The sequence below is a fragment of the Antechinus flavipes genome, chromosome 5 (assembly GCF_016432865.1).
Source record: "Antechinus flavipes isolate AdamAnt ecotype Samford, QLD, Australia chromosome 5, AdamAnt_v2, whole genome shotgun sequence".
NCBI lineage: Eukaryota > Metazoa > Chordata > Mammalia > Dasyuromorphia > Dasyuridae > Antechinus > Antechinus flavipes.
In genome coordinates, this window is record NC_067402.1 from 220,201,333 (window position 1) to 220,273,421 (window position 72,089).

General features: G+C 36.9%; 3 protein-coding genes, 1 non-coding gene and 1 pseudogene across 5 annotated transcripts; 1 reads left to right on the forward strand and 4 right to left on the reverse strand.

Annotated features, from left to right (window-relative positions):
• Positions 1-8,014: 8,014 nt before the first annotated feature.
• LOC127564087 (olfactory receptor 6C2-like) lies at positions 8,015-58,711 on the reverse strand. Of its 2 annotated transcripts, none has more exons than XM_052000398.1 (2): positions 58,616-58,711; positions 8,015-9,122 (listed from the first exon to the last, which is right to left on the reverse strand). In XM_052000398.1, the coding sequence occupies exon 2, from the start codon at positions 9,096-9,098 to the stop codon at positions 8,160-8,162; it is 939 nt and encodes a 312-aa protein (XP_051856358.1). In that variant the 5' UTR covers positions 9,099-9,122; positions 58,616-58,711; the 3' UTR covers positions 8,015-8,159. The 2 variants fall into 2 exon arrangements, with proteins under 2 accessions (XP_051856358.1, XP_051856357.1); XM_052000397.1 differs by lacking the exon at positions 58,616-58,711 and adding an exon at positions 29,632-29,819.
• Positions 24,774-24,938, reverse strand: LOC127539530 (U1 spliceosomal RNA). Its single transcript, XR_007947962.1, has one exon. It is a non-coding gene; the product is annotated as a U1 spliceosomal RNA (small nuclear RNA).
• On the reverse strand, positions 26,134-27,399 carry LOC127538698 (olfactory receptor 6C2-like). Its single transcript, XM_051962453.1, has one exon. It carries the CDS (start codon positions 27,076-27,078, stop codon positions 26,134-26,136), a length of 945 nt encoding a protein of 314 aa, XP_051818413.1. The 5' UTR covers positions 27,079-27,399.
• Positions 52,282-58,981, reverse strand: LOC127564086 (olfactory receptor 6C2-like). Its single transcript, XM_052000396.1, has 2 exons — positions 58,616-58,981; positions 52,282-53,242 (listed from the first exon to the last, which is right to left on the reverse strand). The coding sequence occupies exons 1-2, from the start codon at positions 58,714-58,716 to the stop codon at positions 52,282-52,284; spliced, it is 1,062 nt and encodes a 353-aa protein (XP_051856356.1). The 5' UTR covers positions 58,717-58,981.
• Positions 58,982-67,908: 8,927 nt separating this feature from the next.
• LOC127564085 (sugar phosphate exchanger 3-like) lies at positions 67,909-71,930 on the forward strand (annotated as a pseudogene).
• Positions 71,931-72,089: the final 159 nt, after the last annotated feature.

Sequence of the window (72,089 nt, forward strand, 5' to 3'; positions counted from 1 at the left end):
AGAGAGAGAGAGAAAGACACTGGATCTGAAAAAAGCTATCAAAGTAAATCAGCAATGCAATTTGGATATAAATGCTCAGAAGTCATTCTTGAGTTCTTTATTCTGTCCCTGGCTTAAAAAAGTCATCTCAACATTGTATTATCCTCAGTGACTTAGTAGTTTATCAGCTATTGAGTACATAGAATTTTGGCAAAGACTTTTGTACCCATCTGTCTCCTCCCTCGGGTTTTGCCCTCACCCCATTCCTTCCACATTGACTTGATTTTGTATTACCCCAAAATGTTGTGATTTCTTTTCTTTTTCCAGCACATTCATTTCCAGATTTATCTCCTTGATGTGACCTAGATAAAAAAGTTAAGCAAGACCTACAAAGTGACCTTCTGTGACAGTGTATGCCAAATAGATTTTTTGTTCATATAGCACAAAGTTTTCAGTCATTCCCCTGTTGTCAGACACTCACTTCATATCTATTTCGTTGCTATCACAGAAAACCACAATCTCTTGGAATTCATGTGGTGCTTCTTTCTGTTTCCTATCTCCCTTGAATATAGATTCAGTGGCAAGATCACTGGCTCAGAGCTATGAATAGTTTCTTCACCTTTCACAGAAAACTTCAAATTTTATTATAGATCATTTTTGACCAATATTCCTAGTAATTGTACTTTAGTCTGTTGGATTTTCCATATACCTTTCAAATAATATAGTTTCTTCTATTTTTGACCTTTATTGATTTATGAAGTGAGATAAAACCTCAGAGTTTTAATAAATTATGTAATTTTACTTTTAAATTAATTTTTATGGCATTTTAATGGTTATTCCTAATTTTCTATTATTTTCTTGTGAAATTTTTGTTAAAGGGGAATGGTTCTTCTTCTTATCTGTTTATATAATATACAATCTTTAAACTTAACTAATTGGGTCTATGAAAAATTCTGTGCATTTATGCACCTCCTCTAAAAGCTCAATGTCTTCTCTTCATTTTCTTACCACATCTGGGCTCTATCATAGAACCAGTTTTGTATTTAATCACATGACATATCCTTTTCACTGCTCTAGGTATTTGTAACTTCTCTTTGAACAGGCTCAATCTTCTCTTAAGATGACAGAGTTCAGAAGAGAGCATTGTAGATATCTCATTTTTCCAGGGTTTATCTATTATAACAAAGGCAATGCTGAGGTTTCTAAGGGCAGGGGACGTGAGGGAAGGTGAAATTGAAACAATCATTTAGAATAACAGAAAGGTAACTCATGAAGCCTTAGTGGAAAGTCTTATTGCCTACTAGCCCATGAACCATCTGTCCACATCATAATATTCTTTAAGGACCTGTAGCTAAAGGAACTGAAGTCCATTAGGCATCATTAACTGAAACTACTCACACACTACTGTAACTACTATTCACTATCTTGAATCTATATCCTTTGCTGCTAGTAATCTATTTCCTAGAAGCACTAATCTCCTAGTGCCATTCTATTCTTTCTGACTACATGTTTTCTTAAAAAATATTTGACCAAGACACTGCCTTACAATAACAGAATAACAATGACACTCAGAGGAAATCAGTCCTCTAGGTCCATAAGGGAAGCAGAATCATTATGCTATCTGGTGAAAATTCCTCATAGGAAGAGTGGCATGGAGTCTGGGACAGATCTAATGTGAAGGAAGGGAGATATCTTTCTATAGAAACATAGATCTGTTTTGAGAATTGCTTTGAGAATTAGGTTAGTGGTATTTGGGGGAAGGAAGACACTTCAGAGAGGTGGACAGGAAGGAAGGGAACAGATGTGCAGCATATTGCAAGAGCATCATCTTTATGAAGTGATGCTTGGGGACAGTAATTATGATGGGAGAAAGGACAATTTCCTAAAGAGGAGGGATCCATAGTTAGGGAGAGAACACATCAGTTCCTTATCACTTCTCCCAGATAAAGGCATCTAAAAGTCCATTTGCCCATAGCTCATTCATTCAAAGTAACTTCTACTGAGAAGATATCTCTCCATTACCAATAAGCTTTGTCCAGAATCACTCAGATGGTTTGCTTGCTATCTTTCTTTCAACTTGTATTGGAAATGAAGAAAATTATTCTCCCTTGCACAACTGTGAGGCTATTTAATCTCTACCCCAAACTACAAACTTTCACCTCTAACATTCTCTCTCTTTCTCTCTTTTTTTATTTTCTCATTTCTTTTAGACATATTATTTGGACTATGAACCAATTTTTTTGCATGCTTCTCTCTTCTCTTAGAATTGTTAGTTCCTCAGTGGATAGAGAGCAGACCTTGAGTCAGGATAATGCAATCTCAGAATCTTTCTAGTGTATGACCCTGGACAAGTCTTAAACTATTTGCTTGACAAAAAGATCCCCTAGGGAAGGAAATAGCAAAGCATTCCAGTTTCTTTTACAAGAAAAAACACATTGACAATATGGTTTATTGAATCCTGAAGAGTCAAATAAAGCTGAATAGCACATATATTACCTGAGTTCATCAGCCCACTCTTCTATACTTCCTGGGAGTCCTCTGGTCAATTGATCTGTGAGACCTTCCAAAGAACAGATGGGAATATTTAGCTTAAGAAAAATTTCAGTCACAAAAAGATTGCTGTGTGAGTTTTAAGGGGCTTCTCTCTAATTTCTAAACTGGTCCCTAATGCTTTCCTCTAGCTTATAATGCTTTTTCCCATTTCTCCCTATCCTAGGACCAACATTACAGATCCATTTCAAATTTTCTGTTTTTGGCCGTTGCTGATATAAAGTGAGGTAAAATATCAGAGTTTTAATAAATTGTTTAATTTTACTTTTAAAATTTTATAGTGTTTTAATGGTTATTGCTAATTTTCTATTCTTGTCGTGAATTTGTTGTTAAATGAGGGACATAGTTCTTATTCTTATCTGTTTACATAGTGTACATTCTTTAAACTTAAGTAACTGAATCCATGGAAAATTCTGTGCCTTTATGCTCCTTCTCTAAAAGCCCATTTTCTTCTCTTCATTTTGTCAACATCTCTGGGCTCTTTTCTCTATCATAAAAACAGTTTTGTTTATAATCTGATTACATAGCCTTTCCATTGCTCTAGGCCTTTGTGACTTGTCTTTGAATAGGCTCAATCTTCTCTTAAGAGGACAAGATTGCAGAACAGAGCATCATAGAGATCTTCTTTGCCTAGGGTTTATCTATTATAACCAAGGCAATGCTGAGTTTTCTTGGTCAGGAGAAGTAATGGAAGGAGAAATCAAGACTTATAAATGGTGTTTGAGGTGATGCACTTTGCTTTTTTCAAGAATGAGGTGATTCAAGGCAATTTCAGTAGTTTTGCAATGGAGAGAGCCATTAGCATCCAGAGAGAGAACTACGGAGACTGAATGTGGACCAAAGCACATAATTTTTCAACCTTTTGTTGTGTTTGTTTGCTTGTTTTTTTCTTTCTCATGTTTTTTTTTTTTCTTTCACACTTTGCTCTGATTTTTATTGTGCATCATGACAAATAAGGAAAAATGTTTAGCGGAATTGCATATGTTTAGATTGCTTGTTACCTAGGGGAAGGGGAGAGGGAGAAAAAGATGGTGTATAAGGTTTTACAAAGTTAAATGTTGAAAACTATCTTGGAATGTATTTGAAAAAATAAAAAACTATTATTCTCATAAAAATAAGAAAAAGAAAAACTGTTCCTTTACATGTCAACTCTCTTAGGGTTGCTTTCATTTTCAGGAAGGAAACTTTCATTCAAAACAAATAATTTTAATAGAGGAAGTTCAAGAAATGTGCAGGAATGGTAAAAGAGAAAACTTGCTTTATCCCTGAGACCACATAGGTATCTCACTTATTTATGAAGCTCTAAATCGGATCCCATTTCCATCAAAGGACATAAGTCAATGTCCATATTATTCTGAAGACTATGTCAGATATAAATGCTGGATTTTATTTTTGACAAACCACAGTTCTTATGGCATTTTTAGTCTGTGCTAAGGACAGGATACTCTTTTTTTTTCCCTCCATGAATTAGGGGGATGACCTGTGTGATGGTACAATGTAGGAGATTTCAGAATGGTGCCCTGCTTCCTGAGGTTTGGGTCACTTTATCTGATAATTTTGTTATTATCCTGTTCTCAGGAAGAATGGACTCATCTATCTTATTAGTCCTGGCATTACACTTACCACAGAGATTCTTAGCCATCATCCTTTATTGATGATTTTGTGTATTTGATGATGTTACCTTTTTCGTCCTTTCTGTATATGTGATGCTAAAAATAAAAGACAGAAAATTTTCTTCTCTTTAGGGTAGGACCTGGTCAGCATTCTTTTTTTCTTCCTTTATTAATTTTTTTTGGTAGCAAATAGAATAAAGCAACTAACCCAAGGTCACACACAAAGGACTGAAGTTGGATTTCAGTTAAGTTTCTTTTGATTCCAGGGCCTCTGCTCTATTCCTTGTGCCCTACAATTGTTTTTCAATAATTACTAATTAATGATAATCAGTAGCTAAACAAATGTTTCCCTCTGCACTTCAGCTAATTCCTCACCACCCCATTCTGCACTGAAATATGCTTCTTAAAGAGATCTCATTTAGTTATTGAGATAGGATTTGCATAACTGGTTGTAATATATATTTTCTCTCTGAAACATATTGCAATTATTATTTCTTCTTTTCCTTCCTTCCTTTCTTTCTTACTTCCCTATTTCCTTCTTTCTTTCTTCCTCCTCCTTGCTTTCCTCTCTTTCTTTCTTTCTGTCCCTTCCTTACTTCTTCCCTCCCTCCCTCCCTCCTTCCCTCTCTTCTCTCTTTCTTTCTTTTCTTTATTTCTTTCTTTTCTTTGTTTCTTTTCTTTGTTTCTTTGTTTCTTTCTTTCTTTCTATTTCTATGTAGGGAATCAGTCACATCTATTTATAAAAAAGAGAAGAAAATAATAATATTAAAAACCATTATTTTACTTACTTTTCTGCACATACTTCAGGGCTCAGTGAGTAGATTTTAATCCTGAAATCCCTGGAATGACTTAAAAATGAAAAACATGTATCTATTTCTGTCTACATTATCTTACAAAACAATAACCTCGGTCAGGCAATATGGAGTTCTCTTAGGTTACCATCTTCTGGAATATACCATTTCTCTGTTTGTCATTAACAACTCTAAAATGATGCTGCATTAGAGATTCTATCCTATTTTTAATGCAGGGAATATTTTAATGTGGTATATTTTGCTAAAAGAAAGATGAACTACTATTGGAAAGAGAATGGCTTCTTTGCTCTTGCCTTTCTTTGGATGCCCTAATTTGATCTGTCTAGTCAGGGAGAACCATTTCCCTCCAAATTGTACACAAATAATTGAGGATATTTGTTTCATCTGTCCATTTTGCTACAGGTATTTGGGGACCAAATGACTTCACAAGTGAAAGGACCTCTGGGGAACTCATGTTCAAAAGTCATTAATGAATCTCTATTATAATCAGTTTTGGCAAAAGACATAAAGTATGCTGCTGTGGGGCTAGTATCCATATGGAATGGAAAAAAAAGCAATAGCAGGCTTGATACATGTCAGTGAATTAGGTGATGAAAGAAGAGTGACATCTTAGTTTTCCTCATGTTATTTAAGATTCTTGTCTCTCAAAATTATTTGATTCTGCACCTCCATCAGTTAATAAAATTGAGTATTCACTCTCTCTCACACCTATATATAATGCAATGTACTATTTTATTAATATATTAGGTAGTCAAATAGTCAACTAGCATTTATTAAATGATTACTATGTATCAGACACTAGACTGAGTGCTTAGGTAAAAAAGGACAAAAGCAATGACCCTGTCCCGTAGACATTGTAATGGAGGAAAGAACTTATAAATAATTAGACATATAAGACATATTTAGAGTAGATGGAAGGTGATTTCAGAGGGAAGGATTTATATTAGGGAAGTTGAGGTGGGATCAGAAAATTTTTTTGCTGAAGTTGGAATTTGAATTGAATCTAGGGAAGCTAAGAAATGATGGTGAGACTGGACAGCTTACTTATTGCTATAGACAGGTGTAGCAATAACCCCAGAATCTGTCCAATATCTTGTGAAGACAATTCAGTACAACTCCTTATTACCTATAGGTGAGTTAGTTACACTTCTTTATGAACAGATAGTGAATGATGTATTTTAGTAGATTCTAAGGAAGAGAGACTACCACTTGATAGAAAGTTGATTTGAACATATATTTCAAAAATAGACATTTCAGGTGAAGTTGAAGAGAAAGTAATATACTAACATGAACAGTTATTCAAATAGAATTACATCTATACTAATATCTTCTTTGCTTAGAACTTTGGCTGTAGAGATTCCTGGAGTAGAGACATATTATAAAGGTCATAGCAAAGCTTCTAAGCTAGCTTGGAACTATCACAAAATTGGGTTTAGCAATACAAGACTATCATTCTGATAAAGACTATGTTTGCCCTTTAGATTATTCAATGGATTTCAGAGAATTCTTTAACTGGGGATCAGACTGACTTAAAATGTTACAGGGGAATATGTAAGTAGATGATAGCACTAATGTTTGTTCATATAATAAGTGCCTTACATATAATGTCACATGATCACTAAAGTATATGTTAATTACTACATTTTTGAGTATGCTGAAAAATTATTTCAAGGTTTATGTTTATTTCTGATATATTATTATTAACATATTATAGATTTACTTGTTTGTCCTATGCATATTAATGCATAGTTTTGATACTAGTTATTTTAGAAGAGCTGTTTAAATTTTTGTCTTTATAACTCCACTATCTAGCATAGTGCCTGATAATAGGAGCATAATAAGTGATTATTCATTGTTTTGGCTATACATTGATATTTCTGTATACTGTATATAACTCCTAAAGGCATTTTTTTCTTTGATTTAACTTTTATTCTGTGCTAGCATCAATTCATTCCAGTTCAATAATTCGAGTATGGAGTTTGAATGCATGGAGTAACAAAATACTGAAAATACAACCTTCTTATTAAATGATTAAAAATGATATAATTCTTAATTTAATTCAAATAAAATATTTCTCTACTTTACATTTGTATTCATCATTGCAATGGACAGCAATTAGGAATGTGTCATTCAAATCGATTTATTTGTTTCCCTTCTGATTTTTACTTCTTTGGGTTTGCTTTTGCAAAACTTTAAAAATGTTATATAATAAACATTTGTTCATTTAGTCTTGTAGGATTTCCTCTATGACTTATTTAAAAATGACCTCTTAGTTAGCCATTGATATAAAAAATAATTTTTTCTTTTCTTCCCTAATTTATTTATGCTATGATTTTTCAAATCAAGGTAATGCATCCATTTGTAACTTCCCTTGGTATATGGTATATATTGGTATATAATATAAAGTACTAGCTTAACTCCGATTTCTGCCAGATTGCTTTCCCAACAGTTTTTGTCAAATAGTGAATACTTCTACTAGTAATTTGGGTCTTTGTATTTATTGAATATTATGGTACATGTGTTCTCTTGATTCTATAACTTGTATAAATAATCCATTTCACTGATTGATCTCTTTAAAAAAGTGCAAAATCATTCATCTTCCCTGGGATCTCAATTACTCTATTTGTAGTTAAAACTATTTGTATGGAATGTATCCTATCAGTGAAGACACAATACTCTATGCTCTTTGCTGACATGAGTGTCAGAGTTGTTGAGAGCTTAGGAGAAGAAAAATCTCAATTGTCTGGTTTCTGGCTTGAAAAATAAGGTATGTTTCCAGATTTACTTCAAGGGCCTAATGGAAAAGAAAGACTCTAAGAAGAAGTCAACTTGAAGAAAAGCTGGAGTGTATATAAAGCACATTTAACAAATGCATATTGACTATTAAATAGGGGAATGGAAATTTCATTGATAATAAATTTCTTATACCTAGTTGGTTATAAAAAAATATTCATTAGACTTTTATAGAAATGAATGGATGAGTGAGGTGGTTGAAAATAAAATCCTTAATAAGAGGAATGGAATGTGGAGGAGAAAGACTCAATTAATGGAAATGTATAGATAGGAGATTAAAAGATGTGAAAAAAAGCTGCGGCTAAGGGAGCATTACGTAGAGAATCAAATTAGGTCATAAAATCCAGAATAAAGAGTTCAAAGTTATTCAAGTTTTAATTTACTAACATTGCTTCTGAAGGTCAATTTCTTCTTATAACTTTGAAATCAAAACAATCTTTTTCAATGTGTCTCTAAAAGCTTTAATTACTTGTTTATTCCTCAGAGTATAAATAAAGGGGTTCATTACAGGTGCTACTGAGGTTGCAAGTACTGACACTACCTTATTCAAAGCCACCCCTTCTTTGGTAGGAAGTTTGATATAGATGAAGATACAGGTTCCATAAGTCATGGAGACAACAATCATGTGGGAGGAACAAGTAGAAAAGGCTTTTTTTCTTTGCTCAGCTGAAGGGAATCTCAAAATAGTTCTAATGATATATGCATAAGATAGAACCACCAACACTAAGGTGATGATGAGTGTGAACACAGCAAGGGCTAAAACCATTCTTTCCATGAACTGTGTATCAGAGCATGAGATCTCCAGCAAGGGTGATATATCACAGACAAAATGGTCAATGATATTGGAGTCACAGAATTCTAGCTGAAGACCAAAACTAATTATTGGAATGATAATCATCGACCCAGACACCCAACAACTCAGGAGGAGCTGATTACAGACTTTGTTGTTTATGATGGCTGCATAGTGCAGGGGTTTGCAGATAGCTACATAGCGGTCATAAGACATGGCAGCCAAGAGAAAAAACTCTGAGGCTCCAAAGAGAATTCCAAAAAATAATTGAGTGAAACATCCATTATAGGACACAGTATAGTCTCCAGTTGACATGTTGTACAGGAATCTGGGAATACAGACAGTTGTGAATGACAATTCTAAGAAAGAAAAGTTTCCGAGGAAAAAATACATTGGGGTTTTAAGGTGCTGATCCACTAAAGTGAGGGTGATGATGGTCAAGTTCCCAGTTACACTCAGGATGTAGGTCAGAAACAGAAAGATCAAAAGCAGAACCTGCAGCTGTGGGTCATCTGTTAATCCCCGAAGAATGAACAATGTTATCCCTGTATGATTTCTCATTTCTGATTTTGTCTTTAAATGGATCTGTGGGTAAAACAAAAAGAAAGTGAGAGTAAGAAAGAGAGAAAGAGAAAGAGGGGAAGAGGGAGAAAGAAAAAGACAGAGACAGAGAAATGTGTGTGTGTGTGTGTGTGTGTGTGTGTGTGTGTGTGTGATGTGTATGGAGGGAGGGGGGGGAGAGAGAGAGAGAGAGAGAGAGAGAGAGAGAGAGAGAGAGAGAGAGAGAGAGAGAGAGAGAGAGAAAGAGAGGGACAGAGACAGAGACAAGAGATGCAAAAAGAGACAGACAGACAGACACAAAGACCAAGACAGAGACATTGGAGGTGAGAAGAGGCATCAAAAAATTAATCACCATTTCAAGTTGGATATAAAGTTGGGCCTTTTTTTCTTTTATGAGCAAAAATAAATGATGCCGACATTTTGTTATGCACAATGACTTTGAGCAGTCTATCAGCTAATAAACTTAACATTTGTGTAAACACTTTTTTTCCTGCAATCTTTCTCTCTTTCCTTTACCCCAGTTCCTTGCCTCTACCCCATTTCGTCCAAATCTACTTTACTTTGTATTATCTAGAAAACTATTTTCTAGATAATACAAAGAAAACTATGATTCCTTTTCTTCTCTTACTATACTCTTTAGATACACTTCTTTTACTAAATCCTTTTGTGACCTATATAAAACTTCAAGCAAGAACTTTGCTTGACACAGTGATTATTTATGACAGTTTGCCAATTACATTTTATATTCACATGGCACAAAGTTTCTCACAATTCCCTGTCAGAGTCACTTCCTATCCATTTTGTTGCTGTCACAGAATGTACCCTGATCTCTTGGAATACGTGTGGTATCTCTGTCTTTAATCTCCTTTGAATGAATATTCAGTGTTGAGATCACTGGCTCAGGTTTCTTCTTTTTTTTCAGAAAATTCCAAATTATTTTATGCATCATTTTGAGTAATCTTTATGGCTAGCAATTGTGTTTTAGTTGTTGCTTTTTCCAGATCTCTTAGTAATTGTATAGTTTCATCAATTTTTGACTTTCACAGATAAAAGTGGTTTTTGAGGTACAATTTCAGAGTTTTAATAAATGGTTTTAATTTGAATTTCTTTTGTCTAATATTTTATAGCACTTTTAATGTTATTACCAATTTTCAATTTTTATAAACTGTTTTTACTCAGAAAAAGCTTCTTAGTATTACATATTTATTTGCATAGTGAATATTCCTTAAACTTAATTGGTTCTGTGCCTTAATGTATCTCTTCTAAAGACTCCATTTCTTCTCCTTACCTTCCCACCCCTTCTGTTCTCTTTCCTCTATCATAACGCTAAGCTTCTATACAACCAGATACATTCTTTTCATTACTCTAGAACCTTTTGGCTTCTCCTTAAACAGGCCTCTTAAGATGTCAGATTTCAGAAAAGAGCAGCACAGATATCTAATTTGTTCAAAGTTTATCTATTATAACCAAAGCAATGCTGAGATTGCTAGGGAGATGACAGGTGATGGAAGGAAAAATCAGAACTAGAACTAGGAATATCAACTAATACTGAGTTTGAAGTTTTATCTGTAGATCTATCTGTTGATGGAAAGCATCAGTGACCACCAGCCCAGAAACCATTCTCTCCGCATCCCAATATCCTTTAAGGACATGTAGCTAAATGAGCTGATGTCCATTAGGAATCTCTACCTGAAACTATTTCTTCCCCTCTCAACCATCCCCCCACCCCCTATTGTGCATCCATGGTCATTGCTTCCACATCTAATATCTAAGGACATTGATCTCCTATACCCATTTTACTCTTTCTGATCATATATTTTCTTAAAAAAAATACTTCATCAAGACACAGTTACAGAATAACAAGGACACTCAGAGGAAATCAGTCCCCTGGGTCCATAAGGGGAAGCAGAACCATTATTGTATCTGGTGAAAATTTCTTATACAAAGGGTGGTGGTAGAGCCTAGGACCATCTTAACCCAGATGCTAATGTTTAAGGGAGAAGGAATCTTCCTATAGAAGTTTATAAAATCAACTGCTTTGGGAATTAGACTGGTGGGGGTTAGGAAGGGAGAACTCTTAGGAGAGGGAAAATATTAATAGAACTCAAGAAGAAGGGGAGGAATTGTGTAGCATGTTTCAGGAGAAACACAAAGTGATGTGTAAGGCCAATAATTGTACAGGGAGGAAGTTCAATTTCCTGAAGAAGATCCAGAGCTAGGAAGGAAGCATACTTGCTTCCCCCACACGCACCTCTTCCAGATAAGCATATCTAAGGAGTCCATTAGAACACAATCTATTCATTCTAAGTAAGCTTCTGCTCAGAAGGCTTGTCTCTAGTCCCTATTAGGTTCATAAGGCTTCCACAGACATTCACATGGTTTGCTTGTCACCTGTGCTCCAACTTGTATAGGGAGTGAAAAACATTACTGTTCATTGGATAACCCTGAGGCTACTTCATTTCCACTTAACATCTGCAAACTCTCATTCCTAACACTGTTTTTTTTTTTTTTTTTTTTTTGGGTAGGAGGTTCATTTCTTGTTATATCAATTATAAACCAAATTTTCTGTATGCTTCTCTCTTATCTTAGAGCACTTGGTGCCTCAGTGGCTAGGGAGCAAGCCTTGAGTCAGAAGGATATGAGTTCTAATACAAACTCATAATCTTTCTAATTGTATAACCCCCCACCCCAACCTTAACTTTATCTACTAGTGAAGCAAATGCCAAATCATTCCAGTTTCCTTTACAAGAAAGCTTCATTGATAATATAGTTCATTGAATCCTGAAGAAATGGACAAAACTAAACAGCAACTCCCTTCCCTGAGTTTATCAGTTCTTTTCTGTACTTCCTTTATGTCCTCTGGTCATTTTATCTGTGAGACCTTTGGAAGATTTACCCTATAAAAAATGCCAATTACAAATTAGAGTTTTAAGGGGCTTAAAGTTCTCTACACTTCAGACCTGTCTCTAATTCTTGTCCCTGGTTCTAATGCTTTTCCCCTTTTCTCCTTATCTAGGACCTCCACTATATCCTGGCACATTCTTTTTAATTACTTTATCTTTGATCGGCTAAGATGTAGTTAGAAATGATTTCTTCCCTTAGGCTATTCTGCCCCAGTTTACTCTAAATCATCAGGATACTGAGCCCACAAATATTATTGGCTGTCACATGACAGCCTGTTGTTTAGTGATAATGGGGTTTCTGAAACTAATGAGCAATAATAATAAGCTGCTTAAAATTCATGCTGGTGCAAAACAAAATTGGGTGCCCACCACTTAACCTAGTGATGTTTCAGGGTTAAAAACACACCTCTTGTTGCTTTCTCCATGAACTCTGCCCAGAGAACTATGGGCACTGCTAACTGTGCACAAAGTCAGAATCATAACATTCCTAACTCCACCTCTAAGCCATAAAATTAGCATATCAGTAACATGAAGTACCTGATCTTTCTAAATTTTCCTTATAAATTTACTTTCTTACTCCTGGTTTTTTGCTAACTTCTTTTGGAATTTAGCCTGCTTTCATTGGCATTAAAATTATATTAAACTTTGTCCCTTGACTTGGAGATGAGTGTAAGCCTGAAAATTCTTTTGAGATACCTCATGATTCCAGTGTGGAACACTAACATTGTTGTGGTCTCTTGAACTTTAATGCTATCATAGTCATGAAGTAATGATCTTGGATTCTTGGATATATGAGTTTTGGAGAGGCAATTTCTTTTTTGCTTAGATTTTATAGAAATAAATTCCACATAGTCAATTATGTATAGAAGAATTGCATATGTTTGCTCTATATTGGATTATTTTCTGAATAGGGGAGAGAATGGGGGGGAATGCACAGAGAAAAATTTAGAACACAAAGTTTTGCAAGGATGAATATTGCAAACAATCTTTACATTTTCGAAAATAAAAAGGTATTATTTTTTTTTAAAAAGAAAGAAAAAATTCCACATAGAATGATTTGTTGAGCCAGAATTGTAGGCTAGTAGAATCTTGTTTCTGCATTTTTCTTCATAATAAAATCTCTTCCTAGTGCCACTTTAAACAATTATTTCTTTTTGAGGAAGAAATAACCTTCCTACTTCCTCCAACAGAGTGCCCTTTCTCTTAATAATTTATGCTCTCAGGCTTAAAATATTGCTATTTCCTGTGTCAACTTTCTTAAGAGCGTTTTCATTTCCAGTAAAGAAACTTTGATTTGAAGAAAATAACTATGATACAAAAAGTTCAAGAAATATGCAAGCAAAAGGCAAAAAAGAAAACTTCCTAAACCACTGAAATCACATAGGTAATTCACCTATATGTGAAGCTCTAACTTTTACCCCACTTACATTAAGGGAAGAAGTCAATGGCCAGGCAATTTAGAAGAATATCTTGGATACAGAAGCTGGATTTCATTTTTGATAATTCAGTGGACTTGTTGGATTATTAAAATAGACTTTTTGTTAGTGCTAAGCAGAGAGTTCTTTTTTTTTTTTTTCTTCCGTGAAGTTGGGGGAATAGCCGGTGTGAGGAAACAATAAAGGGGATTCTGGAAGAGTTCCCTGATTCTTATGATTTGGATCACTCTATCTGATAATTTTGTTTTCTATCCTGTCCTCAAGTAGAAGGGGCTCATCTGTGTCCTTACTTCTGGCATTGCAATTGGCCACTGTTAGCTAGTCCTCCCTCTTCTCTGACGATTTTGTCTATTTGATGATGTTACCTATATTCAGTCTATGTGAACATATGAGTTTAAGACCATAGAATAGAAAACTTCCCTCTCTTCGGGTTAAGACCTGGTCACAATTCTTTTCTTTTCTTATTTTCTTCCTCCCTCCCTCTCTCCCTTCCTCTCTCACTCCCTCCTTCCTTTCCTCTTCTTCTACCTCTTTCCTCCTTCCTTCCTTTCTTCCTCCCTCCATCCCTCTTTCCCTTCCTCCCTCACTTCTTTCTTTCTTTCTTTCTTTCTTTCTTTCTTTCTTTCTTTCTTTCTTTCTTTCTTTCTTTCTTCTTTCTTTCTTTCTTTCTTTCTTTCTTTCTTTCTTTCTTTCTTCCTTCCTTCCTTTCTTTCTTCCTTCCTTCCTTCCTCCCTCACTTCTTTCTTCCTTCCTTCCTCCCTCACTTCTTTCTTTCTTTCTTTCTTTCTTTCTTTCTTTCTTTCTTTCTTTCTTTCTTTCTTTCTTTCTTTCTTTCTTTCTTTCTTTCTTTCTTTCTTTCTTTCTTTCTTTCTTTCCTTTTCTTTCTTTCTTCCTTCCTTTCTTTCTTCTTCCTTCCTTCCTCCCTCACTTCTTTCTTCCTTCCTTCCTCCCTCACTTCTTTCTTTCTTTCTTTCTTTCTTTCTTTCTTTCTTTCTTTTTTTCTTTCTTCTTTCTTTCTTTCTTTTTCTTTCTTCTTCTTTCTTTCTTTTTTCTTCTTTCTTTCTTTCTTTCTTTCTTTCCTTTTCTTTCTTTCTTTCCTTCCTTTCTTCCTCCTCCCTCCTCCTTTTCCCTTCCTTCCTTGTTTCCTTTTATCTTATTTCTGTGTTCCTGTACAGGAAATCAGCTACAGCTATTCTATCTCCACAGCTCAAAAAAAAAGGGAAAAGTAGTGATATGAAAAGCTATTACATTACTTACTTTTCTGCCATTACTTCAGGTCTCAGTAATCAATTTTTTGCCCTTCAAATCTCTTCAATGTCTTAAAGCTGAGCAGTAAGTAATTAATGAAAAAGCACACATGCACTTCTGATATCTCACAAAACCATAACCTTTTCAAATAGGGAGAACTGAGTTCTCTTAGGTTATCATCTTCTGGAATATACCATTTCTCTGTTTCTCATCACCAACTCTAAAATGATGCTGCATCAAAGATTCTATCCTCCTTTAAGTGCAGGAAATATTTTGATGTATTATATTTTATTGAAAGGAAAACAGAACCATTCAAAAGAGAATAGTTTCTCAGATCTTTCCTTCCTTTAGATCCCTCTATCTCACCTCTATGGGTAAAGATACCATTTCTCTCCAAACTGTACATTAATAGTAGAGGATATTTTTTACATTTGTCCATTGTGCTACAGGTGTCTAGGGATCAACTGTGTTCATGAATGAAAGGACCTTGGGGAACCCAAGTTCAAAAGGAACTAATGAATCTCTATTGTAATCAACTTTGGCAAAAGACATAAAGTATGCAGCTCTGGGGCCAGTATCCATATGAAATGGAAAAAGTAGAATAGCATCAGACACAGGTTTGATACATAGCAATAAGTCAGGTGATAGAGGAAGAATGACAACTTATTCCTCTTCCTCAAATTGTCTGAATGGTCTCCATTAACTTCCATCTGTCAAAACATTAAGTATGAATTCCACATTTGTACATGTATTATTACATATTATGCAATGAACTATTTTATTAATTTATGAGGTAATCAAATAGTCAAGTAGTATTTATTAAATGCTTAGTGTATGTCAGACACTAGGCTGAATGCTGGGGTTAAAAAGGACAAAAATGTCATCCCTGTCCTAGTGAACATTTTAAGGTAGGAGAAAGCATCTAAATAACTGCTCATATAAGATACATCTACAATAGATGGAAAGTGATTTCAGAGGGAAGATAGGAGGTTAGCAAAGTTGAGATGGGACCAAATAAGACTTTTTGCTGAAGGTGGGATTTGAGCAACATTTAGGAAGCTAAGAGATGGAGGTCAGAAGGTCAATTTGTTCCAGGCTTGGGGGAATCTAAGCAAAGTAACAGAATTAGGAGATGTGGCATCTTAGGTAAGGAATACCACTGGCTTTGTTTTAAGAAGAAACATGACTTTCTAATGTCTGACTGAAAATCACATCTGTTTTATGACTTGGAGTTTAATATCTCTGAATATGGGGTGACAATAGACACTGGGAGTAAAGCTGAAACATTCTAATTTCCCCATTATAACTGTGTTAAAGTAACAAATAACAATACGAATCCTGAGTTCATTGTCAAGACCTTCAAGTCAAATAATCAAGTATTTCTTAAGCAGCTATCACAAGTCAAGCTTTGTATTAACTTCTGGGTTTACAAATAAATGTAGACTCCCCTCCCCCCTTCCCAAAAAAGTTCATACTCAAGGAATCAATAGTCTCACATACAAAAAATTCTTCAGCAATGAGATATATAGGATAAACTGATAATAATATCAGAGGGAAGACAGTGTTAAGTAGGGGAGGTGGGATTTTATTTGGGATTTTTCAGAGGACTGAAAAATAGAGGTGAAAAGGCACTGTGATAGCCAGTGAAAATGTTTATAATTGAGAGATGGAGTGTCTTGTGTAAGAAAATCAGAAGGCCAGAGTCACTGAATCACAGAGTATTCTTCTGCATATCTATGCTTATATATTGATACAAATAGATGTTTATATATATATCATATATATGTAGTATAGATGCATATATATGTGTGTGTGTATATATATATATATATGTAGTATAGATGCATATAAGAAAACTATCTCTTAAAATATTATATTTGATTCCAGAGGTAAAGAGTCATCAGATTTAATTCTTTAGATAAGAAGGTGGAGTTTTGCTGGGAAATCTTGGTACTTATGATTCCCCACAAATAAGCAGATAATTGTGAAGAGATGGAGCAGCTTACTTATTGTTACAGTAATCCCAGAATCAGTCAAGTGGTTTGTGAAGACAATGTGGTGAATTCCTTATTACCCATAGATGAGTCAGTTACACTTCTTTATGAACAGGTAGTGAATGGTCATGTTGTTCAATGAACCCTAAAGAAGAGAATACCACTTGGTAGTCGGAAAGTTTGTTTGAATATATGCCTAAAAATTAGACTTTTTCAGGTGAAGGTAAAGATAAAGTAATGTACTAACACAAATAGCCATTTAAATAGAGTGAGAGAATTAAATTTATAAGTTATATCTTCTCTGCCTAGAATTTTGGCTGCAGAGTTTCTTAAAGGAGAGACATAGTGCAAAGATCATAGCAAAGCTAGTAGCTAGTCTGGTTCTATCTCACATTTTGGTTTAGCAATCCAAGAGTATAGTATTGGTAAAAATTCTGTCTGCTCATCAGATTAATCTATGGGTTTCCAGAGAATTCTCTGGTGACCAGACTGAATTAAAATGTTACAGGAGAATGTGTAAATAGTTGATAGCATTAATGTTTACTCATATAATATGTGCCTTACATGTAATGCTACATGAGCACTGAAGTATATGTTAGTTACTACATTTATCAGTCTGCTGAAAAAGTACTTTATGGTTTATATTTCTTTATTTCTGACATTATTATTAAGCTATTAAAAGTTTACTTGTTTGTCCTATAAATTGCTATGCATAGTTTTGATGCTAGTTATTTTACAGGAGCTGTTTAATTTTTGTATTTATAACTCTACTACCTAGCACAGTGCCTGGCACACAACAGGAGCCTAAGAAGTGCTTATTCATTGTTTTGCCTGTACTTTTCTGTTTCTTCATACTGTATAGAACCCCTAAGGTTATTTTTTCTTTGCTTTTGCTTTTATTTTATGCTAGCATCAATTCAGTCCAGTTCCATAATTTGAGTCTGGAGTTTGACTGCATGGAGTGATAAATATTGAAAACACAACTTCACTTATTAAATGATTAAAAACAATACAATTTTTAATTTAAATCAAAGCAAATATTGCTCCACTTCACCTCTGTATTCATCATTACAATGGACACCAATTAGGAATGTGTCACTCAAGTCAATTTATTTGTTTCCTTTCTAATTTTTGCTTCTTTGGGTTTGCTTTTGCAAAATTTTAAAAAACTTATATAACAAACATTTGTTCATTTAATTTTTTAGGACTTCCTCTGATTTATTTAATCATGACTTCTTAATTAGCCATAGATCTGAAAGATAATTTCTTTTCTTCCCTAATTTATTCATGCTATGCCTTTTCATATCAAAATCATGCATCCATTTGTAACGTTCCTTGGTATATTATATAAGGTTTTGGTCCAAATCAGATTTCTTTCAGATTGCTTTCCCAACACTTTTTGTCAAACAGTGAATAATTCTACCAGTAATTTGAGTCTTTGTGTTTATTGGATATTATGGTATGTGTGTTCTCTTGATTCTATATATCATGTATATAACATTTCATTGATCTCTTTAAAAAAGCACAAAATATTCATATTCCTGGAACCTCAAATTAATCTATTTGTCATCAAAACTATTTGTATGGGTTGTATCCTATTGGTGAAGACTCAATATTCTATGCTTTTTGCTGGCACGAATTGGCAGAGTTGTTGAGAGCTTGGGAGAAGAGAAATCTCAATCTTCTGCTTTCTGGTTTGAAAAATAAATTATATTTCCAGATTTACTTCAAGTGCTTAATGGAAAAGAAAGACTTTAGAAAGAAGTCAAGTTGGAGAGGAGTTAGTTGGAAGGTCAATCATGTCTTTATCTGAAGTTTACCACACCAGAGACTTAAGAGAATTTCTCCTTTGGTAAGATTTGGAAGCCTCTTTGCTGAACTGAAATCCTTCACACTCCATTTCTGTATTTTCTGGTTCATTCTCATCTACCTACCTTCTCTAATTTCTATTTGATATTAGCTTGCATAAATCATATATTTGCCATTTGTATTGTGTTTGGTTATTATTAATCCTGTATTTGATGGAAAGGGACCCAATCTTTGGATAGATAACTTAAAAGTATTTATTTATTTTAAAAAAATGTAATCAGGAACTTAGCTTGAACTAAACTAATGGTATTTAAAGGAGTTGATAGATATCATCTGGAGTAGAGCAGGGCACTCAGCATCTGATGCCAATATCTTCACTTCCCCTATTGGAAAGAATCACATTTTGCCTTGTAGAAGGGTGGTTGGTGATTATTTTAAAGTTATATATTATATATTTTTCTTTTTTTGATGAGGAAATTTGGGAGATGCTTATAGGCAACTGACTTGCCTAGGGTCACCCAGCTAGGAAGTGTTATGTGTTTGAGACCAGATTTGAACTCAGGTCCTCCTGACTTCAGGGCTGGTGCTCTATCCACTGCACCACTTAGCTGCCCAAGGTATGTATTTTTTTTAATAGACTTGGGATGGAAAATGCCATCTGCATCCAGACAGAGAACAATGGAGACTGAATGTGGATAGAAGCATATTTTCATGGTGTTTGCTTTGTATTTGTTTGTTTGCTCTATTTTATTATTTATAAATATGCTTATCCTACATCCCTTTACTTTGTTAAAAATGCTTCTTTAATGACTTTTTAGTTGAATTTTTAGCATTCCTAAGTAGACTATTAAATTTGTAAAATAAGCCAATTTTGTTTCTACTTTGTCAGTGATTATTCCATGTTTGGCAATGTAAGGTTACTTTAAAAACATAACATTATTTATTTTATTACTGTCTAGAATGTCTAGAATGTATTAATTCTAGACATTAGACATAGAATGTAGTGATAATAGAAACCCATGTTTTTTTCTCTGATTTTATTAGAATGTCTAACATTTCTTCATTACATTTAATATTGTCTCTGGACTTTGCCCTATCAATAAATATTCCACTTATTCCCATTTTAAAAATACAGAATAGGCAAAATATTTTGACAAAAACATTTTCCTGCATCTTTTGAAGCAATTTTGTGAGTTTTATTATTTTGATCATTCATTAATATGGTGTATCATATTTATAGTTTTTTTAAAAATACTGAACCAACTCTTAATGCCCTTTCTAAATAAAGCCTGGTCATAATGTACAATCTTTTAAAATACTTTGCATGGAATGGTCAAGTTCTGTTTGTTCTTGATCTTGCTCTGTTCTTTCTTGTTTCTACTTCCTTGTACTTTTATATTCACAAAGGACTGTCAAGCTTCAACATTCTCATTTTGTGCTCTGCAATTTGCTGTCCCTGACTCAGGGCACTGGGTAGTCTTTTGTCCCGATTGACACTTTTTAAATAAGTACATTTTAGGGACACTTATTTTGATGACTGAACAGCTAGATGGTGCAGTGATAGTGTCAGGCCAGGAGTCAGGAAAATCTGGATTTTAAATCCTGACTGACACACTTACTAGTTATGTGATTCTGGCAAAGTTGGGCAAACCAGTCTGTCATATTTACCAAGAGAATCCCAAAAGGGGTCATGAAGAGTCAGGAGCAACTGAAAAATAACTCAACTAAATTGTGAGGGTTGATTTATCAGGAGTGGTCTCTGTTTCAACTGAGTCTTCTTTGAGAAGTGTGCTACATAGTTTTTATCCTCCCCAAGGTTGTGTTCATTCTGATGCTGATTGGAATTTTGCTTTATTTTTGGGATTTCCCTAGTTGATACATTTCCTGTTCGATCTCCCTTGAAATTTGTCTTGTTTTAGCTATAGGCGGAATGGATCATCCTTGGTCAGAGTTGTGTGGTCTTTCATCGTCTTGGACTTATCTCTTAAAGGGACTTTTTTTTAAAAATCACTTTATTCCTATTGTTAGGGCCCTGGGGCTTGCCATGTGATGCTGCTTCAAACATATAGTTTGTTTATTTGTTCTTTTACTCCTTCTTTAATAGCACTTTACTTCCATCCTGTATAGCTCTAGTCTTTCCTCCCCTCTCCCCAGTCTCCGATGAATCATCTTACTGAGGATTTTCTTTGAAATTCTTAATCATTATTTAATCTGGTCTTCATTCTTTTTTACTGCATAGGAACAAGTATCTACCAGTTGGTCATCTAAATGGAAGCTCTCTCAATGATCTTTTCTTTTCTTTTTTGTATCTAATATTAGTCAATTTTTTCCAAGTACAGGTAAAGATAGTTTTTAGTATTCATTTCTATAAGATTTTGGATTCCAAGCATTTTCTCCCTTTTTCCGTTTCTTTCTGACTTGCTAAGACAGAAAACACTCCAATATTGGTTATATATGGACAAATATGTTAAACTTATTTACATATTAGTGTTTTTTTTTTTTTTTTGTGAAAGAGAAATAACAAAAGGGAAACACCTCAAGAAAGAAAATAAATAAATATTTTAAAAAGTGGAAATAGTATGCTTTAATCTGTATTCAGACTCTATACCTCTTTCTCTGAGTGTAGATGATATTTTTCAATCACAAATCGTTCGGAATTGTCATGAGTCACTGTATAACTCAGAAGAGTTAAGTCTATTGTAGTTAATAATTGTAAAATTATGTACAATGTTCTAGTTATTCTACTTACTTCCTTTACCATCAGTTCCTATTAGCTTTATGGGTTTTTCTGAAATCCAGTTGTTTATCATTTGTTATAGCACAGCAGTATTCCATTACATTCATATATCACAACTTGTTCAGCTCTTCTTCAGTTGATGGGCATCCACTCAACTTCCAATTGGCCACCACAAAGAGAGCTTGTATACATATTTTTGTACACGTTGGTCCTTTTCCTTTTTTGTGATGTCTTTGGGATTCAGAACTAGTAGTACTGCTGCTATCAAAGTATATGCACATTTTTATTACTCTTTGGTCATAGTTTCCAATTGTTCTCCAGAATGGCTGGATCAATTTGCAACTTCACTAACTATATATTCATGTCTCAGTTTTTCTTTGTGCCATCCAACACTTATTATTTTTTTCTCTCATATTAGCCAATCTGAGAGGTGTGAGATGGTACTTCAGAACTGTTTTCATTTAATTTCCCAATTCTGTAGTGCTTATAATGTAATAAATAATAAAATATTACATATATATAATAAAATAGAAAATAATAAAAATTCTCTAGGCATATATATATACTATGAATAGTTTTAATTTCTTTATCTGAACACTGCCTTTTCATATCTTTTGACCATTTATAAGCTAGAGAATTATTTGTTCTTATAAATCTGATGCAGTTCTCAAGACAGTTTAGAAATAGGGAATAAAATAAGTGGGTGGTATAGACACATGTCTAGATTAGGAGAAATGGGATAAGGTATGGAGATTAATGGGAGTGTGGTAAACAGGGAAATAAATATCTATATACTTTAGGAAATGTATAAAAAGCTTCCTAGTTCAAGGGAAAAGTTGTTGGGTAGGTAAAGTAATAGGAGGGCAAAAGTAGCAGGTAAAAGTAAAACAGAGGAGTCAGAAGGATAAGAAATGAGAGCTAAACCCAAATATAAAATAAAGATGAGGAGTAGAATTTATTATGTAGCAGCAATTGTGATGTTAGGCAAAATTAAAGCTAAGATAGATTTAATCAAAAGAGAATATTAGGAAAACCATACTATATATCAGCCATGTTAATCAATATTGTTTTAGACCATTTCAAATAACTGGACAGTATAAGATTAGAATATTGCTGTGTTGGCATTGATGGGTTGGTGGAGTTAGAAAAAATATGGAAAGATTTGGAATTATAAAAGATGATGTTATCCACCTTCAGAGAAACAGAGTATAAAGAATACAAAACAGCCTTACAAAGAGGCATATGAATGTATATGTGTATATACATACATTTTCATACACACACACAAATATATGCCTCTCTCTCTCTCTCACATATAGACATACACATATGTATATATCTATATATATGTATCCAGGCTTTCTTGAAATGGAAATTTATTGCTTTATATTTTATATCCTTTTTGCACAAGGTAATTTTTTTTCTTCTCCTATTTTGTATTTAAATTTAAAATATTATTAAGTCACAGAATTTAACCCCACATTTTGGGCTCATTTGTATTTGTTTGTTTGCTCTATTTTATTATTTTTAAATATGTTTATTCTACGTCCCCTTACTTTGTTAAAAATGCTGCTTGGTCATATTTCCCTTAGTACAGAACTCAAGGGGCCCCTTAGTGAAGAAGTAAAGGATGTGTTCTTAAAAAGAATGAAATTAAAGGGTGAGAGAGGATATAATGGGAGAAGAGGAAAAGAGGAATTGAAATGGTGTAAATTGTCTGCCATAAAAAGAGGCAAGAAAAAGCTTTTTCAGTGAAGGGGAAAGAAAGGGAGAATTAGGGGAACAAGAAAACCTTATTCTCACCAGAATTGCTTCAAAGCGAAAATGACATATACACTCAAAATGGACATAGAAATACATCTTGACTTGCAAGAAAATAGGAAGGTATTAAAATAGGGAAAGGAGAGTGGGTGATAAAAGGGAGGGCATATTGAAGGAGAGAGTGGTCAATAGTAAAACACTTTTAAAGAGAGTGAAAAGAGAGAAGAGGATAAATGGGGGGAAATACAATTAACAATAGTAACTGCAAAAAAGTTTTGAAGCAAGTTTCTTTTATAAGGCCTCATTTCTCAAGCATGCAGATAACTGTCAAGTTTATAAAAAAATAAGGATCATGCCCCAGTTGATAAATGATCAAAATATATGCTCCATGCCCAAAAATAAATTCAGGTATTTCATTTGACCTAATAATAGCAGTACTAGGCATGAATCAAAAAAGAGATGAAAAGAAAATGAAAAATGACCCATGTATGCAAAATATTCATAGCAATTGTCTTCTGGAGGCAAAAAAAAAATGGAAATAGAGGGGGAATGTCCATCAATTGGGAAATGATTGAATAAATTGTATGTGATTATGATGTAATATTATTGTTCCATGTGAAATGGTGAACAAGGTGCTCTCAAATAAAACCTGGAAAGTCCTTCATGAACTCAAATAACATGAAGTAATATACTTTGTGTACCAAATAATACTAATGTTGTGGGATAATCAGCTATAAATTATTTTGCTATTCTCAGTAGAACAATGAACCATGCCTTCTCTGAAGTATTTAAGATGAAAAATTTTATCTCTATCCAGAGAAGGAACTGATTTTGTCTGAATACTAATTAAGCATTCTCTCTCTCTCTTCTCTCTCTCTCTCTCTCTCTCTCTCTCTCTCTCTCTCTCTCTCCCTTCTCCCCCCCCTCTCTCTCTCTCCTTCTCCCCCTCTCTTTCTCCCATTTTCTCTCCCTTCTTCCCCTCTCTCTTTCTCCCATTTTCTCTCGCTTTCCCTCTCTCTCAACTTTATTTTTCTTGAGATTTTTTTTCTTTTGTTAGGGTTGGAGATGTATGTTTTCTTTCTTTTAACAACATGATTTTTATGGAAATGTTTTGCACAACTTTACTTGTGGTTTATTAATGGGGCCTGGGGGATGAGTGTAAGGGAGAGATGTGGAATTCAAAAGAATTAGAAACAAATGTAAGAATTTATTTTAAATGTAACTGGGGAAAATATTAAATAAATTTTTAAAAAAGATACACTAATGTAATGCCAGAGAAACTGAGGCAAGATAGAGATTACAGAGTTTTAATATTTTATTTTTTTGGAGAGCTTAATTGATTGATTGGACAGGACTCTCTTCTCAAAGTATACAGTGGTGAATGTGAGTTCTCAATGACATATATACACACATGGCTCAGCTACAGTGGTAGAGGAAAGCAGGGGCGGAGTCAGAACATTGAGAGTGGGAACAGACTATCAGTCAGGTTCTGACAGGATGGTGGAAGGCACCGAACATTCTGGTAAGTTGGAATAAAGAAGAACAATGACAGGGTAGGGGGAAGAATATAAATTCTTGATGACAGAAGAAGTTGGGAGCCAGGAAATCTGAACACCCCCTTATCTTGAGTCTCACATTGACAATTTATAATCTTAGAGCAAGTGTCCCTCAGTCTTAATAAATTGGGGGGGGGTTGCAACTAAAGGGAATGAAGCAGAACAGTTAAGGAGACTGAGGCAGAACAATATAGGGAAACTGAGGCAGGACAATTTAGGGAAACTGAGGCAGGACAATAAAAGGGAACTGTAGCACAACACTATCACAAATTATGCAGTCAAATTTCCCACGTTTGGGGAAATTTCAGGGGTCAGCCCATCCGAAGTGCAATGGATAAGCCTCACCCTGGGGAGACCACCTTCATGATCATGGAATCACCCCTGCCAGGTAAGTATATTAGAGATTCAGTGCATGTCATAATGAATAGGCATCCATCACAAGTTATAAAGGTGTGCTATTTTATTTATGTGAAAATAGCTTCACAACCTCAAGCAATTGCAATGTAGAAACATAAACGAATAGTTTGCATTTCAGGGTACACAAAAACAACAGGGGAGCGGAGGCAATATCTAAGAAGTAAGGGGAGGATCAAGGAAGAAGTTAAGAGAGATAATGGTAGGATCTAGGAGGAGCCAGGTGAAATCCACTTAGCTGATCAGGTCCCAGATCTATCTAAAATTATGTGAATCAAGAGCTCAAAGGTTGTTGAAAGATGCTAACTTGACTGTTTCATAGGTTGGAGTGCTAGACTATAGCTAGCTATAGACCATCTGGGTCTTGACTATGGCTGATAATAGGCTCTCCTTCCTGATAAGGAAAAAGAACAAGCTGGTTTCAAAGTATAAGTCAATCGGGCATAATTGATTTCTCATTTGGCTGCCCTACTTTGAGTATTCTCTGACAGATCTTCCTCATGCCCCAGGAAGCTTATTGTTGGGTAGACTTAATCACCATATAAAATCACACCAGCCTTGGTAGTTCATCACTATACAGTCCTTCTACTCCAAACTTCTAGCTAAAGAGAAAACTGAATTCGAATATTTCATCATTTCCCACCTGACTTCACCACTTAGAGATTTCTCTGACTGATCTATCCACCATATCCTTATGCAAAGTACCTTTCCACTTTTTAGCGTGTGTGTGTGGGTGGGGTGGGGTGGGGGAGGGAAGGTCGACTTCCTAACTTCTTGTAGGTCAGGGATTAACTTTCTTTTTTTATATCTGTATTTTTTAGGGATAGTGCCCAGTACATAAAATGCATTTAATAAATACATATTGACTATTAAATAGGCATCTGGAAAAATTATTTTATAATACATTTCTCATAGATAGCTGGTTGCAAATAAATATTCATTAATTTTTATAGAAGTGAAGGGATGAGGTTATTGAAAGTGAAATCTTTAATAAGGAGGATTCAATAGGGAGGAAAACATCTCAGTTAGTGAGGATGTCTAGATAGGAGAGAAAAAGAGTTGTGAAAGAAGCTGTGGGTAAAGGGACATCAGTTAGAAAATAAAATTAGGTTATAAGATCCAGAACAAAGAGTTCAAAGCTATTCAAATTTTATTTTACTAATATTGCTTCTGAAAATCAATTTCCTTTTATAGCTGAAATCAAAACAATCTTTTTCAATGCATCTCTAAAAGCTTTAATCACTTGTTTATTCCTTAGGGTATAAATAAAAGGGTTCATTACAGGGGCAACTGAGGTTGCAAGTACTGACACTACTTTATTCAAAGCTACTCCTTCTCTTTCAGAAGGTTTGATATAGATGAAGATGCAGGTTCCATAAGTCATGGAGACAACAATCATGTGGGAGGAACAAGTGGAAAAGGCTTTTTTCCTTTGCTCAGCTGAAGGGAATCTCAGAATAGTTCTAATGATATATGCATAAGATAGAACCACCAACACTAAGGTAATGATGAGTGTGAACACAGCAAGGGCTAAAACCATTCTTTCTATGAACTGTGTATCAGAGCATGTGATCTCCAGCAATGGTGATATATCACAGACAAAATGGTCAATGATATTGGAGTCACAGAATTCTAGCTGAAGACCAAAACTAACTATTGGAATGATAATCATCAACCCAGACACCCAACAACTCAGGAGGAGCTGATTACAGACTTTGTTGTTTATGATGGCTGCATAGTGCAGGGGTTTGCAGATAGCCACATAGCGGTCATAAGACATGGCAGCCAAGAGAAAAAACTCTGAGGCCCCAAAGAGAATTCCAAAAAATAATTGAGTGAAACATCCATTATAGGTCACAGTATAGTCTCCAGTTGACATGTTGTACAGGAATCTGGGAATACAGGCAGTTGTGAATGATAATTCTAAGAAAGAAAAGTTCCTGAGGAAAAAATACATTGGGGTTTTAAGGTGCTGATCCATTAAAGTGAGGGTGATGATGGTCAAGTTCCCAGTTACACTCAGGATGTAGGACAAAAACAGAAAGATCAAAAGCAGAATCTTCAACTGTGGGTCATCTGTCAGTCCCCGGAGAATAAACACTATCCCTGTATAGTTTCTCATTTCTGATCTATGGCTTTAAATGGATCTGTAGGTAAAATAGAAAGAGAATGAAAGTAAGAAAAAGAGAAAAAGAGACAGAGGGACAGAGAGAGAGAGACACATATAGAGAGGATGACAAACAGACAGACAAAAAAAGAGATAGAGATAGAGACAGTGAGACAGAGAGAGATAGAGATAGAGACAAACACAGAGAGACACAGGGGAGAGATAAAGGCAGCGAGAAACAGGGAGAGGGACAAGAGGAGGGAGAGAGAGAAGAATAGATAGTGAGAGGGAGGAGAGTAGAGACCAAGAGAGAAAGAGACAGACAAAGACAATGGAGTTGAGAAGAGGATATGAGTTCTAATACAAACTCAGCATTGCAATTTGAATATAAATGCTAAGAAGAAAGAAATTCTTTCATGGATAAAAAAAAAAATGATGCCAACATTTTGCTATCCACAAAAACTTCGAGCAGTCTCTGGGCTACTAAACATAAGATTTTTATGTAAACAGTTTCGTTCCCAATGTTTTTTCCTTCCCTTTACCCCAATTCCTTTTCTCTACCCCATTTCTGCAAAATGTATTTCATTATTTTATTATCTAAAACATTGTGATTTCATTTGTTTTCTTACTATACTAGTTTTCAAATATACCTCCTTTACTAAATCCCTTTGTAACCTAGATAAAAAAGTTAAGCAAAACCAACACAGTGACCATAACAGACAATCCCTTTGTAACCATTTTGTTGCTATCACAGAATGTACCCTGATTTCTTGGAATATGCATGTCACCTCTTTCTGTCATTAATCTCCTTTGAATATTTATTTACTGTGAGATCACTGGCTCAAAGACTATGAATAGTTTCTTCACTTGTCTCACAAAGTTTCAAATCATTTTATGCATCATTTGGACTAGTCTTTACTGCTAGCAATTGTGTATTTTTTTCTGGTTTTCCAGATCCTTTACTAATTGTGTAGTTTCATCAGTTTTCAACCTTTGCAGATATACATGGTGTGTGAGGAAAAACCTGAGAGTTTTAATACATGACTTTAAATTGAGTTTCTTTTATTTAATGTTTTATAGCATTTTTAATGTTATTATCAATTTTCAATTTTTATAAAGTGTTTTTACTGGGGAAAAGTTACTTAGTATTATATATTTGCATAGTGAATACTCTTTAAACTTAACTGGTTCCATGGGAAGTTCTGTGTGTTAATGTATCTCTTCTAAAGACCTCATCTCTTCTCCTTATCTTCTCATTCCTTCTGGGCTCTTTCCTCTGTCATAACACTAAGCTTTTATAGAACCAGATAACTCATTCTTTTTATTGCTCTAGAACGTTTTGGCTTCTCCTTAAACAGGCTCTATCTTTTCTTAAAATGTCAGATTTCAGAAAATAGTAGCACAGACATCTAATTTGTTCAAGGTTTATCTATTATAACCAACGAAATGCTGAAAATGCAGATGAGATGACAGGTAATGGAAGGAGAAATCAGGAGTAGCACTTGGAGTAACAACTAATATTGAATTTGAAGTTTTACTTGTAGATCCATCTTTTGATGGAAAGCATTGGGCCTACCAGCTTCAAAAACCATTCTCTTTGGATCCTAGTATCTTTTTAGGGACATTTACATTTTAGGAATCCTATTAAGAACCCATTAGGAATCTCTACCTGAAACCACCTTCAACTTGACTGAGCCTACTATGCACTATCATGTAACCATGTTCATTTCTTCCCTATATAATACTAAGGATATTGATCCCCAGAGAATGACTACATTCTACTCTTTCTGATTACAGGTTTGTTTTTTTTTAATTTTTAATTCTTCACTGAGACACTTCTCACAGTTTCAGAATAACAAGCACACTCAGATGAAATCAGTTCTCTGGGTCCATAAGGGGAGGCAGAACCATTATCTTATCTGGTGAAAATTTCTCATAAGAAGGGTGATGGTGAAGCCCAGGACGATTTTACTCAGATGCTAATGTTTAGGGAGAAGGAATCTTTCTATAGAAGCTTAGATCATCAACTACTTTGGGAATTAGATTGGTTGCAGTTGGCAAGGAAGAAACTTATTTCAGGGAAAAATATTAATAGAACTTAGGAAGGAGGGAAGGAGGGGAGCAGTCATGCAGCATGTTGCACAAAATGATGTGCAGGGACAGTTTTGTGCAAGGAGGAAGCTCAATTTCCGGGAGAGGACAAGGACCCAGAGCCAAGGAGGAAACACATCTGTTCCGCACTTGCACCTCTTCCAGATAAGCATATCTAAGAGTCCATTTGCCTACAGCCTATTCATTCTAAGTAAGCTTCGGCTTAGAAGGCATTTCTTCATCCCCAATTAAGTTACAAGGCCTCCACACATGGTTTGCTTGCCACCTTTACTCCAACTTATATTGGGAGTGAAGAAAATTACTGTTCATTGAACAACCCTGAGGCTACTTCATTTCGATTTAACAGCTGCAAACTTTCACCCTTACCTTATTTTTTTGGGGGGGTGTGGGAGGCTCATTTCTTGTTACCATACTATATGGATTATGAAGTATTTTTTCTGTTTGCTTCTCTCTTACCTTAGAGCTGATGGTGCCTCTATAGGGTAAGTCTTGAGTCAGGAGGATATGCGTTCTAATACAAACTCAGAAATCTTGTTGTATGACCCTGAAACCTCTGTTTTGTTGACAAAAGGATCCACTGGGGAAGGTAATGGCAAATAATTCCAGTTTCTTCCACAAGAAAGTCCCATTGATACTGTGGTCCATTGGATCCTGAACCATTGGACAAAATTAAACAGCAATTCTATTCTTTTAGCTTATTAGTTGTGCTTTTCTGTACTTCCTATATGTCCTCTGGTCATTTTTTCTCTGAGACCTTTCAATAAACATATAGGAAGACTTACCCTACAAAAAAATACCAATTACAAATTAGAATTTTAAGGAGTTTTTCTCTTCACTTCAGACTGGTTTGTAATGTTTGTCGCTGGTTTTTAATGCTTTTTCTCCTTTCCTCTTACCTAGGACCTCCACTATATCCTGGTACATCCTTTTAAATTACTTTTTTCTCTAATGAAGAGAAGATCTAATAAAGGAATTATTTTACAATAAATTATTAATAGCTGATAATGTCCCCTTCCAAAGAATATTTCATCTTTTAGAAGGTGACTGATTATTTTTATTTAAATGTGGCAGAAATGTTTTTGGAATTGGAAGTACATAACCACAGCAGAAAGACTGCTGTCTATTTTGCTTCTACAGAAGATTTAGTAGAATGGAGAATAGTGGCTAATTCACATTTCTTCCTTGCCATATCTTTTCTTATTTTTTTCAAGTAACAGTAAGCTAAACATTTTTAATAAAAAATGATTACATGTTCAAAGATAGGAATAGTTATAGAGGAAATATAAGTCTTCACATCTTTAGTTCAGTAGGGCAGGGAAGTAGAGATGGGTTTATTTATGAAAAGGCACTGGATATTGGAGAGTAATACTTAAAATTCTCTTTTTCTACTAAGAGGTAGAAATTTGTATGGTGTGACAAATTTCCTTATGGTGGCACCCCCTTTATTTCATAATTCTTGTTCTGATCATTGTATATTCTAGCTTCATTTCATATTGGAACAGATTATGTAGTCAACCACAGTGGAGCATTGCAATGAAAAGTCACTACAATCTAGCATCACCTATTATCAGTGAAATTGCATTTTTTTAGATATCATCTTTATCTATTCACTCTCTCTTTGTGATTCTAAAATTAAAGGACAGGCAATCTAACCTTAACAAGTTCTGTTCACATTTGATTTCATTAAGCACTAGTTAATTCTATTTACTACCTATACAAATGTCTCCTATCTACATTCAATTTGCCTTCACATTCTCCTGGATTAAGATTTCTTAGAGAACTCATGTATTTCATGGAAGGAGTTTTATTTGGTTGCTGTAACCCCTAAGGGAACTTTCTCCTGGATTTTGTGAAATGAGGACTTTGTATACACAGACAACCAGTTTATATAATGCAGAATACAGTGTTGCAGACTCCACTGATGCTATGTAGCCCTTAGGAAGGATGTAGCAATAACCGCTATTCTGCCTGGCCTTGAGAAATGATATATTTCTTCTCTCTATATGACCAGGATGCTGAGCCCACAAATTTTGCTGGCTGTCAGATAATAAACCTGTTGGTCAGTGATAATAGGGTTTATGAAATTAATGAGCAATAATAATGAGGTATTTAAAATTAATATAGGTGAAGAACAAAACTGGGTGTCCGCCACTTAACCAGTAAACCTTACTGTTTCAGGCCTAAAAACATGGCTCCAGTTGGTTTACTCATGATCTCTGCCCAGAGAACTTGGGTCCTGCACTTGAACACAAAGTCTATACCAGACCACTCCTCAACTTCACTTCTAAACCATAAACTTAGCATATCAGTGACGTGAACCATCTGGTCTCTCTAAATTTTCCTTATAAATTTACTTTTCTTCTTCCTGGTTTTTTTCTAACTTCTTTTGTAATTTAGCCTGCTTTAATTGGCATTACAATTGTAATAAACTTTGCCCCTTGACTTGGAAATATGTCCAAATCTACAAAATTCCTTTGAGATACCTCATGAGACCAGTCTGGAACCCCAACATTTTGGGAATCCTAATACCATCATAGCCATGGAACAATGATTTTGGATTCTTGAAAACATGAGTTTAGGAGAGGAAATTTCTCTTTTGCTTAGATTTTGAAACCTCACCCTACTTTCTAATACTAAGATTTTAAAACCTCACCTCACTTTCATTAAAGGTGAAAAGTCAATGGCCATGTAATTCAGAAGAAGATTATATTGGATACAGAGGCTGGATTTCATTCTTGACCATTCATGGGACTTGGATTATTAAAATAGATTTTTTATCAGTGTTAAGCACAGAATTCTTGTTTTTCTTCCATGAAGTTGGGGGAATAGAAGACACAATAAAGGGGATACTGAAAAAAAATCCTAATTCTTGTGATTCTGGCCCTCTGATAATTTTGGTTTTCTATCTTGTTTGAAGGTAATGGGCCCATTGCAATTGGTCACTGAGATAGCTAGTCATGCCCCTTCTCTGATTATTTTGTCTATTTGATGATGTTATCTGTATTCAGTCTATGTGAAAATGTGAGTCTAAGACCAGAGAACTGAAAATTTCCTTGTATTTGGAGTAACATCTCATCACAATTCTTTTCTTTTCTTAAATTCTTCTTCCTTCCCCTTTTCCACTTCTTTCTTTCTACACTTCTGTCTCTCTCTCTCTCCCTCTCTCTCTCTCTTTCTCTCTCTCTTTTTCTTGTTTTTCCTTCCTCCTTCCTTCCTTCCTTCCTTCCTCCTTCCTTCCTTCCTTCCTTCCTTCTTCCTTCCTTCCTTCCTTCCTTCCTTCTCTCCCCTCCTTCCTTCTTCCTTCCTTCCCTTCCTTCCTTCCTTCCTTCCTTCTTCCTTCCTTCCTTCCTTCTTTCCTTCCTTCCTTCCTTCTTTCTTTCCCTCCCTCCCTTCCTTCCTCCTTCCTTCCTCCTTCCTTCCTTCCTTCCCTCCCTCCTTCCTTCCCTCCCTCCTTCCTTCCTCCTTCCTTCCTTCCTTCCTTCCTTCCTTCCTTCCTTCCTTCCTTCCTCCCTCCTCCTTCTTCCTTCCTTCCTCCCTCCCTCCTTCCTTCTTCTTCCTTCCCTCCCCTCCTCCTTCCTCCTCCTTCCTTCCCTCCCTCCCTCCTTCCCTCCCTCCCTCCTTCCTTCTTTCCTTCCCTCCCTCCTTCCTCCTTCCTTCCCTTCCTTCCTTCCTTCCTTCCTTCCCTCCCTCCCACCCTCCCTCCTTCCTTTCTTCCTTCCTTCCTCCCTCCCTCCCTTTCTTTCTTCCTTCCTTCTTTCCTTCCTTCCTTCCTTCCCTCCTCCTTCCCTTCCTCCCTCCCTTTCTTTCTTCCTTCCTTCCTTCCTTACCTCCCTCCCTCCTTCCCTTCCTCCCTCCCTTTCTTCCTTCCTTCCTTCCTTACCTCCCTCCCTCCCTCCTTCCTTCCCTCCCTTTCTTCCTTCCTTCCTCCTTCCTTACCTTCCTTACCTTCCTCCCTCCTTCCTTCCTCCCTCCCCTCCTCCCTCCCTTCTTTCCTTCCTTCCTTCCTTCCTTCCTTCCTTCCTTCCTTCCTTCCTTCCTTCCTTCTTCCTTCCTTCCTTCCTTCCTTCCTTCCTTCCTTCCTTCCCTCCCTCCCTCCTTCCTTCTTCTTCCTTCCTTTCTTCCTTCCTTTCCTTTGATTTCTCTGTTCTTGTATAGGAGCTCAGACACATCATTCTAATCTCACAGTTTAAAAAGAGAAGAAAAAGTAGTGTTATGAAAAGCCATTAATTACTCTACTTACCTTTCTGCTGTTACTTCACGTTTCAATGAATGGTTTTGTTCCCCAAATCCCTAGAATGTCTTAAAGTTGAGCAGTAAGGAATTAATGGAAAAGGACAACACACTTTTGGTCACATTATCTCACAAAACCATGACCTCAGCTTAATAGGCAGTTGAATTCTCCTAGGTTACCATCTTCTGGAATATACCATTTCTCTGTTTCTCATCACCAACTCTAAAATGATGCTGTATCAGAAATTCTGTCTTGCTTTAAATGCAGGAAATATATTGATGTGCTGTATTTTGTTGAAACAGAAAATTGTTGGAAAGAGAATGGTTTCTCAGATCTTGTCTTTTTTTTTTTTTTGATCCCCTAAACTGACCTATCTGAGCAGGGAGACCATTTCCCTCCAAAGTGTACACTAATAGTAGAAGATATTTCTTTCATTTGTCCATTGTGCTACAGTTGCCTAGTGACTGAATGAGTTCACAAATGAAACGTCCCCTGGGGAACTCAAGTTCAAAAGTCACTAAGGAATCTTTATTTTAATCACCTTTGGCAAAAGATATAAAGTATGCAACTGTGGGGCCAGTATCCATGTGGAATGAAAAAAATAGCAATAGCTTCAGACACAGGCTTGGTACATGGTATCGAGTCAGGTGATAGAAGAAGAGTGGCATCTTTTACTCTTCCTCACATTGTCCAAGACTGATCTCCAATATATTTGATACTGTACCTTTATCATTTAAAAAATTGAGTATGCATTCCACACTCACACTTGTATTATTACATATTATGTAATATTTTATTAATCTATTAGGTAATCAAGTAGGATTTATTAAATGCTTAGTGTATGTCCGACACTAGGCTGAATGTTGGGGTTAAAAAGGACAAAAATGTCATCTCTGTCCTAGTGAACATTTTAAGGTGGGAGAAAGCATCTAAATAACTGCTCATATAAGATACATCTACAATAGATGGAAAGTGATTTCAGAGGGAAGATAGGAGGTTAGTAAAGTTGAGATGGGTCCAAAAAAGACTTTTTGCTGAAGGTGGGATTTGAGGAACATTTAGGAAGCTAAGGGATGGAGGTCAGAGGGTCAGTGTTCCAGGCTTTGGGGAATACTAGAGCAAAGTCACAGAATTAGGAGATGTGGCATCTTAGGTAAGGAATACCACTGGCTTTGTTTTAAAAAGAAACATGAGTTTCTGATTTTTGACTGAAAACCACATCTGTTTTTTGACCTGTATTTTAATATCTCTGAGTATGGAGTGACAATAGATACTGGGAGTAAAGCTGAAACATTCTGATTTCCCTGTTATAACTTTGTGTTAAAGTAACAAATGGCAATATGAATCCTGAGTTCATTGTCAAGACCTTCAAGTCAAGCAATCAAGTATTTCTTAAGCAGCTACCACAAGTCAAGCTTTGTATTAACCTATGGGTTTACAAATAAATGTAGACTCTGTCCCCCTTCCCCCCAAAAAAAGTTCATACTCAAGGAATCAATAGTCTCACATGCAAAAAGATTCTTCAGCAATGAGATATACAGGATAAATTGATAATATCAGAGGGAAGACAGTGTTAAGTAGGGGAGGTGGGATTTTTGTTGAGATTTCAGAGGACTAAGAAATAGAGTTGAAGAGGCACTGTGACAGCCAGTGAAAGTGTCTATAATTAAGAGATGGAGTGTCTTATGTAAGAAAATCAGAAGGCCAGAGTCACTGAGTCACAGAGTATTCTTCTGCATATCTATGCTTATATATTGATGCAATATATATATATATATATATATATATATATATATACATATATACATATACATGTAATATAGATGCATATAAGAAAACTATCTCTTAAAATATTATATTTGATTCCAGAGGTAAAGAGTCCTCAGATTTAATTCTTTAGACAAAAAGGTGGAGTTTTCCTGGGAAATCTTGGTACTTATAGTTCCCCACAAATAAGTAGATAATTGTGAAGAGACTGGGCAACTTACTTATTGCTACAGACATGTGTATCAGTTATCCCAGAATCACTCAGGTGGTTTGTGAATGTAGTGAATTCTTTATTACCCATAGGTGAGTCAGTTACACTTCTTTATGAACAGGTAGTGAAATGGTCATGTTCTTTAATGAACCCTAAAGAAGAGAGACTACCATTTCAGAGGTGGAAAGTTTGTTTGAATATATGCCTAAAAATTAGACTTTTCAGATGAAGGTGAAGATAAAGTAATGTACCAACATGAATAGCCATTTAAATAGAGTGAGAGAATTAAATGTATAAGTTATATCTTCTCTGCCTAGAATTTTGGCTGCAGAGGTTCCTAGAGGAGAGACACAGTGCAAAGCTACTAGCTAACCTGGTTCTATCTCACATTTTGATTTAGCAATGCAAGAGTATAGTATTGATAAAAAATTCTCTGCCCATCAGATTAATCTATGGGTTTCCAGAGAATTCTCTGGTGACCAGACTGAATTAAAATGTTACAGGAGAATGTGTAAGTAGTTGATAGCATTAATGTTTACTCATATAATATGTGTCTTACATGTAATGCTACTACATGAGCACTGAAGTATATAGTTACTACATTTGTCAGTCTGCTGAAAAAGTACTTCATGGTTTATATTTATTTATGACATTATTATTAAGCTATTAAAAAGTTTACTTGTTTGTCCTATAAGTAGCTATGCATAGCTTTGATGCTAGTTATTTTACAGGAACTGTTTAATTTTTGTATTTATAACTCTACTACCCAGCACAGTGCCTGGCACACAACAGGAGCCTAAGAAGTGCTTATTCATTGTTTTGCCTGTACTTTTCTGTTTCTTCATACTGTATGGAACCCCTAAGATTATTCTTTCTATGATTTTGTTTTTATTTTGTGCTAGCATCAATTCAGTCCAGTTCCATAATTTGAGTCTGGAGTTTGACTGCATGGAGTGATAAATATTGAAAACACAACTTCACTTATTAAATGATTAAAAACAATACAATTTTTAATTTAAATCAAAGCAAATATTGCTCCACTTCACCTCTGTATTCATCATTACAATGGACACCAATTAGGAATGTGTCACTCAAGTCAATTTATTTTTTCCTTTCTAATTTTTACTTATTTGGTTTTGCTTTTGCAAAATTTAAACATTTTTATATAACAAACATTTGTTCATTTAATCTTTTAGGACTTCTATGATTTTTTAAATCATGACTTCTTAATTAGTCATAGGTCTGAAAGATAATTTCTTCTTTTCTTCCTTAATTTATTTATGCTATGACTTTTCACATCAAAGTCATACATCCATTTGTGACTTCCCTTGGTATATCATACTAGGTTCTGGTCTAAATCTGATTTCTTCCAGACTGCTTTCCAACACTTTTTGTCAAATAGTAAATAATTCTACTAGTAATTTGGATCTTTGTGTTTATTGGATATTATGGTATGTTGGATATTTTTTCTCTTCATTCTATATATTGTATATATAATATTTCATTGATTGATCTCTAAAAAAGCACAAAATATTCATATTCCTGGGACCTCAAATTAATCTGTCATCAAAACTATTTGTATGGGTTGTATCCTATTGGTGAAAACTCAATATTCTATGCTTTTTGCTGGCATGAGTTGGCAGAGTTGTTTAGAACTTGGGAGAAAAGAAATCTCAATCTTCTGCTTTCTGGTTTAAAAAATAAATTATATTTCCAGATTTACTTCAAGTGCCTAATGGAAAAGAAAGACTTTAGAAAGAAGTCAACTTGGAGAGAGGTTAATTGGAAGGTCAATCATGTCTTTATCTGAAGTTTACCATACCAGAGACATTAGAGAATTTCTCCTTTAGTAAGATTTGGAAGCCTCTTTGCTGAACTGAGATCCTTCACAATCCATTTCTGTCTCATCTACTTACCTTCTCTAATTTCTATTTGATATTAGCTTGGATAAATCATATATTTGCCATTTGTATTGTGTGTGGTTATTATTGATCCTGTATTTGATGGAAAGGGACCCAATCTTTGCATAGATAACTTAAATTTTTATTTGTTAAAAAATTATAACCAGGAATTTAGCTTGAATTAAACTAATGATACTTGAAGACATAATAGATATCATCTGGAGTAGAGCAGGGCAGTCAGCATCTGAAGCCAATCTCTTCACCTCCCCTATTGGGAGGAATCACATTTTGCCTTGTAAAAGGATGGTTGGTGATTATTTTAAAGTTATATATTTTCTTTTTTTTTTCTTTTTTTTTGCTGAGGAATTTGGGGAGTTGCTTATGGGCAACTGACTTGCCTAGGGTCACACAGCTAGGAAGTGTTATGTGTTTGAGACCAGATCTGAACTCAGGTCCTCCTGACTTCAGGACTGTTGCTCTATCCACTGTACCTCTTAGCTGCCCAAGTTATGTAATTTTTAAAAATATACTTGGGATGGAAAATGCCATCTGCATCCAGACAGAGAACAATGGAGACTGAATGTGGATGGAAGCATATTTTCACTATGTTTGCTTTGTATTTGTTTGCTCTATTTTATTATTTATAAATATGTTTATTCTACATCCCCTTACTTTGTTAAAAATGCTGCTTTAATGACTTTTTAGTTGAATTTTTAGCGTTCCTAAGTAGAAGATTAAATTTGTAAAATCAGTCAATTTTGTTTCTACTTTGTCAGTGATTATTCCATGTTTGGAAATGTGAGGTTACTTAAAAAATATAACATTATTTATTTTATTACTGTCTAGAATGTCTAGAATGTATTAATTCTAGACATTAGACATAGAATGTAGTTATAATAGAAACCCATGTTTTTTTCTCTGATTTTATTAGAATGTCTAACATTTCTCCATTACATTTAATATTGTCTCTAGACTTTGCTCTATCAATTAATATTCCACTTATTCCCATTTTAAATACAGAATAGGTTAAGTATTTTAATAAAATTTTCTTGTATCTTTTGAAGCAATTTTGTGAATTTTATTGTTTTTATCATTCATTAATATGGTGTATGATATTTATAGTTTTTTTTTTCTTAATACTGAACCAAATCTTCATTCCCTTTCTAAATAAAGCCTGGTCATAATGTACAATCTTTTAAAATATTTTGCATAGAATTGGTCAAGTTCTGTTTGGTCTTGATCTTGCTCTGTTCTTTCTTGTTTCTACTTCCTTGTACTTTTATATTCACAAAGATCTGTCAAGCTTCAGCATTCTCATTTTGTGCTCTGCAATTTGCTATCCCTGACTCAGGGCACTGGGTAGTCTTTTTTTTTTTTTTTTTAAATAACTTTTTTTTTGATAGAACACATGCCAGGGTAATTTTTTACAGCATTATCCCTTGCATTCACTTCTGTTCCGATTTTTCCCCTCCCTCCCTCCACCTCCTCCCCCAGATGGCAAACAGTCCTTTACATGTTGAATAGGTCACAGTATATCCTAGATACAGTATATGTGTGCAGAACCAAACAGTTTTCTTGTTGCACAGGGAGAATTGAATTCAGAAGGTAGAAATAACCTGGGAAGAAAAACAAAAATGCAAGCAGTTTATATTCATTTCCCAACATTCTTTCTTTGGGTGTAGCTGCTTCTGTCCATCTTTGATCAATTAAAGCTCTCTTTATCGAAGAGATCCACTTCCATCAGAATACATCCTCAAACAGTATTGTTATTGAGGTATATAATGATCTCCTGCTTTTACTCGTTTCACTTAGCATCAGTTCATGTAAGTCTCGCCAGTCTTCTCTGTATTCATCCTGCTGGTCATTCCTTACAGAAAAATAATATTCCATAACATTTATATACCACAATTTACTCAACCATTCTCCAATTGATGGGCATCCATTCATTTTCCAGCTTCTAGCCACAACAAACAGGGCTGCCACAAACATTTTGGCACATACAGGTCCACTAGGTAGTCTTTTGTCCCAATTGACACTTTTTAGATAAATACATTTTAGGGACACTTATTTTGATGACTGAACAGCTAGATGGTGCAGTGATACAGTGTCAGGCCAGGAGTCAGGAAAATCTGGATTTTAAATCCTGACTCACACACTTACTAGCTATGTGATTCTGGCAAAGTTGGACAAACCAGTCTGTCATATTTACCAAGAGAATACCAAAAGGGGTCACGAAGAGTCAGGAGTAACTGAAAAATAACTCAATTAAATTGTGAGGGTTGATTTATCAGAAGTGGACTCTGTTTCAACTGAGTCTTCTTTGAGAAGTGTGCTACATAGTTTTTATCCTGCCCAAGGTTGTGTTACAGTGCTGGTTGGAATTTTGCTTTATATTTGGGATTTCCCTAGTTGATACATTTCCTGTACTATCTCCCTTGTAATTTGTCTTGTTTTAGCTATGGGAGGTGTAATGGGCTGAGGCTTGAGTTGATGCACTGAGGTCTAAGCACATGAGGCTAAATAGTAATTGGACCATACTCTATTAATATATAAGCTTGGAGAAAGAATGGCCCCCGCCCACTCTTTGTGCAAGTCCTGATGTGTTGTATAGGAAATGACGATTTTGGTGGGTGGAGGCAGGGGAGTGGAAAAGGAAGGGGAAGGAGAGACTTTTGGTATTGCTATTTCGACGGTTTGCTCACCTCGGATCTCTCTCTGTTAGCTGGCTTCCTGTCGCTGCTGCCCATATTGATATAGCAATCTTTCTTGCCCATATCGCTATCGCAATCTTTATTCACCTCTTCACTTCAATAAATATTGAAGATTTTTCCCTTAACCTGAATTTCTGACTCCGGCTGATTTTAAATACGCGGTCATTACATTTGGCGCCCAAGTGTGGGAACCAAGGACCCTACTTTCACTGAAGAAGTCTCCAGTGACCAGGAACTTAGGTGAGTATAAGACAAACAGGGAACTTATTTTCTTAAAGACTAAAGCAGTAACTTTTTGGCTGAAATGGGACAGATCCTAGGTAAAGATTCTCCATCCCCCACCCCAACCCCCCCACCCCCAGCCCTACCCAGGAGTGGTGCTATAGAAAGCCTGCTTAAGGGGATAGAAGAGCAAGGGCTACTTGTAACTTGGGAAAACACAGCTAAACTTCTGGGTATATTAAAACGCACCTCCTCTTGGTTCTTAGAGGAAGAGCAAATCTCTCTAGATAACTGGGCATTGGTTGTTCAACAGCTCTTCGCATATAACAATGAAACGGTCCTCATTCAGTTTCCATGGAGGCATTCTATTTATACAATATGATACAGTTGGCCTTAAAATACCGTATAAGTTCTAGGAGAAAAGAAAAAACTCTAGGAATAGCCAAATGAGGATGCCTGAGATAAAGGAGGAAGACAAAGAACAGATTAATGGCCATATCCCCACAGGGCATGAAGACTTAAGTGAGGCTCAAGGATGGGGTGAATCTGAGGCAGCTTCAGCTCCACCTGAGGAGCAGGTAATTGACTCTCCTCCATCAACTCCACCCTCAGGGATGGAGGGAGGAGAGGTGTGGGGGGGGCAGTGACAGCACCAGCACCTCCTCCCCAGCATCCAGCACCTCCCCCCCAGCATCCAGCACCTCCCCCCCAGCATCCAGCTGCTCCTTTGAGTAGATTGCAAAAGGGACTAATTAAGGCCAAAGAAGAAGGGAGAAATGTATTGGAATTCCAACACCACATTTTTCCAGTTATTCAAGAGTTTAATTCTTCAGGTCAAGAAAGTAGAAGATACTCTCCTTTTGATATAGAAATCCTCAAAGACCTGAAAAAAGCTTGCACTCTTTATGGGGCTACATTAGCTTATGTTAAGATGCTATTACAGAATTTGGCTTTTGAAATCTTGACCCCTAATGACTGGAAATTTATAGCAAAGATATGCCTAGAACCTGGACAAAACTACTTGTGGCTTTCTGAATATAGTGAGCTCTGTAGGATACAAGCCCAACAAAATAGTCAAAGTGGAGTTCATGCTGCAATCACCTATGACCTACTAACAGGTGTAGGTCCTTATGCAGATGTCGCAGTACAAATTAATTATTCTATAGCAGCATATGAGGAAATTGCTGCTAATGCTATCAAAGCGTGGGCTTCTCTCTACAATCAAGATGACAAGGGTGGGGCCTTCACCAAAATAACACAAGGGCCAAATGAACCCTTTGCTGACTTTGTGGGACTTTGCAGACAGCTATCACAAGAACAAATGGAGAAAATGCAATAACAGACATTTTGATCAGGCAACTTGCTGAGGAAAATGCTAATGAGGTTTGCAGAAGAATTACACCAGGACTGCACAAGGATGCTCCTTTAGAGGAGATCATAAGACGCTGTGCCATAGTGGGCACAGATGCCTTTTATACCCAGGCTATGGTGCAGACTTCCCAAAATCCAAACATGGGAAGACAGAGTCCCTCCTGGCAAGGAACTTCCAGAGAGACTCATAGATGCTTTCAGTGTGGAAAAGTAGGACATCTGAAAACTCAATGTTGGTATAGAGATAGAATGGGAAAACAAGGTGGGAGAACAAGACCCAATACCCCATGTCCAAAATGCAACAGAGACTTCCATTGGGCCTCAGAATGTAGACAGATTCAGGGAAAGGGGATGAGGGGCCCATGGCAAAAAACACTTGGGGCATGATGGCAGCCAATGGTGCACCCAGAGAGTGCCTAGAAGTCCAGTACCCAGACTTGGTCAGTCAGCCAGAAAGCCATATGATGGGAGAAGGGGATTACACAGTCAGCCAGCCAGGAAGCAACCTGATGGCAGAAAGGAATTACAATTAGGGAGAATAGAGTTATGTGCAGCTGGGACAACTGAGATACCCCCTGGAGAGGTGAAATCTGTTCCTCTCCAGCCTATGGATCCCCTACCTCCAGGCACAGTAGGCTTGACCATTTCACCTCCTTTTTGTACGTAAAAAACAGTATCCATCCACACACTGATGTGGGAAACTGGGGAATGTGTAGATAATATCCCAGTCACTAATACAGATAGACAATGTGTGACTTATCACCCAGGAGAAGTAGTAGCATCAGGTTTACTCATACAGAATCCTAATAAGCAACCTGGTGATAGTCACCCAGATTCTGACTCCAGATCACAAAATCCAGGAATATATTGGACAGCAGCTGTATGCTCACAATCTATATAAATGGCCTACCATTGGAAGGATTGGTAGACACAGGTGCAGATCGTACAGTTATTAGAGGTGCCAATTGGCCCAGTCACTGGCCAAAGATTAAAGCAGACACCTATATGTCTGGAGTAGGAGGATCAATAACAGCTGAAGTTAGTGCTGCCCCTATGAGATGGACTTTTGAAGGCAAAACAGGAGTTTTTACTCCTTTTATAGTTGAAAAACTCCCCATCAATCTGTGGGGAAGAGACGTTTTACAAGAATTAGGGTTAAAAATGAGTACTTTGGTTTTTTAAGCAGGGCTGCTGTTGAAGGCCTGTCAACACTTTCACCTGTTCCTATCCAATGGAAAACTGATACACCAGTGTGGATAGAACAGTGGTCCTTAGGTAGCGATAAAATTCAGGCCTTATTAGATATAGTACAGGAGCAGCTTGAACAAGGACATTTACAACCTTCTCTAAGTCCTTGGAATTCCCCAGTGTTCGTTGTAAAAAAGAAATCAGGAAAATGAAGGATGCTCACTGATTTAAGAAAAGTAAATGAACAGATGGAAACTATGGGAACTCTTCAGCCTGGACTTCCATCTCCTACTCAATTGCCTAGAGAGTGGCCTCTTTGGGTCATTGATATTAAGGATTGTTTCTATTCTATCCCTCTGGATAAGGAGGATATGAAAAGATTTGCCTTTTCAGTGCTCAGCGTTAACTTAGCTGAGCCTTATAAAAGATATGAATGGACAGTTTTGCCACAGGGAATGAAAAACAGTCCCACTATGTGTCAAATGTGTGTTGCTGCTGCTCTTGCTCCAATAAGAAAAGCATTTCCAAAAGTTATGCTATTACATTATATGGATGATATATTGGGATGTGCACCTGAGGAACAAATGCTAGAAGCATGTCTACAAAAGACCATAGAAACACTAAGATACTACAAATTATACATAGCTGAAGAGAAAATTCAAAGACATGCTCATTTTCAATATTTAGGATATGAAGTATACCCTAAGGTGCTTACAGTACAAAAACTGTCCTTAAGAACAGAGAAGCTAAACACCTTAAATAATTTTCAGAAATTGATAGGAGATATCCAATGGATGCGACCAGTGTTAGGCTTGACTACCTATCAGTTACAACCATTATATGATATTTTAAGGGGAGACAGTGCTTTAAATTCACCACGCCAGCTTACAAAAGAAGCTCAAGAGGCTTTGAGAGAAGTTGAACTGGCTTTATCCAATGTGGTTGAAAGAGTCACTCAAAAACCCTTGGAAATATCAGTTTTTGCCACACAAGAGGCACCCACAGCAGTCCTTCATCAAGGAGACAGTGTGATAGAGTGGGTGAACCTCCTTGCACAACCAGAACAAAGCCTTACTCCTTACCCAGTGCTTGTGGCTAGAATTTTGTTAAAGGCCATTAAGCGAGCAGTACAATTATCTGGGGCAAGACCTGATAGGATATACACCTTTTACACCAATACACAAATTAATGTGTGTTGTGAGACCATCCCAGAGTGGCAAATTTTATTAGCCATGGCTCCTATACATGGGTCTCCATTAAAGATAACCAGACTTTTACATAATTGGCGATGGATTCTTGAAGAAAAAGTTTCTAAAGTTCCTCTTAAAGGACCAACTATCTTTACAGATGCATCCAAACACAATATTTGTGCTGTATACTCTCATGACTTAACTGTAAAGAGAGTAGTCAGAACTCCTTTTCAGTCCACTCAGCAGAACGAATTATATGCAATCATGTTAGCTCTCACTTATTACCCAGGAGACATAAATATAATATCTGATTCAGCCTATTCAGTAGGTGTGGTACAAAGAATTGCCACAGCCCAAATAAAATTTGCAGCTTATAATATATATCAGCTCTTTAAGGAACTTCAGGAGCAAGTGAGAAAACATCCAGGTAAGATTTATATCTTGCACGTCCACTCACATAGTGGACTCCCAGGCCCTATTTTTGATGGGAATTCAAAGGCAGATAGCCTTTTAATATGTTAGCCAGTACGCCTTTATTTCAGGAGGCCCAGGAATCCCATTCTAAATACCACCAGGCTTGAGCAGCATTTGCGTTTACAATTTGGGATTACAAAAAAGGAAGCTAGGAGCACAGTAAAAAGCTGTACAGCTTGCCTTCCTTTCCATGCTCCTACACTGCCTCCAGGAAGAACCCTCGTGGTTTGAGACCCAATGAAATCTGTCAAATGGATGTGACCCATTATAAATCTTTCTGTCGTCTGTCTTTTATCCATGTTGTGGTAGACATCTTTTCAGGATTCACTTTTGCCACACCAGCAGCAAAAGAGACAGCCCGAGTGGTCACTGAATTCCTCATGCAAGCATTTGCCATTATGGGTATGTCACAAGCAATAAAAACAGACAATGGTCCTGCATACACCTCCAAACATTTTGCACACTTTTGTGCACAGTATAAGATTTTACACACCACTGGCATACCCTTTAATCCTCAAGGACAGGCAATAGTAGAGAGGAGAAACAGAGACATTAAGACGCTCCTCCAAAAACAAAAGAAAGGGGGAGCCACAGGTAATCCTAGAGAACTACTAAATCTAGCATTTTATACTATTAACTTCTTGATTTTTGACAAAGATGCACTGTCTCCAGCAGATAGGTTTTATAACCCACCGGAAGGGCAACGTCCAGTGTGAGCAGCTCCACTATCTTTAGATAATTGCCAGGTGATGTGGAGAGACCCAGAAAGTGGTGAATGGAAGGGACCAGATAGGCTAACTGCTTGGGGAAGAAGGTTTGCTTGTATCTCTACAGGTGGAAAAGGAATCAGATGGGTGCCAACGAGCCTTATTCGCCTTGTCCATCACAGAGAGATGGAGCAGACCCTTGAAACGAAGGAGAAGACCCAAAAAACATCGGGTGGTTCTGTTGCTGATTGTGCTCACCATTGAAAGAGTGTGGCAGTTATGGCGTTTGACTCATGGACATAGAAAATCATTGGACTTCAAAACCCTCAGAAATCATTGGATTCTCTGAGACATTAGATTGTTGTAGGACTTTAAATCCCTTAGGAATCATTGGATTCTTTGAGACATAAGACTTGAAAGACCTCAGGAATCATTGGATTTTCTGAGAAATGATAAGACTGTTACAGGACTTCAAAATCTGCTGGAATCATTGTATTCCCTAAGACATAAAAAGACTTTTGCTGGACTTCAAAAACTTGGGGGGATCATTGGATTCCCTGATATGTGAAGCAATGGACAACAGATTGGTTTGGGACTATCTCTTGGCTGCTGAAGAGGTGTATGTGTGACTGCTGTTTGCATACTCTCCTTCTAGGACTTCTGGCAATCTTTTACATCATAATGTTGATTTATATTGTTTGTTATACCGTTAATTGGGTGAATAATTCATGTTTGTTACACCACATCAAGCCTGCACTGACTGTGGGGAGAGTCATCACTAATAGCCTCTGCGTTGTTGCTATGTGCTATGTGCTATGTGTTCCCATGCTGATGGGTTTGTGCATAATAAGACCCTTGAGCCCAGAAACCTGCTAGCAACCCCCACTTCCCTTTGGTGCTTTTCACCTCCCTTCCTGAGATGTCAGGGAGGGCTTGATTATCTCCTTTTTAGTGCTTTCACCTCCCTTCCTGAGAAGTCAGGGGGGTCGTGATCACCTCCTTTTCGGTGCTTTCACCTCCTTTCCTGAGAAGTCAGGGAGGGTGTGATCACCTGTGTTCTAAAACAAAAGAAAGCGGGAGATGTAATGGGCTGAGGCTTGAGTTATGCACTGAGGTCTAAGCACATGAGGCTAAATAGTAATTGGACCATACTCTATTAATATATAAGCTTGGAGAAAGAATGGCCCCCGCCCACTCTTTGTGCAAGTCCTGATGTGTTGTATAGGAAATGACGATTTTGGTGGGTGGAGGCAGGGGAGTGGAAAAGGATGGGGAAGGAGAGACTTTTGGCATTGCTATTGCGACGGTTTGCTCAGCTCGGATCACTCTCTGTTAGCTGGCTTCCTGTCGCAGCTGCCCATATTGATATAGCAATCTTTCTTGCCCATATCGCTATCACAATCTTTATTCACCTCTTCACTTCAATAAATATTGAAGATTTTCCCCTTAACCTGAATTCATGACTCCGGCTGATTTTAAATACGCGATCATTATAGGAGGAATGGATCATCCTTGGTCAGAGTGTTGTGTGGCCTTTCATCTTGGACTTATCTCTTATGAGGACTGTTGTTTTTATCACTTTACTCCTATGGTTTCCATTGATAGGGCATTGGGGCTTGCCATATGATGCTGCTTCAAACTTACATTTTGTTTACTTGTTCTTTTACTCCTTCTTTAATAGCACTTTACTTCCATTGTGTATAGCTCTAGTCTTCGCTCTCCTTAACTCAATCATGGATGAATAATCTTACTGAGGATTTTCTTTGAAATTCTTAATCAATTGATCAGTTCTGATGGACCTGGCTCTATTCAACAATGAGATGAACCAAACAGTTCCAATTGTTCAGTAATGAAGAAAACCAGCTACACCAAGCAAAAGAACTATGGGAAATGCCTGTGGAGCACAACTTATTGTGTGCTTGTATTTTTGTTTTCCTTCTCAGGTTATTTTTACCTTATTCCTAAATTCAGTTTTTCTTGTGCAGCAAGATAACTGTGTGTGTGTGTGTGTGTGTGTGTGTGTGTGTATGTGTGTGTGTATATATATTGCATTTAAGATATACTTTAACATATTTAACATGTATTGGTCTACCTCTCATCAAGGGGAGGGGATGGGAGAAAAGAGGAGAAAAGTTGGAACAGAAGGTTTTACAAGGGTCAGTGCTGAAAAATTACCCATGAGCATTTCTTGTAAATAAAATAGTATTAAAAAAAAGAAAAAAAAAGAAATTCTTAATCATTATTTAATCTGGTCCTTGTTCTTTGTTATTGCATGGGAACAAGTGGGAAAACTATACTTATGTATTATCTAACAGTTGGTCATCTAAATGGAAGCTCTCTCAATGATCTTTTCTTTTCTTTTCTTTTTTGTACCTAATATTATTTAATTTTTCCAAGTACATGTAAAGATAGTTTTCAATATTCATTTTTGTAAGATTTTGAATTCCAAGTTTTTTCTCCTTCTTTCGCTTTCTTTCCAACTTGCTAAGACAGAAATCAATCCAATATAAATTATATCTGGACAAATATGTTAAATTTACTTACATATTAGTTTTTTTGTGTGAAGGGGGAATTAGAACAAAAGAAAAATACCTCAAGAAAGAAAAAAATAAAAAATTTTAAAAGTGCAAATAGTATGCTTTAATCTCTATTCAGATTCTATATGTCTTTCTCTGGGTAGAGAAAATCACATCACAAATCTTATGTAATTGTCATGAGTATAACTCAGAAAAGTTAAGTCTATTGTAGTTAATAATTGTAAAATTATGTACAATATTCTTGTTATTCTACTTTCTTCATTTACCATCAGTTCCTATTAGCTTTCTGGGTTTTTCTGAAATCCAGTTGTTTATCATTTCTTATAGCACAACAATATTTCATTACATTCATATATCACAACTTGTTCAGCTCTTCTCCAATTGATGGGCATCCACTCAACTTCCAATTGGCCATCCCAAAGAGAGCCTCTTACATATTTTTGTTCACATGGGTCCTTTTCCTTTTTTATGATCTCTTTGGGATGCAGAACTAGTAGTATTGATGGATCAAAGAATATGCACATTTTTATTACTCTTTGATCATAGTTCCCAATTATTCTCCAGAATGGCTGGATTAATTTGCAACTTTTTTCTTTGTGCCATCCAACACATCATTTTTTCTCTCATATTAGCCAATTTGAGAGGTGTAAGGTGGTACTTCAGAATTGTTTTCAATTTCCCAATTCTATAGTGCTTATAATGTAATAAATAATAAAATATTATATATAATAAAATAGAAAATAATAAAAATTCCCTAGCATTTTTATATGACTATGAATAGTTTTAATTTCTTTATCTGAACACTGCCTTTTCATATCTTTTGACCATTTATAAGCTAGAGAATTATTTGTTCTTATAAATCTGATGCAGTTCTCAAGACAATTTAGAAATAGGGAAAAAATAAGTGGGTGTTATAGAAGTATATCTAGATTAACAGAAATGGGATAAGGTATACAGATTTATGGGAATGAGATAAACAGAGAAATAAATATCTATATATTTTTGTAAATGTATAAAAAACTTCCTAACTCAAGGGAAAAGTTTTTGCGTAGGTAAAGTAATAGGAAGGCAAAGTAGCAAACAGAGGAGTCAGAAGGATAAGAAATGAGAGATAAACCCAAACATAAAATAAAGATGAGGAGTAGAATTTATTATGTAGTAGCAATTATGATGTTAGACAAAATTAAAGCTAAGATAGATTTAATCAAAAGAGAATATTAGGAAAACTGTACTATCCAGCAGCCATGTTAATCAATATTGTTTTAGACCATTTAAAGTAACTGGACAGTATAAGATTAGAATATTGCTGTAGTGTAAGCATTGATGGATTGGTGGAATTAGAAAAAAATGGAAAGATTTGGAGTTATAAAGGAAGATGTTATCCACCTTCAGAGAAACAGAGTATAAAGAATATAAAATAGCCTTGAAAAGATGCATATGAATGTATATATGTGTATATGTATATTTACATATATATGTAGAGGGCCAAGTGTACTTGAAACAAATAATCTGACAACAAAGCATTAACTCAGTGGAATTAAGATAATGGTTCTCCAGTTTACATGTACTTAGTATTTAGTATAGTTCTACAAGTTGACACCTATTCTACTAGATTGACACCTATGATGATGTACTTATAATAGAGTATATAAGAGCTAAGAGATCTGGGAAGGAAGATAGACTTAGAGATAGACAGAGAAGATAGACAGAGAAGATAACTGGAGGCTGGAGGACAGACTGGAAGATAAAGACCCTCTTGGTGGCTGTCCTGTCTCCTTTACTTCTCCACTGATACCAAGGCTGCTTGGGGGAAGAGGCTTTGTCTCTCTTCCAGTCCTTATTGACCCTTATATTCTATTACAATTACATCTTGCAGTACACTATGCATGTGTGAACTTAGAGAACCATTACATCACCATGTTAAGTATTAAGTATATATATAAACTAGATAGCTATTGTCTCATCAATTCCTCCAAATTTCAAATATACTTCTCCAGAGTTCTGGATCTCTGCACGTACACACACACACATACACACACACACACATGTCTATATATGTCTCTCTATATACACATATATAGATTTGTATATATCTGTAGCTATGTATCTAGGCTTTTTTGAAATGGAAATTTATTTCTTTATATTTTATATCATCTTTGCATAAGGTAATTTTTTTCTTCTCCTATTTTGTATTTAAATTTAAAATGATATAATTAAGTCACAGAATGTGACCCCACATTTTGGGCTCAGGTTGTCCTGAAGTCTGAAAGTTGGTCACGTATCCCTTACTACAGAACTCTTTTAAGGAGAGTAAAAAGAGAGAGAGGAGGATAAATGGGGGGGGGGGGAAGGGGAATACAATTAGCAATAGTAATTGCAAAAAGTGCTTTGAAGCAAGTTTCTTTTATAAGGCCTCATTTCTCAAACATGCAGAGAACTGAATCAAGTTTCTAAAAAATAAGAGTCAAGACCCAATTGATAAATGATCAAAACATATCCTCTATGCCCAAAAGGCTATAAATTCATGTATTTCCTTTGACCTAATGATACCAGTACTAAGCATGAATCAAAATAGAGATGAGAAGAAAGGAAAAGTGACCCATATATGCAAAAATATTCGCAGCAGCTCTCTTCTGGGGCAAAAAATTGGAAATAGAGGGAATGTCCATTAATTGGGGAATGACTGAATGAATTGTGGTATGTTATGTTCCATGTGAAATGATGAACAAGGTATTCTCAGATAAAACCTGGAAAGTCCTCTGTGAACTCAAACAACACAAGTAATGTACTTTGTGTACAAAATAATACTAATGTTCTGTGATAATCAGCTATAAATCATTTTGTTATTCTCAGTAGAAAAATGATCTAGGATACTGTGAATGATTTAAGATGAAAAATTCTATCTATATCCAGAGAAGGAACTGATTTTGTCTTAATATAGATTTAGCATTCTCCCCCCCACCCTTTCTTTCTCTCTCCTTTTTTCTCTCCCTTTTCCCCCTCTCTCTTTCTTCCATTCTCTCTCCCTTTCTCTCTCTTTCACCTTTATTTTTCTTGAGAGTTTTTTTCTTTTGTTAGGGTTGGAGATCTATGTTTTCTTTCTTTCACAACATGATTTTTATGGAAATGTTTTGCACAACTTTACTTGTGGTTTACTAATGGGGGATGGGGTGGGTATAAGGGAGAGATGTAGAATTCAAAAGAATTAGAAACAAATTTAAGAATTCATTTTAAATGTAATGGGAAAATATTAAATAATTTTCAAAAGTAGATATATAAAATAGTATAATAGAGATTCAGTTCATGGCATAATGAATAGGCATCCATCATAGATTATAAAGGTATGTCATTTTATTTATGTGAAAATAGCTTTACAACCTCAAACAATTGCCATGCAGCAACATAAAAGAATGAGTAGTTTGCATTTCAGGGTGTACAACTTTTAAAGTGTCAGGGAAGCAGAGGCAATATCTAAAAAGTAAGGGGAAGGTCAAGGAAGAAGTTAAGATAGATAATGGTAGAATCTAGGAGGACCCAGGTGAAATCCACCTAGCTGGCCAGGTCCCAGACCTGTCTAAAATTATGTGAATCAAGTTCTCAAAGGTTGTTGAAAGATGGTAACTTGACTGTTTCATAGGTTGGAGTGCTAGACTATAGCTATACCAAAAGGATCATTTGGGTTTTGATTAAGGCTGATAATAGGTTCTCCTTCCTGATAAGAAAAAAGAAAAAGTTGGTTTCGAAACATATGTCAATCGGGCATAACTGATTTCTCATTTGAATGTCCTATTTTGAGTATTCTCTGACTGAGATCTTCCTCATGCCCCAGGAAGCTTATTTTTGGGTAGACTTAATCACCATATAAAATCACACCAGCCTTGGTAGTTCATCACTATACTCTCCCTTTACTCCAAACTTCTAGCTAAAGAGAAAACTGAATTCGATTATTTCCTCATTTCCCATCTGACTTCACCATTTAGGGACTTCTCTGACTGATCTATCCACCATATCCTCATGCAAAGTACCTTTCTTCTCCCTCCCACTTTTTAGCTTGAGTGACAGAGAGAGAAAGAGAGAAAGAGAGAGAGAGAGAGAGAGAGAGAGAGAGAGAGAGAGAGAGAGAGAGAGTGTGTGTGTGTGTGTGTGTGTGTGTGTGAGTGTGTGAGTGTGTGTGTGGACTTCCTAACTTCTTGTGGGTCAGGGATTAACTTTCTTTTTTTTATATCTGTATTTTTTAGGGATAGTGCCCAGTACATAAAATGCATTTAATAAATACATATTGACTATTAAATAGGCATCTGAAAAATTCTTTTATAATACATTTCTCATAGATAGCTGGTTACAAATAAATAGTCATTAATTTTTATAGACGTGAAGGGATGAGGTGATTGAAAGTGAAATCTTTAATAAGGAGGATTCAATGGGCAGGAAAACATCTCAATTAGTGAGGATGTTTAGATAGGAGAGAAAAAGAGTTGTGAAAGAAGCTGTGGGTAAAAGGACATCAATTAGAAAATAAAATTATATCATAGAATCCAGAAAATTTCAAAACTTCATTTTATTTTATTAATATTGCTTCTGAAAGTCAATTTCCTTTTATAACTTTGAAATCAAAACAATCTTTTTCAATGCATCTCTAAAAGCTTTAATCACTTGTTCATTTCTCAGGGTATAAATAAAAGGGTTCATTACAGGTGCCACTGAGGTTGCAAGTACTAACACTACTTTATTCAAAGCCACTCCTTGTCTTTCAGAAGGTTTGATATAAATGAAGATGCAGGTTCCATAAGTCATGGAGACAACAATCATGTGGGAGGAACAAGTGGAAAAGGCTTTTTTCCTTTGCTTAGCTGAAGGGAATCTCAGAATAGTTCTAATGATATATGCATAAGATAGAACCACCAACACTAAGGTGATGATGAGTGTGAACACAGCAAGGGCTAAAACCATTCTTTCTATGAACTGTGTATCAGAGCATGTGATCTCCAGCAATGGTGATATATCACAGACAAAATGGTCAATGATATTGGAGTCACAGAATTCTAGCTGAAGACCAAAACCAACTACTGGAATGATAACCATCGACCCAGACACCCAACAACTCAGGAGGAGCTGATTACAGACTCTGTTGTTTATGATGGCTGCATAGTGCAGGGGTTTGCAGATAGCCACATAACGGTCATAAGACATGGCAGCCAAGAGAAAAAACTCTGAGGCCCCAAAGAGAATTCCAAAAAATAATTGAGTGAAACATCCATTATAGGTCACAGTATAGTCTCCAGTTGACATGTTGTACAGGAATCTGGGAATACAGGCAGTTGTGAATGACAATTCTAAGAAAGAAAAGTTCCTGAGGAAAAAATACATTGGGGTTTTAAGGTGCTGATCCACTAATGTGAGGGTGATGATGGTCAAGTTCCCAGTTACACTCAGGATGTAGGACAGAAACAGAAAGATCAAAAGCAGAATCTTCAACTGTGGGTCATCTGTCAGTCCCCGGAGAATAAACACTATCCCTGTATAGTTTCTCATTTCTGATCTATGGCTTTTAATGGATCTGTAGGTAAAATAGAAAGAGAATGAAAGTAAGAAAAAGAGAAAAAGAGACAGGGGGACAGAGAGAGAGACACATAGAGAGACTGACAAACAGACAGACAGACATAAAAAGAGACAGAGATAGAGACAGTGAGACAGAGAGAGAGAGAGATAAAGATAAACACAGTGAGACACAGGGGAGAGATAAAGGCAGAGAGAAACAGGGAGAGGGACAAGAAGAGGGAGAGGGAGAAGAATAGATAGTGAGAGGAAGGAGAGTAGAGACCAAGAGAGAGAGAGAGAGAGAGACAAAGACAATGGAGTTGAGAAGAGGCATCATAGAATATCAGCATTGCAATTTGAATATAAATGCTAAGAAGATTTTCTTGGGTCCTTTTTTCTTTAAAGGATAAAAAAAAATGATGCCAACATTTTGCTATTCACAAAAACTTCGAGCAGTCTCTTGGTTATTGAGCATAAGATTTTTGTAAAAAGTTTTGTTCCCAATGTTTCTTTCTTCCCTTCATCCCAGTTCCTTTTCTCTACCCTATTCCTACAAAATGTATCGTTTTTTTTATTATCTAAAACATTGTGATTCAATTATTTTCTTCCTATATTAGTTTTCAGATATATCTCCTTTACTAAATATCTTTGTAACCTAGATAAAAAAGTTAAGCAATACCAACACAGTGACTATAACAGACAGTCCCTTTGCAACCATTTTGTTGCTAAAACAGAATGTACCATGATTTCTTGGAATATGCATGGTATCTCTTTCTGTCATTAATCTCCTTTGAATATTTATTCAGTGGTGAGATCACTGGTTCAAAGACTATGAATAGTTTCTTCACTTTTCTCACAAAGTTTCAAATCATTTTATGCATCATTTGGACTAGTCTTTATTGCTAGCAATCGTGTATTTGTTGCTGGTTTTCCAGATCCTTTACTAATTGTGTAGTTTCATCAGTTTTCGACCTTTGCAAATATACGTGGTGTGTGAGGAAAAACCTGAGAGTTTGAATACATGACTTTAAATTGAATTTCTTTTGTTTCATGTTTTATAGCAATTTTAATGTTATTACCAATTTTCAATTTTTATAAAGTGTTTTTACTCGGAAAAAGTTTCTTAGTATTATATATTTGCATAGTAAATACTCTTTAAACTTAACTGGTTCCATGGGAAGCTCTGTGCCTTAATGTATCTCTTCTAAGGACCCCATTCTTCTCTTTACCTTCTCATCCCTTCTGGGCTCTTTCCTTTATCATAACATTAACCTTCTATAGAACCAGATAATTCATTTTTTTTATTGCTCTAAAACCTTTTGGCTTCTCCTTGAACAGGCTCTTTCTTTTCTTAAAATGTCAGATTTCAGAAAATAGTAGCAAGACATCTAATTTGTTCAAGGTTTATCTATTATAACCAACAAAATGTTAAAAATGCATTTGAGATGACAGGTAATGGAAGGAGAAATTGAGTTTGAAGTTTTACTTGTAGATCCATCTTTTGATGGAAAGCAGTGGGCCCACCAGCTCCAAAAACGATTCTCTTCAGATTCCAGTGTCTTTTTAGGGACAAGTAGCTAAATGAGCTACATTTAGGAATCCTATTAAGAACCCATTAGGAATCTCTACCTGAAACCACCTTCTACTTGACTGAGCCTACTATGCACTATCATATATCCATGTTCATTTCTTCCCTATATAATACTAAGGATATTGATCCCCAGAGAATAACTCACATTGTACTCTTTCTGATTGCAGTTTTTTTTTTTTAATAGTTCATTGAGACACTTCTTACAGTTTCAGGATGACAAGCACACTCAGATGATATCAGTTCTCTGGGTTCATAAGGGGAAGCAGAATCATTATTGTATCTGGTGAAAATTTCTCATAAGAAGGGTGATGGTGAAGCCCAGGAAGATTTTACTCAGGAGCTAAGATTTAGGGAGAAGGAATCTTTCTGTAGAAGCTTAGATCATCAGGTACTTTGGAAATTAGATTGGTGGGGTTTGGCAAGGAAGAAAGTTATTTGAGGGAAAAATATTAATAGGAATCAAGTAGGAGGGGAGCGGTCATGCAGCATGTTGCACAAAGTGATGTGAAGGGACAGTAATTGTGCAAGGAAGAAGCTCAGTTTCCTGGAAAGGAAGGACCCAGAGCCAAGGAGGAAACACATCTGTTTTCCACTTGCACCTCTTCCAGATAAGCATATCTGAGAGTTCATTTGCCCACAGTCCATTCATTCTAAGTAAGCTTCAGCTTAGAAGGTATTTCTTCATCCCCAATTAGGTTACAAGGCCTCCACACATGGTTTGTTTGCCACCTTTCCTCCAACTTATATTGGGAGTGAAGAAAATTACTGTTCAATGAACAACCCTGAGGCCACTTCATTTCTACTTAACAGCTGCAAACTTTTACCCTTACCCTATTCTTTTTTTGGGTGGAAGGATCATTTCTTGTGCCATATTATATGGATTATGAAGTAATTTTTCCATATACTTCTCTCTTACCTTAGAGCTAATGGTGCCTCTATAGGGTAAGCCTTGAGTCAGGAGGATATGAGTTCGAATACAAACTCAGAAATCTTGTTGTATGACCCTGAAACCTCTGTTTTGTTGGCAAAAGGATCCACTGGGGAAGGTAATGGCAAATCATTCCAGTTTCTTCCCCAAGAAAGTCCCATTGATACTGTGGTCCACTGGGTCCTGAACCATTGGACAAAACTAAACAGCAATTCTATTCCTTTAGCTTATCAGTTGTTCTTTTCTGTACTTCCTGTATATCCTCTGGTCATTTTCTCTCTGAGACCTTTCAAAAAACATATAGGAAGACTTATCCCACAAAAAATCCCAATTACAAATTAGAATTCTAAGGAGCTTTTCTCTTCATTTCAGACTGGTCTCTAATGTTTGTCCCTGGTTTTTAATACTTTTCCCCCTTTCCCCTTACCTAGGACCTCCACTATATTCTGGCACATCCTTTTAAATTACATTTTTCTGTAATGAAGTAAGAGAAGATCAAATAAAGGAATTATTTTACAGTAAATAATTAATAGCTGATAATGTCCCCTTCCAAAGAATAATTCATCTTTTAGAAGGTGACTGATTATTTTTATTTAAATGTGGCAAAAGTGTATTTGGAATTGAAAGTATATAACCACAGCAGGAAGACTGCTGTCTACTTTGCTTCTACAGAAGATTTACCAGAATGGAGAATACTGGCTAATTCACATTTCTTCCATGCCATATCTTTTCTTATTTTTTTCAAGTAACAATAAGCTAAACATTTTTAATGAACAATGATTCCATGTTGAGAGATAAGAATAGTCGTAGAGGAAATATAAGTTCACATCTTTAGTTCTGTAAGGCAGGGAAGTTCTGTAATGCAAAGACACTGGATATTGGAGAGTAATGCTTAAATTTCTCTTTTTCTACTAAGAGGTGGAAATTTGTGTGGTGTAACAAATTTCCTGATGGTGGTACCCCCTTTATTTCATAATTCTTGTTCTGATCATTGTATATTCTAGCTTCATTTCATATTGGAACAGATTATGTAATCAACCACAGTGGAGCATTGCAATGAAAAGTCACTATAATCTAGCAACAGTGAAACTGCATTTTTTAAAGATTTCATCTTTATCTATTCACTCTCTCTTTGTGATTCTAAAATTAGAGGACAGGCAATCTAATCTGAACAGGACCTGTTCACATTTGTTTTCATTAAGCATTAGTTAATTCTATTTACTAGCTACACAAATATATCCTATCTGCATATAATTTACCTCCATACTCTCCTGCATTCTCCTTAGGAGAATGCATGGATTTGATGGAAGGAGTTTTGCTTGCTTGCTGTAACCCCAAAGGGGAATTTCTCCTGGACTTTGTGCAATGAGGACTTTGTATCCACAAACCACCAATTCATATAATGCAGAATACATTATTGCAGACTCCACTGACATTATGTAACCCTTAGGAGGGATGTAGCATTAACCTTATTCTGCCTGGCCTTGAGAAATGATGTATTTCTTCTCTCTATATGACCAGGATGCTGAGCCCACAAATTTTGCTGGCTGTCAGATAACAGCCTGTTGGTCAGTGATAATGGGGTTTATGAAATTAATGAGCAATAATAATGAGGTACTTAAAATTAATAGAGGTGAAGAACAAAACTGGGTGTCTGCCACTTAACTTGGTACCGTTAAACTGGCCTAAAAACAAGGCTCCAGTTGGTTTACCCATGAACTCTGCCCAGAGAACTTGGGTCCTCCACCTGTACACAAAGTCTAAACCAGACCACTCCTCAACTTCACTTCTAAGCCATAAACTTAGCATATCAGTGACATGAAATATTTGGTCTCTCTAAATTTTCCTTATAAATTTACTTTTCTTCTTCCTGGTTTTTTGCTAACTTCTTTTGGAATTTAGCCTCCTTTAACTGGCATTACAATTGTAATAAATTTTGCCCCTTGACTTGCAAATGTGTACAAGTCTACAAAATTCCTTTGAGATACCTCATGAGACTAGTCTGGAACCCCAACATTTTGGGAATCCTAATACCATCATAGCCATGAAGCAATGATTTTGGATTCTTGGAAACATGAGTTTAGGAGAGGAAATTTCTCTTTTGCTTAGATTTTGAAACCTCACCCTACTTTCTAATACTAAGATTTCAAAATCTCACCTCATTTTCATTAAAGGTGAAAAGTTAATGGCCATGTAATTCAGAAGAAGATTATCTTGGAAACAGAAGCTGGATTTCATTCTTGATCATCCATAGGTCTTGGATTATTAAAATAGACTTTTTATCAGTGTTAAGCACAGAATTCTTGTTTTTCTTCCATGAAGTTGGGGGAATAGAAGACACAATAAAGGGGATTCTGAAAAAAAAAGTCCTAATTCTTGTGATTCTGGCCCTCTGATAATTTTGTTTTCTATCTTGTTTGAAGGTAATGGGCCCATTGCAATTGGTCACTGAGATAGCTAGTCATGCCCCTTCTCTGATTATTTTGTCTATTTGATGATGTTATCTGTATTCAGTCTATGTGAAAATGTGAGTCTAAGACCAGAGAACTGAAAATTTCCTTGTATTTGGAGTAACACCTCATCACAATTGTTTTCTTTTCTTAAATTCTTCTTCCTTTCCTTTTTCCACTTCTTTCTTTCTACACTTCTCTCTCTCTCTCTCTCTCTCTTTTTTTTCCCTCCCTTCCTTCCTTCCTTCCTTCCTTCCTTCCTTCCTTCCTTCCTTCCTTCCTTCCTTCCTTCCTTCCTTCCTTCCTTCCTTCCCTTTGATTTCTCTGTTCTTCTTTAGGAGCTCAGACACATCATTCTAATCTCACAGTTTAAAAAGAGAAGAAAAAGTAGTGTTATGAAAAGCCATTAATTACTCTACTTACCTTTCTGCTGTTACTTCACGTCTCAATGAATGGTTTTGTTCCCCAAATCCCTGGAATGTCTTAAAGTTGAGCAGTAAGGAATTAATGGAAAAGGACAACATACTTTTGGTCACATTATCTCACAAAACCATGACCTCAGCTTAATAGGCAGAGTTGAATTCTCCTAGGTTACCATCTTCTGGAATATACCATTTCTCTGTTTCTCATCACCAACTCTAAAATGATGCTGCATCAGAAATTCTGTCTTGCTTTAAATGCAGGAAATATATTGATGTGCTGTATTTTGTTGAAACAGAAAATTGTTGGAAAGAGAATGGTTTTTCAGATCTTGTCTTTTTTTTTTTTTTGATCCCCTAAACTGACCTATCTGAGCAGGGAGACCATTTACCTCCAAAGTGTACACTAATAGCAGAAGATATTTCTTTCATTTGTCCATTGTGTTTAGTTGCCTAGTGACTGAATGAGTTCACAAATGAAATGTCCCCCAGGGGAACTCAAGTTCAAAAGTCACTAAGGAATCTTTATTTTAATCACTTCTGGCAAAAGACATAAAGTATGTAAATGTGGGGCTAGTATCCATGTGGAATGGGAAAAAATAGCAATAGAATTAGACTCAGGCTTGGTACATGGTAATGAGTCAGGTGATGGAGGAACAGTGGCATCTTTTCACTCTTCCTCACATTGTCCAAGATTGATCTCCAAAATATTTAATACTGCACCTTCATCATTTAAAAAATTGAGTATGCATTCCACACTCACACTTGTATTATTGCATATTATGTAATATTTTTTAATCTATCAGGTAGTCAAGTAGGATTTATTAAATTCTTAGTGTATGTCAGACACTAGTTTTAACTAGGGGTTAAAAAGAATAAAAATGTCATCTCTGTTCTAGTGAACATTTTAAGGTAGAAGAAAGCATCTAAATAACTGCTCATATAAGATACATCTACAATAGATGGAAAGTGATTTCAGAGGGAAGACAGGAGGTTGGCAAAGTTGAGATGGGACCAAAAAAGACTTTTTGCTGAAGGTGGGATTTGAGCAACATTTAGGAAGCTAAGAGATGGAGGTCAGAGGGTCAGTGTGTTCTAGGCTTGGGGGAATCCTAGAGCAAAGTCACAGAATTAGGAGATGTGGCATCTCAGGTAAGCAATAGCACTGGCTTTGTTTTAAGAAGAAACATGGCTTTCTAATGTTTGACTGAAAACCACATCTGTTTTTTTACCTGTAGTTTAATATCTCTGGGTTTAGAGTGACACTAGATACTGGGAGTAAAACTGAAACATTCTAATTTCCCTATTATAACTTTGTGTTAAAGTAACAAATGACAATAGGAATCCTGAGTTCATTGTCAAGACCTTCAAGTCAAGCAATCAAGTATTTCTTAAGCAGCTACCACAAGTCAAGCTTTATATTAACCTCTGGGTTTACAAATAAATGTAGACTCTGTCCCCCTTCCCCCCCAAAAAGGTTCATACTCAACGAATCAATAGTCTCACATGGAAAAAATTCTTCAGCAATGAGATATACAAGATAAACTGATAATAATATCAGAGGGAAGACAGTGTTAAGTAGGGGAGGTGGGATTTCAGTCGTGATTTCAGAGGACTAAGAAATAGAGTTGAAGAGGCACTGTGACAGCCAGTGAAAGTGTCTATAATTGAGAGATGGAGTGTCTTGTGTAAGAACATCAGAAGGCCAGAGTCACTGAATCATAGAATATTCTTCTGCATATCTATGCTTATATATTGATACAGATAGATGCGTATATATATGTATATATGTATACATATATACATATATGTAATATAGATGCATATAAGAAAACTATCTCTTAAAATATTATATTTGATTCCAGAGGTAAAGAGTCATCAGATTTAATTCTTTAGACAAGAAGGTGGAGTTTTGCTGGGAAATCTTGGTACTTTTGGTTCCCCACACATAAACACATAATTGTGATCAGAATGGGCAACTTACTTATTGCTACAGACATGTGTATCAGTAATCCCAGAATCAGTCAGGTAGTTTGTGAAGATAATGTGGTGAATTCTTTATTACTCATAGGTGAGTCAGTTATACTTCTTTATAAACAGGTAGTGAAATGGTCATGTACTTCAATGAACCCTAAAGAAGAGAATACCACTTGGTAGTTGGAAAGTTTGTTTGAATATATGCCTAAAAATTAGACTTTTTCAGGTAAAGGTGAAGATAAAGTAATGTACTAACATGAATAGCCATTGAAATAGTGAGAGGATTAAATTTATAAGTTATATCTTCTCTGCCTAGAATTTTGGCTGCAGAGTTTCTTAGAGGAGAGACATAGTGCAAAGGTCATAGCAAAGCTACTAGCTAGCCTGGTTCTAGCTCACATTTTGGTTTAGCAATGCAAGAGTATAGTATTGGTAAAAATTCTGTCTGCCCATCAGATTAATCTATAGGTTTCTAGAGAATTCTTTGGTGACCAGACTAAATTACAGTGTTATAGGGGAATGTGTAAATAGTTGATAGCACTAATGTTTACTCAGATAATATGTGCCTTACATGTAATGCTACATGATCACTGAAGTATATGTTAGTGGCTACATTTTTCAGTCTGCTGAAAAATTACTTCATGGTTTATATTTCTTTATTTCTGACATTATTATTAAGCTATTAAAAATTTACTTGTTTGTCCTATAAGTAGCTATGCATAGTTTTGATGGTAGTTATTTTACAGGAGCTGTTTAATTTTTGTATTTATACCTGTACTACTCAGCACAGTGCCTGGCACATGACAGGAGCCTAAGAAGTGCTTATTCATTATTTTATCTGTACTTTTCTATTTCTTCATACTGTATAGAACCCCTAAGATTATTCTTTCTATGATTTTGTTTTTATTTTGTGCTAGCATCAATTCAGTCTAGTTCAAAATTGAGTCTGGAGTTTGAAGGCATAGAGTGATAAATATTGAAAATACAACTTTACTTATTAAATGATTAAAAACAATATTATTTTTAATTTAAATCAAAACAAATATTGCTCCACTTCACATCTGTATTCATCATTATAATGGACAACAATTAGGAATGTATCACTCAAGTCAATTTATTTCCTTTCTGATTTTTACTTCTTTGGATTTGCTTTTGTAAAATTTTAAGAATTTTACATAACAAACATTTGTTCATTTAATCTTTTAGTACTTCTTCTATGATTTATTTAATCATGACTTCTTAATTAGTCATAGATCTGAAAGATAATTTCTTCTTTTCTTCCCTAATTTATTTGTGCTATGACTTTTCATATCAAAGTCACGCATCTATTTGTGACTTCCCTTGGTATTTCATACACGGTTCTGGTCTAAATTTGATTTCTTCCAGACTGCTTTCCCAACACTTTTTGTCAAATAGTGAATAATTCTACCAGTAATTTGGGTCTTTGCATTTATTGGATATTATGGTATGTCTGTTCTCTTGATTCTATATATTGTGTATACAATGTTTCATTGATGGATCTCTTTTAAAAAAACCACAAAATATTCATATTCCTAGGACCTCAAAGTACTGTCACGAAAATTATTTGTATGGGATTTATCCTATTGGTGAAGACTCAATACTCTATGCTTTTTGCTGGCATGAGTTGGCAGAGTTGAGAGCATGGGAGAAGAGAAATCTCAATCTTCTGCTTTCTGGCTTGAAAAATAAATTATATTTCCAGATTTACTTCAAATGCCTAAGGGAAAAGAAAGAATTTAGAAAGAAGTCAACTTGGAGAGGAGTTAGTTGGAAGATCAATCATGTCCTTATCTGAAGTTTACCACACAAGAGACTTTAGAGAATTTCTCCTTCAGTAAAGTTTGGAAGCCTTTTTGCTGAACTGAGATCCCTCACATTTCACTTTTGTATATTCTGGTTCCTTCTCATCTACCTACCTTCTCTAATTTCTATTTGATATTAGCTTGGATCAATCATATATTTGCCATTTATTATATGTATGGTTTTATTAATCCTGCATTTGATGGAAAGGAACCCAAACTTTGGATAGATAACTTGTAATGGGCTGAGGCTTGAGTTGATGCACTGAGGTCCCAAGCACATGAGGCTAAATAGTAATTGGACCATACTCTGTTAATATATAAGCTTGGAGAAAGAATGGCCCCCTCCCACTCTTCCTGCAAGTCCTGATGTGTTGTATAGGAAATGACGCTTCTGGTGGGTGGAGGCAGGGGAGTGGAAAAGGAAGGGAAGGAGAGACTTTTGGCTTTGCCATTGTGAAGGTTTGCTCAGCTCAGATCTCTCTCTGTTAGCTGGCTTCCTGTCGCAACTGCCCATATTGCTATTGCAATCCTTCCTGCCCATATTGCTATTGCAATCCTTATTTATCTCTTCACTTCAATAAATATTGAAGATTTTCCCCTTAATCTGAATTCCTGACTCCAGCTGATTTTAAATACTTGATCATTACATTTGGCACCCAAGCGTGGGAACCAAGGACCCTACTTTCACTGAAGAAGTCTCCAGTGACCAGGAACTTAGGTGAGTATAAGACAAACAGGGAACTTATTTTCTTAAAGTCTAAAGCAATAACTTTTTGGCTGAAATGGGACAGATCCTAGATAAAGATTCTCCATCCCCCACCCCAACCCCCCCACCCCCAGCCCCACCCAGGAGTGGTGCTATAGAAAGCCTGCTTAAGCTGATAGAAGAGCAAGGGCTACTTGTAACTTGGGAACACGCAGCTAAACTTCTGGGTATATTAAAACTCACCTCCTCTTGGTTCTTAGAGGAAGAGCAAATCTCTCTAGATAACTGGGCATTGGTTGGTCAACAGCTCTCCGAATATAACAATGAAAACGATCCTCATTCAGTTTCCATGGAGGCATTCTATTTATACAATATGATACAGTTGGCCTTAAAATACCATATAAGTTCTAGGAGAAAAGGAAAAAACTCTAGGAATAGCCAAATGAGGAAGCCTGAGATAAAGGAGGAAGACAAAGACAAATTCTGTAATATTTGGCTTTTGAAAACTTGACCCCTAATGACTGGAAATCTATAGCAAAGATATGCCTAGAACCTGGACAAAACTACTTGTGGCTTTCTGAATATAGTGAGCTCTGTAGGATACAAGCCCAACAAAATAGTCAAAGTGGAGTTCATGCTGCAATCACCTATGACCTACTAACAGGTGTAGGTCCTTATGCAGATGTCGCAGTGCAAATTAATTATTCTATAGCAGCATATGAGGAAATTGCTGCTAATGCTATCAAAGCGTGGGCTTCTCGCTACAATCAAGATGACAAGGGTGGGGCCTTCACCAAAATAACACAAGGGCCAAATGAACCCTTTGCTGACTTTGTGGGACTTTGCAGACAGCTATCACAAGAACAAATGGAGAAAATGCAATAACAGACATTTTGATCAGGCAACTTGCTAAGGAAAATGCTAATGAGGTTTGCAGAAGAATTACACTAGGACTGCGCAAGGATGCTCCTTTAGAGGAGATCATAAGGCGCTGTGCCACAGTGGGCACAAATACCTTTTATAGCCAGGCTATGATGCAGACTTCCCAAAATGCAAACATGGGAAGACAGAGTCCCTCCTGGCAAGGGACTTCCAGAGAGACTCATAGATGCTTTCAGTGTGGAAAAGTAGGACATCTGAAAACTCAATGTTGGTATAGAGATAGAATGGGAAAAAAGGGTGGGAGAACAAGACCCAATACCCCATGTCCAAAATGCAACAGAGACTTCCATTGGGCCTCAGAATGTAGACAGATTCAGGGAAAGGGGATGAGGGGCCCATGGCAAAAAACACTTGGGGCATGATGGCAACCAATGGTGCACCCAGAGAGTGCCTAGAAGTCCAGTACCCAGACTTGGTAGTCAGCCAGAAAGCCATATGATGGGAGAAGGGGATTACACAGTCAACCAGCCAGGAAGCAACCTGATGGCAGAAAGGAATTGCTATTAGGGAGAATAGAGTTATGTGCAGCTGGGACAACTGAGATACTCCCTGGAGAGGTGAAATCTGTTCCTCTCCAGCCTATGGATCCCCTACCTCCAGGCACAGTAAGCTTGACCATTTCACCTCCTTTTTGTACGTAAAAAACAGTATCCATCCACACACTGATGTGGGAAACTGGGGAATGTGTAGATAATATCCCAGTCACTAATACAGGTAGACAATGTGTGACTTATCACCCAGGAGAAGTAGTAGCATCAGGTTTACTCATACAGAATCCTAATAAGCAACCTGGTGATAGTCACCCAGATTCTGACTCCAGATCACAAAATCCAGGAATATACTGGACAGCAGCTGTAACAGCTGACCGACCTATGCTCACAATCTATATAAATGGCCTACCATTGGAAGGATTGGTAGACACAGGTGCAGATCGTACAGTTATTAGAGGTGCCAATTGGCCCAGTCACTGGCCACAGATTAAAGCAGACACCTATATGTCTGGAGTAGGAGGATCAATAACAGCTGAAGTTAGTGCTGCCGCTATGAGATAAATATAAATTAAATATAGATTAGAGAACATGTCAGAAGGCATAATCCTAAAGGAACAATGAGGCCATCAGAAGAGTGTAGGAGAGAGGTGGACAGGGTGAAATGGTTGTTAGAGAGTGAAGAAAAGAAAACCTCTGGGGGAAAATTTTTGAGTAAGGAATTAAAAAGATGCCATGGATGGTATCTGCTGTAAGCAAAGGGAAGAGTTGTGGATGATTGAGCCCGCAAACCTGGCTGACAGAAAAGGGAATTTCAGAAGAGGGCTGAGGGTGTGGGACTAAGAACAGATTCTGTTTTGGACCACTTGAGGTTTCGGTTCAATTGGCATCTGGGTTAAAATATCCAACACATTATGTGGGAATTAGGGTAGAGAGCTCAAGAAAGAGACTGAGGCAGGTTCAATACATTTGGGAGTGGTTTAAGTTTTATCTCTGTACATTGTGACATAGGAGGATGATTCTATGACATTATCAATCTTCTGATAGTTAAAAGGAACAGGCATAGCCAGAGGATAAGGGGTGTGAGTAGAATATGAAAGGAATATGAAAATATCTTTTTTTTTTAATGATGGAAAAGAGTGAGCCAGGAAGTTATAGGGAAAAGGGAAAAAAGAGAAGTAGAATGGTGTAAATTATCTGCCATAAGAAAAAGAGGGAAGAAAAAGGATTTCCAGTGGGAGGGGAAGAGAGAGACAAGAAGTTGGTTGAATGAATCTTACTCTCCTCAGTATTGATTTAAATAGGAGATACCATAAAAACTGAATAGGGATATCAAACTCTATCTCAGCCTGCAAGAAAATAGGAGGGGAATGGAATAGGAGAGAAGTGGGAATCATAAAGGAATATCTCATTTTGGGGAAGTCAGTGATCAGTAGTGAAACACTGTTGAGGAGAGACAGACTGAAAACAGAGACTATATGGGGGGGAAATACAATTAGCAATAGTAAATATGAAAACAATTTTTGAAGCAAGTTTCTCTGATGGGATATCATTGTTCTGTGGGAAACGATGAGCAGAATGTTCTTAGAGGAAAAAACAACTAGTAAAGTCCTCCATGAACGGAGTGAAATATGCTATAGATGAAATGACAGCAATGTTCTAGAGTGACCAGTTGAAAATGCTTTTGTTAATCTCACTAACATGATCATCCACACCAACTCTGAAGGACTTCTATAAAAAAATCCTATCCATTCAAAGAAAAGGAATGATTGTTTTGGAATACACATCAAAGCATTCTCTCTTTCCCTCTTTCTCTCTCTACTTTTAACTCAATTTTTCTTGAGGTTTTTATTTTTCATGAAGGTAGGAGATTTATGTTTTTATTTACAACTTTTATGGAAATGTTTTGCATAATTTTAAATGTGGGTGGAAATCGGGGAAAGAACCTCAAAAGCTAAAATCTTAAAAACAAATGTACAAATATTTTGTGAATGTAAGTTTGGTAAAATATCATAAATTAAATAAAAAGCAAAAAAATTCATTCACTTTTGGACTTTGGAAGTTAGAAGAGTAACTTAGCGTTTCAATCAGTAAAACTCAACTGAATGAGAATGTGAGAAACCACAGTGCAGAGTTTAGAAGAGTGAGAAGGAGGGAAGAATGAGTGGAGGCCACAGTCAATAAACATTCATTAATTATCTACCATGGGCCAAGCTTCCACATAGCAAGCCTGCGGGGCATACAAAGAAAGGCCCAAAGCAAGCTCTTTGGCCTGGAGGAGCTTTCAGTCTAAGGGGATGACTCCATCCAAACAACTCTGTAGAAATAATTGGGTTACCACAAACATTGGAAGTAAGGAAATTGTCTCTTTGTCCTTCCTCCAAGAATGCAAAGAAGGAGAACAGATGCAAGAACATGTTGACAAGGGTCCAGTTGTCCTCGAAAGGGCAGGTATCACTCCTGGTAGATCATAATCCCTGGGCTGCTGCGATCTTTCCCGCCCACAGTCTCTTTCCTGATTGCTTCCCCATTGCTCATATGGTCCCTTCTTCATTCACAGATTCGGTGGAGGAAAACCGAAGGAGCCTAATCAAAAGGGTCATTAAAAGCGCAAGAACCGCCCCTTCTTCCCGAAGGGAAGATGCTCGGGTTCCATTCCAACTGCCGGTCATATCCATCGTAGACAGTGAGGCAAAAGCCGCCCCGGCCTGTTCTTCTGAAGCCTTTATGCTGGCGAATTCGCGCCCCGAGGGCCCAGCACCCACCACCACCCATCAGGGCTGGGCCATGGCTGCTCCCTGGCGCAGGCCGGCCAAAATATTCCCGGCCCCGCCATGCGGGACACCTATGAAAAGTCCGTCCCGACCTTCCTTCCCCTGGACCCAGGGAGGAGGACCCCCACCCCCAGTGAGGCCAATCAAAGTCCTGAGCGGCCCGAGGTCACTCCGCACCATGGGGGCCAAGACATCCCCGGAAGTTGCCAGCTCCCTTGACAGGCCCCTCCAAATAACCGGGCGCCAGTTACTCCCGGCTCCTGGGACAAACACCAACGCGGCCCCAGTGGGGCCTGGGAAAACCAGGGGGTCCTGGAGGAGCACCAGAGGAGGGGCAGCCTCGGCTGCCCAGTGCAAGCCTCCTCCAGCAACACTTCCCAAGCACTCCCAAATCCCAGAGGAAAACGGTGGGGGACGACGACGATCGTTTTGGTCGTGTTTTTAAAAGCTTCCGCTCTGCGAAGCGCGGGGAGGCGCGGCTGGGCCATGCGGAGGCAGAGGCGACGGCAGCGGTGTCACCAGCTGTTGACCCTGGGTGCTTCTAAGCATTAAGATCAAGGCTGAGGTAGAAAGGACAGGAAGAAAGTATGGCTGGACCCACTACTTTGCAAAGTTAGGACTTGCATGTCCAGATTTACTCATCATCATGGTGTTGCATTCCTGCTCACTTTCTTCAGTTATTCACTTCTTCATGCTTCAAGCAAAACCTTTATCAAGGTGAAGGTCAGCACTTCTAGCCAATGGACTCCAAACAAAACTGCCTGTTGAGCCTTGGACCCAGCAACCATTTATTTCCAAATGCAGAGAAAGCAACTCTTTTCCTAGTAATGCTGGACACTATTTTTTTCCTATGCTGTGGGTCTTTTCATCGGTGGTATAATTGGGGATCGGTTCAATATGCGATGGGTTCTGTCCTTTGGCATGGGCTCCTCTGCAGTGGTGGTATTTTGCTTTGGCACCCTCCCAGAATGGCTTCGTTTCTATAACTAGTCCCTGTGGATTTTGAATGGCCTGCTCCAGGCCACTGGTTGGCCATGTGTTGTTGCAGTAATGGGCAACCGGTTTGGGAAAGCTGGACGGGGAGTCATTTTTGGTCTCTGGAGTGCTTGTGCCTCAGTAGGCAATATTTTGGGAGCATGCCTGGCGTCTTCAGTTTGGCAATATGGGTATGAGTATGCCTTCTTGTTCACAGCATCAATACAGTTTGCTGGTGGAATTGTTATCTTCTTTGGGCTTTTGATCTCTCCAGAAGAAATTGGTCTTCCAGGGATTGAGGAGGAAGAAAGTTCTGAAGATGACCCTTGTAGACCACTAATTCACAATACTGACAGTGAAGAGCATGAACCCAAGTATTCAATCCAAGAAATAAGTACACTCCATCGGCCCAAAGCAATCAGCTTTTATCAGGCTTGTTGCCTTCCTGGAGTTATGCTGTATTCCCTGGCCCATGCCTGCTTGAAGTTAGTGAATTATTCCTCCTTCTTCTGGCTGCCCTTTTATTTGAGCAACAACTTTAGATGGAAAGAGGCTGAAGCTGACAAACTCTCCATTTGGTATGATGTTGGAGGAATTATAGGTGGAACTTTACAAGGCTTCATCTCTAAAGCTACCAACCGTCCTTCCTTGGGCTCAGGGAGGAGGACCCCCACCCCCAGAACCCATCCAGGTTAGGCCAATCAAAATAATGAGCATTCCTAGAAAGAGGAACACCAAAATATCCCCAGTCCTCACAATGGTGGCCAAGACATCCCCGGAAGTTGCTTCCAGAGCTGCCTCTATCTGTCACCGGGAAGAAGCTCCTCCCCTTGACCAAGCTCTCCACATTACTGGCCTTTAATTATTCCGAGCTCCTGGCAAGAACACCAAAACGTCCCCAGTCCTGACAAGGAGTTCTCCCCGGGGAGAAGAGCCTGCAGCACCCGAACAACCTCTGCCATGCAGTACTGGGAAAACCAGGGGGTCCTGGAGGAGCATCAGAAAATTCCAGGCAGCCTCGGCTCCCCAGTCAAAACCTCCTCCAGCAACACTTCCCAAGCACTCCTCCCAAATCCCGGAGGAAAACGGTGGGGGACAACAAGGTTCATTTTGGTCCTGTTTTAAAAACTTCCGCTCTGGAGGGGACTGGGAAGGTGAGGTGATTGGGCTCTCAAAATTTCCCCCCCAAAGGGAACAAAGTGTTAACTTAGAGAAATGTAGACATACAAATTAAACTTGGGGTATCACAGGGGGTCCTTCACACACAACCCACAGGGTTGTGAAAAAAGCCATGGGACTGGTGAGGAACCTCTCTAAAGTGGCAACACCTCCAGGCTAAATCCCCCGAAACAAGTGGGGCCCCTCAGCTAAGCCGGGAGCGGCCAGAGCCTCAGGAAGAAGCACAGACACTTTTCTCTCCCAGACTCTCTTGTCAAGTTGAGGTCGAGTCCTGGAGGCCTGAGGGAAGCTGGGCTGACTAGGAGGGCAGCCAGGTCCAGCTGGGTCACTTGGACGTGGCACTGAGGACGTGGCCCTGGCGAGGATCCAGCTCTGGGCGGCTGCAGAGGCAGTGGATCCGGGACGCTGCTGGCTGCTGGTACTTGCAGGCAAGGGGAGCTCTTGCCTTGGGGTCCTTGGTCAGAGTCCTTGGGGTTCCTGGTCAGAGGGCACTTCTGAAAGGAAGCTTGAAGAACTCCCCCCCTCTCCATACATCAATTAAAAGAGCTCGATAATCATTCCTCGTTTTAAAAAACACACCTGCAAGGAAGCACCCCACCATTGAAATATATTATCAGAACAGGGAAGACAAGAGTTCATCTTCAGAGGATGACACTTAAGTAAAAAAAAAGCTTTTACCCTGAAGAGTAATGTGCAATGGCTGCAAAACCAAAGAAAATATGTAGAGCTCAAAAAAGTACTGAAAATCAAAAGAAACTGAGAAAAAAGAAACCAGGGGGAAAAAAAATGCTTCCAAGAAAAACCAAAAGCATAAAAAAAAAAAAAAACAAAACAAAAAAAAACAACTTGCAAAGGCAGAAAGGAGTCTCAAGATGAAAATAAAGTCTTTGAAAAATGAAGATTGGCAATGGGAAGCTGTAAAGGGCTGAAATGCTGAAAAAAAGTGTGCTTGAATGAGAGGAGGAGCAGTTAAGGGTAATTACTCATTGGATATGAGACAATGACTCTATTAGCATATGTTTGGATAAATGGCTCTTCTCACAGTTGCTGCTGGGTGAAGGTTTGGTGTTAAGATAATCATAGGCAAGGATTAGAGGGCAGAGGGACAGAGGCCAGAGACTATCTTTGCAGCAGGATGAGAAAAAGAGAAGTTGGTGACTTTGGACACGGACAATGGAAGATACATCTTTGGGCGAGCCTGTGGCAGTTTGCCTGCTGCTTTCACTTCTCCTCCTAAGGGCCAAAGACTTTTACTTCTCCTGACTCCAGTAAGCTAATCCGGACTTAACAGGAAGTCATAGAAGTGAAGAACAACCAAGAAATGACAATAGAGATTGTAAATATTGAAAACAAATTGAACATCGTGAAACATAACTTAAAAGACACATCTGGAGAACAGATTAGGAATAGAAAACTGAAGAACTGGACTACCTGAACATTTGGACCAAAAAAAAGAACCTTAATACAGTAATGCAAGCAATAATTTGGGAATACTGTCCTGGAATGCTAGGACATGAGGGGAAAATGTCAAAATAGGAAAAAAAAATATCCCCCAATACCATCTCAACGAAATCCATTGTGGAAAACATCAGAATGTTAGTGCTAAATTTAGAAACCCATAGATCAAAGAGAAAATTTTGGAAGAAACAAAAAAAAAATTCATATAAGTCAGAACTACAATTGGAATCGAACAAGACACATCAGCAGCCCCAGTAAAAGACTGGAAAAGATCTAGTGAGTGCTGATTCTGAGAAGGGAGGGCAGAGAGAAGGCGAGCAGAATAGAGAAAAAAGGACAAGGGGAGGGAAGGAAGACAGAGGAAAAAGATTGAGATAAAAGAGGAGGGAGGCCAATGAGAGTAAGAGGAGGGAAAAAGTTTACATTAGAAAGATTTCCTATAGTATATTTAAAATTTTATTTTTTTAATCTTGAAATTAGTATTTTTCCAAATACATGTAGAGAATTCAACATTCATTTTTGTCAAAGCTTGTGATTCCAGTGTTTCTCCTTTGCTCCCTCATCCCCACTCTTCCCATGACAGCAAGTAATCTAAGGGAAATACAACTCTTTTATGCACTGAATTGTAATAGGCGGAGGCTTGAGTTGATGCACTGAGGTCCCAAGCACGTGAGGCTAAATAGTAATTGGACCATACTCTATAAATATATATGCTTGGAGAAAGAATGGCCCCGCCCACTCTTTGTGCAAGTCCTGATGTGTGTTGTATAGGAAATGACGATTTTGGTGGGGGGAGGCAGGGGTGTGGAAGGGGAAGCGGAAGGAGAGACTGCTGGCTGGCGTCCTGACACGGCTGCTCGCATTGCCATTGCGCCGGCCCTTCATCTCCAACCCCCTCTGCTAGCTGGCTTCCTGTCACAGCTGCCCATGCTGCTATCGCGATCCTTTTTCACCTCTTCACTTCAATAAAGATTGAAGATTTTTCCCTTAATCTAAATTCCTGACTCGGGTTGATTTTCAATACGCGGTCATACGCAGTTACCACCTGCTTTTCTTTCAGAAATTGTACTTCTTAATGATATTACCATCAATTTATACAAATTCCTCTGAGATCAACGAGATTGTGATATGGTCAACAGCCTCTTCCACAGGGATA

Coding starts and splice junctions, on each gene's coding strand:
- LOC127564087 (XM_052000398.1), bottom strand. CDS start 9,098: ATGAGAAATCATACAGGGATAACATTGTTCATTCTTCGGGGATTAACA.
- LOC127538698 (XM_051962453.1), bottom strand. CDS start 27,078: ATGAGAAACTATACAGGGATAGTGTTTATTCTCCGGGGACTGACAGAT.
- LOC127564086 (XM_052000396.1), bottom strand. CDS start 58,716: ATGTTGTCCTTTTCCATTAATTCCTTACTGCTCAACTTTAAGACATTC. Junction 53,243..58,615: donor CGTGAAGTAACAGCAGAAAG/GTAAGTAGAGTA, acceptor TTTTACCTACAG/ATCCATTAAAAGCCATAGAT.